Here is a 72,089-nt window from a genome sequence, read left to right on the forward strand (position 1 = left end):
ACAACGATGAAGATGATGCTCAACCACCTCCAATACCTCCTAGTCATGCCTACAATCCTCCTCAACATATGACAAATATGGATCTTCACGACGATGAAACATCCGACAGTGTCTTCTATAATCCGTATCCGAGACCAGTAGGCGAATTAAAGGTGGGAGACATGTTTCGTACCAAAGAAGAATGTGTCTTGGCAATCAAAAAATTCCACATGAACAACTTTGCTGACTTTACAGTGAAACGCACTGATTCTAGAAGGTATGTTATCGAATGTCGTAACATGCTTTGTAAGTTTTGTTTGGCTGCATCTTACAAGAAGAAAAATGACTCTTGGGAGATCGCTTCAATAGACCCACCGCACAGTTGCGTTGCAACAAACGTTGAACAAGATCACCGAAAACTGAGCACAACTTTGATATGTCAAGACATTCTGCCATTGGTAAATAAAGACCCATCAGTGAAGGTGAGTATAATTATATTCCATATCCGAACAACATATAATTATACTCCATCTTACAAGAAAGCATGGATTGCGAGGACAAAGGCTGTTGAACAGGTTTTCGGCAACTGGGAGGATTCATTCAAGGAATTACCACGGTTTTTATGGGAAATAAAAACTTATGTCCCAGGAACTGTGGCAATTATGGAGACAGTGCCAGCAATGATGCCAGACGGAACCTGTGCTACAGGTAATAGAATATTTCACCGTCTCTTTTGGGCATTTGACCCGTGCATCAAAGGTTTCGCTTTCTGCAAACCTCTCTTGCAAATTGATGGCACTTGGTTATACGGAAAATACAAGGGTACTTTGCTCATGGCGGTTGCTCAAGACGGTAACAACAATGTATTTCCCATTGCCTTTGCTCTTGTTGAAGGTGAAACGGCTGGTGGATGGGGTTTCTTTCTTCGACATCTCAGAACGCATGTCGCTCCACAAGCCAATCTATGTTTGATTTCTGATAGACATGCTGCCATTGAAAGTGCCTACAACAACCATGACAACGGATGGCATGATCCTCCTTCTACACATGTCTACTGTATCAGACACATTGCACAAAACTTTATGCATGCTATAAAAGATAAGAATCTTCGTAAGAAGGTGGTGAATGTTGGGTATGCTTTAACTCAACCGTCATTTCAATATTATCGTGATGAAATTCGACTGTCTAATGAAGACGCGGGGAGATGGATAAATAACATCCCAGTAGAGCAGTGGACAAGAGCATTTGACGGTGGTTGTCGATGGGGCCACATGACAACAAACATTGTGGAATGCATGAACGGGGTTTTCAAAGGAATTCGAAATCTGCCGATAACCGCCTTGGTAAGATCAACCTATTATAGGTTGGCTTCTATGTTCGCAACCAGAGGTGAAAGATGGAGTGCAGTGTTAATGTCCGGACAAGTATTCAGTGAGTGTTGCATGAAGGTCATGAAAGAGGAGATCATCAAAGCTACGACACACGCTGTAACAGTGTTTGACCGTCATAGACAAAATTTCAGCATCCAGGAAACAATGGGCAACAACGAGGGGAGACCAAATTTAGCCTACGCTGTTAGACTACACAGAAGTTGGTGCGATTGTGGAAAATTTCAAGCCTTCCGCATACCTTGCTCCCATGTCATTGCAGCATGCGCTTATACTCGTCAAGATGCTTACACCCATTTATCTGATGTGTACAAGGCCAACACCATCATGAATGTATATAGTCAAAGCTTTTCAGTACTACCAATGGAGGATTACTGGCCTCCATATGAAGGAGATATTGTTTGGCACAATGAAAAGATGCGTAGAAAGAAGAAAGGAAGGCCAAACAGCACACGTATCAGAACAGAGATGGATTCCACAGATAAAATGATAAGATTATGTAGTATCTGTCGTCAACCAGGACACAACAAAAACAACTGTCCCAATCAAGGAGCATCATCTAGATCTTAAGCTTTTTGTAACATTGTATCTAGATCTTAAGCTTTTTTTAACATTGTATTTCTGTAACAATCAATCATTATATATCATTAAGTTCTTGTTACAACGAGTTTCATAACCAACATCAGTACAAAACATCTGAAAACATTAATAATTCTAACTGATTACAACAATCAAATTAATGTCGTCTCGACCGAACAACATTTCCCTAGCATCCTTATCAGTCTTCATTCGCACCCAACCAAAGATACTGTCAAGTCTCTCAATACTTCTAATTTTTTCCCCTTCTGGTATTTTCCCGTCTAACCATCGAACCAGCTCCCTCTTCAGTTGATCTAACGTGGTGATGTTCCAAAACAGCATCAGCAATTGAGGTTTGTCTCTCGCATAAATCACCTTACCGTATCGGCGACGAACACCAAACATGATAGCCAAATGATTATATGAGTTGTGGAACAACTGGTCACACAACGCATCTATTTATAAGACAAAAAAGGCATTTTATGAGGGAGTCGCCAATTGAGTTGGTGCCTCCTCTTAAAACCTACACATAGGCGCTAATTGGATTGGCTAGGGCACCTGCCATAGCCAATCCAATTGGCGCCTCCATTCAAGTTTTAACAACAATCGTTATATGAACAACTTTCATGTTCATCAAAAATCCATTTGAAACTTGGAAGCTCGTCATTCATTTCAAAACATTATAGGTCATTTTGATAGAAACCCTAATTTTGGGTCAAGTTCGCAGGGACCTAACTCACTCATTTTTTATTATTTTGAGGTGGGACCAAGTGCATTGGAAAATTTGAGATGTATAATTCAAATGTTATGTTGGACAAAATTTCATATTCCTAAAAGAAACACATGCGATAATGCAAGACATTATAGGTCAGATAACAGTTGAAAAACTCAGAAGTCCAACTTCTACTGCCCATAACTTTCTCATAAAAACTCCAAATGATGCAAAATTTATATCCAAATTAATTGTCTTGAAAAGATATACAATGTTCATGTTGGAGGTTTTGCCATTTGAGGCTTTTTTAAGGGAGTTGCCAATTGAATTGGCGCCTCCTCTTAAAAATTACACATAGGCGCCAATTGGATTGGCTAGGGCAGGTGCCCTAGCCAATCCAATTGGCGCCTCCTTGCAATTTTTAAGAGGAGTCGCCAATTCAATTGGCGCCTCCTCCTAAAAGTGGGGTAGATTGGGAATTTTGCATGAAAACTGGGGTATTTTGGGAATTTTTTCGAAAAAGTGGGTTATCTCGGTAAAAAAACCTGTTTTCGATACAACTGTAATCTTATTTTTTTAATTAAGCTCCAAATATGTAAACATGTTGTTTGTGTTGATGAGAAATAGAAGCGCGATGGATACCTGTTAACACAAATATTGTTATACTGTTACACGCCTTCTTTAACAAATATAATGTCTGTATTCGTACAGTATCAATAAGACGAATATTCATGGATTTTGAGATATTCGTGGATATTTATGATTATTTATGGATACTTTTTATTTAAATTGTAATTTATTAATTTTTCTTATATGATGTAATTGTAAATAAAAAATTATATGTATAATTTTTGAAGAAGACACAGAAGAAAACCGTATGTAATTAAGGTTTTGAATGAAAAGAAGATTGCCAAGTTAAATTAAATAGATACTAATGAAAGAAATTTATTAAGTGTAATAATTTTAAAGAATAGTTAAAAGCGAATATTTGCGACAACAAATCAATCCCAATTTTCGGATGACTGACCCCTTTAATCCAGTCCATATAATGTCTTTTTCAGGAGCTAGAGGAAATGTATCTCAAGTGCACCAATTAGTCGGAATGAGAGGATTAATGTTAGATCCCCAAAGACAAATGATTGATTTACCCATTCAAAGCAATTTACGTGAAGGATTGTCTTTAACAGAATATATAATTTCTTGCTATGGAGCCTGTAAAGGGGTTGTAGATACTGCTGTACGAACATCAGATGCTGGATATCTTACACGTCGACTTGTTGAAGTGGTTCAACACATTGTTGTACGGCGAACAAATTGTGGTACCATCCGTGGGATTTCTATAAACACTCGAAATGGAATGATGTCACAAATAATTTTGATACAAGCATTAATTGGTCGTGTAGTAGCCGTTATTAACGAATACAATACTCGTAGATATGAATACTATCAAATCCGTATTTGTGTCTAAGAAAACACATAGTTAAATATTTGTTTATTTTATTCGTAGATACTCATTAAATTATTTAACATGTGTCTGTGATGGGTTTTACCGGTAGATAAGGAATTTTTTCCCGTCCTTAGTGAAGAACACGATTCTAGACTTTGGCCTAGGTTAGAAATGACCGCAGCCAAATTAATTTGCAGCATTAAATTCAAAACATCCATTCTATATTTAAACAAATAATCCTTTTTGGTATTTAAGATAAAATTATTTCTTAATACATTTTTTTTTAATTTTAAATCAATCATGATAGTTTTTATTTTATATATATATATATATATATATATATATATATATATATATATATATATATATATATATATATATATATATATATATATATATATATAATTAGAGTATTCTCTATGAGTATGTTGGAAATCCACCACAATCTATGAAAAATTTCTATCAATCTTGATAAACAAGATTGTTATCAACCACACAATGACAATGAAAAGAAAAGAACATTGAAAAAGAAAAGAAATAACGATGGAGAAGAAGAATATTTTCTGCCGAGTTTTTTCTCTGTCTATAATCTGTAGAAAATTTCTTTATTCACTTTGAAACTGCAAAAATTCTGTGAATACAATGTTCTAAGTTCTCTCTCTTCATGAATAAGGGTCACTCCCTCTATTTATAGGTTTAGGTTAGCTTTCTCTCTAAGCCAAAGCGTAAAACTATAAAAGTCTAAAATAGTTAATACTACTAAAATAGGCCTAAGTCAAAATCATGTGTGAAATAACATGATTCGACACTTCGACACACTAATACAACTCAATACATTAGGTGATTCGACACTTCCTTTCTTCTCTCGAGCAAAATTCTTCGACACAAGAAATTACAATTATACAAAGTAGTCAATCGAATCGGAAAAAGCCATATATTACAACAAAGTTCTCCCTCATGTCCAAACTAAAAACTATGATAAAGTTAAAAGAGACACTTTGTAGTGTTAAATTCCAAACACTAATTCCATATTTAAATACAACAAACTTTTTTTGTATTTAATTTAAAATCATTTCTTATATGTTATTAGTATAAATACTTTTTTATGTATTTAAAATCAATCAGGATAGTTTTTCTATAAATAAATCAAATATTATAGAGTGATCTTTCAATGGAAGAAACTCTTATCATCTTATTCAAGTGTTTTTGAATAATAATTTATTAATTTGATCATAACAATTATTTTTAAATTAATTATAACTACATAAAAACCTCATTATACGAATGATTCTTTTCTATTCAAACTTAGATTTGATTAATTCATTCCACTTCATCTATTGGACCATAGGACCTTGTTGATTTCAATTGAGTAAACAAAAACTCCATGAAAAACTCCATGGAAGGACCTTGAAAAGAAGAAAGAATGAGAAAACTCTTGATTATTCAACTTGTTTGTTACAGTTTGGTTCTCTACTATACATGAGTTAGTTAGAGAACTACATGATAGCTCCTATACACTAGCATGTACAATACCATTCATAATAAAATTTGAAAATTTTGTTATGACAGTTAAAACAAATAAGCTTAAAAGCTTGTGCATTAAGTCATTTCATGATCATCATCCAGAGTGCATGTCATACACAATCTTTTGCATATAAGCATTTAATATCATGTGATGATATCATTTAACACCCTCCCACAAGCTTGACCATGAAAAGGGTCTATCATTCCCAGCTTTGATACAAATATTTCGAACATTGGTGGAGCTAAAGGTTTTGTAAAAAAAAATCTTGATAGCAGTTTGAGCACATTCTTTTGAACCTTTTCTCTCACAAAATGGAAATCTATCTCAAAATATTTTGTTCTTTCATGGAAGACCAAATTTAAAGTAATATGGATATCACTTAATCATAATATAACACAGACTGCTTGTCACACTTTATTCCCAAATCATCCAAAAGATATAAGAGCGGTTGCAACTCACATGTTGCAGTTGATAAGACTCAATACTCTGCTTCAGATGACCTTTAAATGGTTGATTGCTTCTTTTCTATGCATGAGACTATTGAATTTCCTAGGATAAAAATAAAACCAGTGGTTGATCTCCTTAAATCAGAACAACCTGCTCAATCGGCATTTACATAGCCTCTGATTTGTGTATAAGAACTTCTAGGGAACATAATACCTTTACTAGGGCTTTGTTTCAAGTATTTAATCACTCTGCAGGCTGCTTTGAAATGAGTGGTAGTTGGTTAATTTAGGAACTGGCTCAATTGTTGAGTGGGTAAGACAATGTCAGTTCTGGTGGTATTGAGATACAAAAGCTTGCCGATGAGCCTTATATAAGCTGAAATATCATCAAATGGTTGATTGTCATCTTGGTGAATCTCAATGGAAGGATCAAGAGGAGTTCTTTCTGTTTTTAATGCAAGAAACCAAGATGATTCAAGAAGATCTATGCAATATTTTCTTTAAAAAAATGCATATACCTGACTTAGAATGAGCCACTTCTAATACAAGAAAAATATTTGAGAATACCAAGGTCCTTGATTTTGAAACTTTTGTCTAGGATGTTTTTTATTCTTTTGAATTCGACAAGAGAAATATCTTTTATGATGATATCATCAACATACACTAAGAAGGAACTAAAATCATCATCATCTTTGAGATTGAACAAGGATTAATCAAAGGTAAATTGAAGATAACCTTCTTGTATAAGAAGTTGAGTCAGTTTCTCATACAGTTTTCGGCTGGCCTGCTTCAAGCCATACAAACTCTTTTGTAACTTACACACTTGGTTTGGATTAGCTTAATCACTATCAGGAACATTCATGTAGACATCTTCTTGCAAATATCCATTCAAGAAGGCATTGCTAACTTCTAAGTGGTGAATGTGCCAATTCATTAGAGAAACAAGAGCAATTAGGGTTCTAGTTATTGTCAATTTTGCTACAGGGAAGAAAGTATTAAAAACATTCAACGTTTCTATTTGATTGTATCCTTTGGCCTCTAATCTAACTTTATAAATCCGTTTTGCTAGAAATAGGCTTCACATGTGATGGTTTATCAACTAATTTCCAAGTATTTTTAGCAGCTAGGCATCTAACTCCACTTTCATAGCTTTCGCTTCTCATAGAAAATGTTTTTTTGAGACAAGTACAATTGAGCAAAAGAATGGAATGATTCAATAGGCTAGAGGATATATGAAAATGATGATTCTTTGTGACTTGAAGAAGAATTGTACACAGAGTTGTGTAAATATGATGGAGTATGTTTTTGTCTAGTAGGTATACTGTGATTTTCTGAATTGTTGGGAACTATGTGTGGAGATTCAGTAGGTGGCGTATTATCATGTTCAGGTTCAATTTCAATATTTTGGTTAGAGTTAGTAGGCGAGGTTTCAAGTTCAGGTTCAAGCATATTTGGATAGTCAGTAAGAGGCATGTCATAAAATATGATGGACTGATGTATTGGTCGACGTTGGTAGGATCACGTGTAGTGAAATGGACAAATTTTGTGTGGTAAGTTCAGGTTGTGAAGGAAGGAGGTTGATAAGACAATATGTGTTCATGGTCTATTAAATTCCTTGAGACAAAAATATCTTTATTGTTTATGTCTAAGAGGTTTATACCTTTCATACAAGTCTTGTAGCCAAGGAAGACACCCTTTCTTGCTATACGGGCAAGATCATTTCTATGTGCTTGTAAAGTAGAAGCAAAGACAAGAGATCCAAAAAAATTTAGGTCATGCAAGTTGGAACTTTGTTGAGTCATGATGAAATAGGGAGATTTTTTTGTCAAGATCAAGACTAGGGAGTCAGTTCATTATGAATAAAGCATGTAGGAATGCATATGACCAAAATGGTATTGGTAGATTGGATTTTAAAAAAATGGCTCGAGCAATATTTAAAATTTGTTGATGTTTCCTTTCGACATGACCATTTTTTATGGGGATTCTACGGAGCTTATTTAATGAATAATTCCATGAAAACTATATAAAGAAGTGATTTTGAACTCTAGCCCATTGTCAGTTCGAATGGCCTTCACTTTATGGTTATGTTGAGTCAAAATAAGGTTAATGAAATTGATAACATGCTGTCAAGTTTCACCTTTATGTTTCATAAAGATTAGCCATGTGAATGTATTACAATCATCTATGGCAATTAGGAAATATGTGTGTCCATGAATGCATGGAATAAGAATTGGCCTCTAAATGTCAAAATGTATGAGGTCAAGGGAAGTAAAGCTCTACTAGAACTGTTTGAAAAGGGAAATTTTCTTTGTTTTGCAAAATGGGACACATCACAAACAGAATTTTGATCAACATTTATGAAAGGAAACTGAATTTGTAATGTATTCATACGATTTACAGATATGTGGCCAAGTCTAAAATGCCAAATGGCATTATCAGGTAAAGTAACATGATTTGTGCTAGAACTACACGCTATCTTATTTGACATGACTAATTAATACAAGTCTTGCACCTTGTCACCAGAACCAATCATCTTCTTGGTGCTCCTTTCTTGAATGAAACAAGAGAGACAATTAAACTCGATTGTGCAATTAAGTGATTGACACAATTTTGACACAAAAATTAGGTTTAAAGAAAATGAAGGTACATATAGCACATATGTTAACAAAAAATTAGAGGAAACCGAATGGCTACAACATGTTATTGCAAATTGTCCATTAGGAGTTTTATCAAGGATATGAGATATTTCATGGTAAGATTGAAACCATTTGAGTGAGTTACACATATGATCACTTGCTCCCGAATCAATGATCCAATAACCTAAAGTGAAAATTTGACAAGAAATGGAACAAGAGAAGTTTTAACTTGGAATACCAATAGATGGATAAGAATGGACCTTATTCGAAGATGTTGGGGAGTGTTGGTTGATATTAGACTGTTGAAGCAAATGCATGAGTTACTCATATCGTTTAGAAGTAATTGATGGTGCATTTGATCATTGTTAACTAATGCATGAAGAGACTTCCAAATCTTGATCGTTGCCACTTATAGAAGTGTGATTAGAAAATTTTGTTTGCATATGAGGAGGGAATCCATGCTTGGCATAACATGTATCGATTGTTTCCTTTTGGAAAAGAACATGAGCAATACGATTTTCCTTTGAACTTTTTTGCATCATTGACAAGGAAATGAGTTAATCATATACATTGAAGTTTTCTTGTCTCTCATGTGGTAAAACCATAGAAAAGATTTTGTTCATAGGTGGAAGAGGTTTCGTGACTAATATCTAAGATTTTACAACAACAAATTTAGGATTCAAGTCAGTCAAAAATCTGATCGCATGAATAGTTGTGTGATGTTTACTTGCATTACGCATATCTTCACAAGCACACTTTTTGCGACAAGTACAAGTAGGGATTGGACGATAAATCACAAGTTCTTCCCATAGAATCTTTAATTCATAATAGAAATCAGTTCCAATATAGGAATCTTGTTGCAAACCATAAACTTCTTGCATCAGTTTAGAGATGTGCACCAAATCACCTGAGAGAAACGTTCCATTAGATTGATCCAAACATTAAGTTCATTTTCCATGAAAAAAATGGATTGTGCAATTGATTCAGAAACATAATTTATGATTCATGAATGCACTAACATATTGCATTGGTTCAATGCATGGTATAAGGGATCAAAAGTATCCGTTATAGGAGTAATGGTACCATCAACAAACTCAAGTTTCGGTTTACCTCCAAGTGCTCTTCGCATCGAACGAGCCCAAGAATGATAATTTGCACCATTGAGTTTCGGATATACACAAAAAGGTGATGAACTATCACTAGGATGAACAAGAAGGGACTTGATTGATCCATTTGAGGATCTTAATTTTGAGGAATTTAATTTCAATGAGGATCCATGAATGTGAAAGTGATGCACTCTCAGATCGAGAGGCTATGATACTATGTTGAGTAAATAAAAATTCCATGGAAGGACCTTAAAAAGAAAAAAGAATGAGAAAAACTCTTGATTATTCAACTTGTTTGTTACACTTTGGTTCTTTACTCTATATGAGTTAGTTAGAGAACTACATCGTAGCTCCTCTGCACTAGATATATAATAACATTCATAACAGAATTTTAAAATTCTATTATGACAATTACAACAAACAAGCTTAATAACTTATGCATCGAGTCATTTTATGATCATTATCCGTAGTGCATGTCATACTTGATCTTTTGCATATAACCCTTCAATCTCATGTCATGATATCATATATCATTTTACAATTTCAATAACTAAGGCTGAACTTCATATAGTAAGTGATTTTGGCAAGCCATCTCCGATCACGTTTGAGCATTGACACTATTATTATTTTTATTTATTAAAAATATCCTTTTCGTTATATTCTCTATCTCAAGATAACATTTGTTCAATAAAATTAAAAAATTCGAAAATACATTTCAAAGTTTTAATAGTTCATATCGGGTAGAGCTATAAAAAACAAAATTAATACTATCAGATTTTTTTATAAATCTAGAATATTTTATAATTTTTTGCAATTTAGAAAAATTAGGTAGTTTAAATCCAATAGGTAACAACATAATGAAGTTAACACTATCATTTATTTTTGATAAATATGATATTTTATATTGAATATTTGAAAAATACGATATAAAAAAGGTATAATTAGTCACCAAGTCCTTTAATTTAATTTAATATTTCGCTTTCAATCCTTAACCAAAAAATGTTACACTTTGGTCCCTTAAAATTAGTTTCGTTGGCATTATTGGTCCCTTATGTTAATTTTTGGAAAAAACCTTAAATGTTGCCAACCTGGCATGACAACTTAGCAAAATTATGAGATTTTTTATTATTTCTTTATTATGATCATCTTTAACCTAAATGATAAGATTTTTTATTATTTCTCTATCGATATATCTTATATAATTAAATTTTATCATTATTCCTCAATTTATCATCATCTATAAGCCATAATTATTATTTTTATATGAAATTTGATTTGGTCACATTATCATTTTTTTTAATCCAGAATATTTCTTAACAATTTTTTTCATCCATGAAAATCATGTATTGTCTTCTACCAATCAAGAATCACAATAAATCAATAATAAATCAAGAATTTATCTTTGTTCTTCATAAACTCTGATTCATCTTTCTTTCACGCGTTTTGAAAGAAGCAAAAAAACAAAAACTAGCAAAATCTCTCTTCCAAACTTAGACCACCACCACCCTCAAATCCCACAAGTCACCTTCGCAGAAATGAGTCTTCCCTTTTTCCTCAATCCAACAACTTTTCACTTCGAAATCCATACACAACAACACCAAACACAATAATAACTCAGCAACAGATAACAAAAGCAACATTAGAAAACAAAAAGCGACACCATTATCGGACAAACACCATACAACCTCTAAGTTTCACTACCACCACACCAAATCACAACTCAAGAAATGACAACATCACAAATCTAAAAATAAACAAATTAGAAAAAGAAGAGTAGAAGAATTTTTTTCCAGTTTCGATAATCACTTTCAACGCCTTTTTCTGCCACGCGAAACCGTACGAGCGCCAGAATTAGAGATCCACCCCCACCGTGCGTTTTCCGGCTACCCTCAACACCTCTCAGTTGCATCTTAGTCTTCTTCGTCGTTCCAAGTACAATACTCACATCATTTCACATTCCAACCGTTGTTGTTCTGTTTTTCTAAAAAAAAAAATCAAAAATAAGTATAGATATGTTGTACTATTTTGGGGAGAGAAGAATAAAGAAGGAGAAAAAGAAGAAAGAAGGAGAAAGAGAAAAAATGTGACGACTACACATTTCATTAGAAAGCCATTAGGGGTTGTTCCAAATAAGAATATAAATTAAAATAAATGCATAAAATATAAAATATATTAAGAAAATTAAAATATATTAAAATGAAAATAAGTGAATTGATCAAATTTTAAAATGTCAAACAAAAATCATATTAGATTTTAAAAAGACAATGTGCCACGTAGACAAGTTAACGTTTTTTTTTATAAAATTTAATATTGTTTTAAAGGACTACATTGTAACATTTTCTAATTAAAGGATCAAAATATGAATTAAGCCTATAAAAAAATGATTTTACATTTTTTTAATATGCTATAAAATCATAGATTTTATAAAAACTCTGATAAGTATTTATGAAAATCTCGGTAAAAATAAATAGACTTCCAAAAAAACTCCCAAAACTCATTAAATTCCCAAAAAAAAACCAATGAAACTTATAAATTTCAAAAAAATTCAGAAAACATAATATTTATAAAAATGTAAATAAAATCACAAAGTTATTAGAGTAAAAACCCTACTACAGGGTGTGTCATATATACCTTGGAGATGTCAGGAGAAAATTTCATATACTAAATTAGAGAAAATGAACAATCCTTAAAGAGTTTTCATATTGCCCAAAAATCTACACAGTTGTTACACTTTATTACAAAATAGATACATTAACGCACAATAATTAATTTCTCAATATTCATAGGAAAACATCTACATCGTTCACCAAAACACATATAGCAAATATTTCATTTGTAGCTTCAGTGCTATGGGAAAAATCATAAAAATAATATTCCTTTCGATTTTCATAAGGTTTTCCTCCTTCTCCAACACATGAATCCCAAATATTTGTCAACCCTATACTTTAAAAATAAAAAATGTAAGTGTTACTAAATATTAAAAAATATGTGACAGTATTTTCACTAGTAAAATTAATTATTTATCAATTCACCAAATTTTTCAGGGGAGTTTTGTATTTTCTCGAACAATTTAAAACTGTCCAAATAATGAATAGTGATCCTGAGAGTTTGGCTTTCAATTTTAACTGTTGAAACTTTCTTGGGAGCTTCTTTTTGAAGAGCTTAACTACTTGATTAATAACTTCATTGCAATCTTGAGTGTGTGATTTTTTTTTATGAAACCCGGGATACAACCAATTGGACCAATGGTACTTATCACAATTTTCTTTCACCTAGATCATTAATTTACTGTAGAAAAAAAGTTAGTGAAAAGTCGATTATATATATATATATATATATATATATATATATATATATATATATATATATATATATATATATATATATATATATATATATATATATATATATATATATATATATATATATATAAAATATAAGTTTTTTGAATCTCATTTTCAATTTTCATAAAGTTTTCGTCTTTTATTTTATTACAACTTAACACTACAAAAGATAAAAAATTAGATCCGTTTCTGTCAAAGTTTGGTGCATTCACGCATTCAACATTTTTCAGTCATTAGATCAAGATCAAATAGTATAAATATATAATTATTTTTAATTTATATTAAATAAAACTTATTTAATTTAGAATTTTTTTTGTTTAATCTTAATTCAAAATTTAGGATTTACAAATGTGTGAATGCATCAAAATAATGATTGCAACAAAATTGATTCGAAATTGATATTTTTTTTTGTTAATGTTAAGTCATCAAACATATTAAAACCTTACTTTTATATTTAAACAAGTTGGTCGATAAGGTAATATGCAAACCATTTTATATTTTCTCATTTCTTGTTTAAATTTATTGAGAATGTAATCGTTGGAACAAGTTGATAAAAGAAATATAGATTTTGATAAGTAGTTTCTCAATTTTATTTTGCTTTGCAAGTTTCTTGGAAGATTATTTCTTCATTGTTGCAGTGAAATATTCAACTTGTTTCTCAAATGACAAGCATTCTCCCTTAAACACCCACACAAAAATAAATATACATATGGTGAGTAACCAACAATTTTTAAATGAATAAAAATGGACATAAATGTCGCAAATACTAGCTTAACTGACAAAAATAAATGATTCAAATCCTAAAAACACATAGAAGTTATTATCACTCCATCTATGGATAAGAAAATATATACATTAAGTTTTTTTTCCTTACATTTCTTGTTGAATTCAAGATTTCACATGAGCCTAACGCATATAGTTAATATCCGATGTTATTTGATATCTCTTGGTTGCTGAAACACTGATGTATGGAGGTGGCATCGGTAAACCTAATTTAATTGCTGCAAAAATTCATCTTAAAAAATATTTTTCTTGCAATTCAAGAAACCATAATGATTAAAAGTAAATTCAAGAAGTCTCATAAAAATAAGTGTATGAGATATCAATAAGATCTACAAAGGTTTTGCCATTGCTAACCCTTCCGGTAGAGCAATTATTAAAATCTATGCCATAAGAAAAATTATTAGCTTTAGCAACAATATTCAAATTGTTGTTATCTCCGGCATCTACACTTGAATCATCAAAAACATACAAAACTGGAACAAGACCCTTTGTAGCATAACAATTTGTTTTACAATACTTTGTGTTATGTTATAAATAATAATATTATATAAATGTTAGTTAAATATAAAATAAATAATATATTTGGTTGATTAAAATCTACCAAAAAGATAAATTAAGATAGTTAAATAATCGACATAAATAATATAAGATTTATTTTTATAAAATAGTTAGACACTTTCAACGTTTCTAAATTAAATAATTATAATTATCATAATTTAGCAATATCATGTTGTCGAGAATAAATATGATAGGGAAATCATTTTTTATTCAAATATTAGTTTTGTGTTTTTTTATGTATTACTGATTATTTAGATGTATTATTGATAAATATGTCTATTTTTTATATTATCAATCTCAAAGATTTTTTTCCGTTTTTTAATATATTTATCGATGAAAAATTTATTGTTCCGTATTTTTTGTTAAAATGAACAAATATTCATATCACATTTTTTTATGTATCACTTGAAATTATTTGTTTCATGTTCTTTTAGACTTATCAGTGACCTATTTGTTCAATATATTTTCAATGTCTCGACAAATAATATTTATCTAGAACTTTTCATATAATTATTACCACTAAATACATGTCTCTTATTTTTCTTAATATTAACCATTGTTAATTATTTTGTAAAATATATTAATTCATTTTTAAATTTATAAATACACTCATGCATGAATCGTGAATGATTTTTATAAAAAATTAGAATTCATATATTATAACTATTATATTTTTTCTTAAAAAAAATCAAATAATTATTAAATCTAACTAATTGATTTGTGATAAATTATTTATATGAGAACTATCAATGTACATTATTTTTTAAAATATATTGACCTTGTTCGTAAGGAATAGATCAAATAGCTGTGAAGTTGGTGAGATGCATGCAAGTCTAGGAAGTGGCATTAATCGTGGTTTGTCGCCTTGATAAGGATGATACATGTAAACACTTCGACGTCCAAATAAATTTCTATAAAATAGGATAAATATTCTATGTATAAGATATATGCATCTTGATATTTTACTGCTCCTATCTATAGAAGTTTATTAGGTTTTAGGAGGCCTAGAATATTCCGATGTAAGATTATTGTCTAAATAGATAAGTGTTCAGACTATAATTTATTTTGTTATCTGATGGTGCTTTCGTATGGCATATCTATGATTATTCCCGTGATTCTAGAATCTTCCTTGAGTTGAAGGTAGATCATCTTTTACCTTCCCTCAAGGTTTGTCATCATAATGGTGTGTTAATTTCAACAACCACTTGGTTTTAATGGCTAGTTATTGAGTCATACATTTATTGAACTATGTGTGGTACATAGCATGAGTTATTGGGATCATATAAATGTGTTTTTAACTTTATTAATTGCATCAATGTCGCATGTATGATTTTAAGAAAAACAATTATAATTTGTATATTACAGCAAATATCATTTTAAAAAAAATGTTAAATTTAATTAATTAATTTGTGATAATATCTTCTTAGTTTACTTATTTTAAAAAAAATAGATTAAAGAAAGTATGTTAAAATAATAGTTAGTGTCATATTATATATCTCATTTTTATGTTGATAATATTAAAAAAAATTGATTATTTAATGATGAATAGTTGTCATGTATGACTTGTATCATAATTAAGTAATTATTTTAATATAAGTATTATTTTTATTTTATATTTTTACACTTGTAGACAAAGTGAAAATAACCACTAAAATATCTTACACGACTACGAGGTTCGGGTTCGAATTTGGGATTGGTTAATATTGACTTTTTTTGTTGATTTAAGTCTAGATTTATATACATTATCATTTTTATATGAATAATATTTAAAAATTTACTAAATTTAACTAATTAGTTAGTGACAAATATTTGTCTAATGTAAAAATTGTATATTCTAATAATTTTTTAAGAGTCTCATTTTCTAAAAAATAACATGATAAAACAAACGTATGAAAAAAATTAGGTTATAAATTATAATTTGTTTTCATTTTTTCCGACAATATTACAAAGAATATTAATTTTAATTAATTTTTTAGTGATAAAACATTTTCTTAATTGTATACTATATGAAAAACATATTATAGTCAGTATTCTTTAAAAAACAATTTTTTATATTATGATTATTCTAATTTAAATACAAAAAATATTTCAAAAATATTAAATTTTATAAATTAATTAGTGACATAGCATTTATTTTGTGAATTGTGAGTTTCATTAACTTCTTAAATAACTTTAAAAAATAACACTAAAATTATAATTAATGTAATATAATTATTTTCATTTTTGTTGTTGAAAATATTATAAAAATATCAGTTTTAACTAATTATTAATAACCAATACCCAATGCACTTTTGTGTGCTCCAATAATATATTTAGAGGTAAATTTATAAAAAATAAATTTTCAAAATTATAAATAATTTATCATAATTACTTCCATTTTTATTTTATGTTAATAATATAAAAAGATATTTATGTCAACTAATCTTTTAATTATAATATTTATTAGTAATAAAATATAATTTATTTATTTTATTTCAAATATGAAAATTAAAATAAAGAAATATTAAAAAAAGTAAACAATTTGTATAAGAATTAATGTGTCAAAGATATAGGTAAGTTAATCTATTAATACTAAATCAATATTGTATAACAAATTGATATTATTGAATTAAAGGAAAAAGGTATAAGAATAAATTTGGTGGCAATTTATTTAGATAAGCTGAATTGATGGGGCTCTCTGTCCTTCAGACGAGATTGTATGTTGAGCCTTGACTGATGATAGTCCAAGTCCCTTAGACGAGGTGTTGAGCCCCTTGGGCGGGCTTTAATCACCCTCAAACAAGACATTACTTAAAGTATCATGAGCTAGACTTATTCGCACCCCTTGGGCTAGACTTTAGATGAGATTGTTTCTGGTGGATGACATAATCATATTGTCCTTAAGGGATGTAAGGATCTAACTATGGAAGTCTGACGTATTCATATTTTTTGGAAAGGCAGAAATGATCTTTCTATGGAAGTCCAACATAGTTGTATTTCTTAGAAAGATGATAAATATCCCTCTATGAAATTCTAGTAGAGTTTTATTATCTGGAAAGGCGAGAAGGAACTTCCTATGAAAGTCCAGTCTAATTGTATTGCTTGGAGATGCGAAAAGGATCTTCTTGTAGAAATTCAACATGTCTTGCCTAGAGAGACGACAAGAATCTTTTAATGTAAGTCCAACATAGTCGTATTTCCTAGAGAGGCAACCCAAATTTTCTACTAAAAGTCTTGCATACATGATATTCTAACCAAAATATTTTCCCTACTCAAGTAAATTTTTTTAAATTACAATTATTTGTCTATGTATGATTTTTAGATTAATTAAACTCAAATTAAATTTTAATAATTATAAAAAAATTATTTTTATTCTGAAGATGTAAAAATCCTAAATTTAACTAATTTATTTTTGGTGAACAAATATTTATTTTATATACGAATTGTATGTACTAATAACTTTTTAATGTCTAACTTATATAAAAACTAACGTAAACATAGAAAAGACGAAATTCACAAAAGAGATTTGTAAGAGATAAATCATAGGTCCAAAGGGAGACGAAAGACTTATCCAGAACTCAGAAGAGGGAGTTCAGGATTCCGAATGGGGGAATCAGGTTCGTAAGAAAAACAAAATGTTGGATTGTTGATATCCATTTTAGCCCCACCTGGACCGTCACATGCCCTAGTCGTGGGAGGAGAGTCGTTCTTCCTTGTATGCCCGAGCCCCCCTAGACTTAGAGACGTCCTTAGGATTACTATCAGCGTTCACTCGTGATAACTGTGTCGTGAACAAACTCCTTTAAATTTCCCTGACACGTGTGTTGTTGTTGGGGAGAGAGAGGACAATGATGTGATTTTGAGAGTGGTGAGAACGAGGATGGTTGTGATCACACTTTAACTAGCGATTGTAATGGGTTATGTGGAACTAAGGTGAGTGGATATTATGGTTATCATTACACGTTGATCAACATATTTAGGGAGTATAGTATGTGGATGGTAGGAGTTTTTTTTTGTATAATATTACAGGCGCCATGGAACTTTTTACTATGCATGGTTGGAAATTTCTTCTTGGGACAACTCTCCTGTGCGAGTGTCTGCTGAGGACTTTTATTTATTTTGTCGGTAATGGGTTGTATTCTAATTATCATTATTTTATGTTTGGTGACACTTCATTGTCTATATATGATATGTTATTATGTTCTATCTTATTTATATAATTTCTTTTATAAATAAATATTGTGCACTTAAAATGAACTTAAATACAAAATTTGTTACATCTTATATATATTAAAAAATAAAGAAGGGAAAACTTTAATTGACTTATTTATGAAAATAGTATCTTTGAAAATTACATAAATTGGGGTATTACAAAATACATAAATGGAGAAAAATCTAGAGGAGGGTGATGATCACTCTCTATCCTTCATGCAATAACACTTATATTATTAGAGTAATCCCCCCTCCTATTTACCTGAATTTCTAGCAACTAATCAATTTTGATGTGTTCTTCTTCTCCTTCAAGCATTTGTTCTCCTTCTTTCACACTTGTCTCTTTTCCAATTTGCACAACTTCTACGTACTCACAAGTTTGGTTTCTCTCACATATTCTATTTATTTTAACCTAAAATATAATTAACTCTTTTCATATTTTTACCCCTCAACTCACCTCTACTTTTCTTTCTTTCCTTTATTTTTTTAATAATTATACTTTCTTCTCTAATATCACTATTTCTCTTATTTTATTATTATTCTATTATTTTAATCAAATAAAATTAACAAAAATATCAACTAATTTCTACTAGTCTCTATCGTTCCCACAAAATCACACAGTTTTCCAAATAATCACATATCACATACTATTACTGAAATAAATACTTTATAAGTATTTTAAATCACTTAAACAATTAAATAAAAGCAAAAATAATTAATTAAGCAATTTAATTGAATTTGAAGTGTTACAATTAAAGTATCAAATAGCTTTAAATTTATATTTCAATCATTCATATCAATTTTTGCCTTGGATACACATATTCATATAATTATGGATAAATCAACGTGTCAAAGATTCTATTTATTTGCATGCTGGTATGTGTTTATTTTACTTCCGCAATCAAGTATGATTATAAGTATAATTCTTATTATTAACCATATCTTATGTCTAATTAATTATTTGATTAATTTTTATTTTTTACTAAAATATTCTTATTTTTTAATTAGTTAAATAATTAAATAAAATATAAGTTAATAAATAAAAATATAGTAATAAAGTTGTAATAATAAATATTGCATAAATAAACAGTTATTTCGAGAGAAAAATATGGACACTCTTTATGAGATGTTTATGAGATGAATGAAGTATTTTTATAATTTAGTTGTTAAATTAATATTAAATTTAGTTGTTAACGTAAAATATATTTAAACTTTTGTCTAATAAAAGAAACATCACTTAATCATATTATACAACTATACTTTGTTGGAAATCCACCAAAATCTATGGAGAATTTCAATCAATCATGATGAACAAGATTGTCATCACCCACACAATAACAATGAAAAGAGAAGAACAATGGAGCAAGAAAGAAAGTAAAGAACGATGAAGGGGAAGAAAAATTAAATTCTGCAAAGTTTCTCTTTACCCACAAACTGTGGAAAACTTCTTATTCACTTTGCAACTGTAAAATACTGTGAATTACAATGTTATGAATACTTTATTCACTTTATTACAAGAATAAGGGTTACTCCCTCTATCTACTGATTTATGTTAACTTGGACCTCAAGGAAAATCCCAAAATTATAAAAGCCCCAAATAGCTAACATTACTAAAATACGCCTAATTCAAAATCTCGTGTGAAGTAACATGCTTCGACACACTAACAAAACTCAGCACACTAGGTGGTTCGACACTTTCTTGCTTTTGTCAAGAAACCTACTTCGACACAAGGAATTACAATTCAATATACTACCTAATTTATTGTGTCTAAGCTATCTACATTCATCATAGCTCTTAGTCTTCTGAATACTTCGACTTGCACTTCCTTTGTCATGATGTCTGCAATCTGATTCTCAGTTATGCAGTGCTCCACATTCATCTTCTCATATTCTACCTGCTCTCGAAGATAATGGAACCTCATCTCGATGTGCTTTCTTCGACCATGTGCTATCAGATTCTTCACCGGATTGATACCTGGCATGCTGTCGATCTTCATGGTAATTGCTCCATGACTCTTCATTGTTATCTCTTTGACCAGATTCACCATCCATGTTGCTTGACATGCACAAATGGAAACAACTATGTATTATGATTCGCACGATGATAATTCCACTAATGGCTCTTTTCTCGAACTCCAAGCAACTGGTGCACCACCTAGCATAAAGACATAGGCAGTTGTGGATTTTCAATCCTCAGCATCACTACACCAACTTGAGTCGGTGTATCACACTAATTTGCATTCTTTTACTTCATCAGCTGCAGGAAACAAAATGCCATAGTCGAGAGTTCCTTTCAGATACCTTAGTATCCTCTTCACCGCTGCTAGATGTGATACCTTTGGCTTCTGCATGAACCTACTCACCATACCTACATTGTATACTAAATCAGGTCTTGTATGACAAAGATATCGAAATTACCCAATAAGTCTTCTATATTGGGTTGGGTCGACAACATCTGAATCTGAATCTTTCGACAGTTGTAATTTGGGCTCAGCTGGAGTCGAAGTTAGGTTGCAATCTTGCATCTCAAATCTCTTGAGTATTTTGCCTGCATAACTTCTTTGATGCATCATCAAACTTCTACCACTCTTGTGTAATTTAATGACAAGGAAATATTAAATGTCACCTAGATCTGAGATTTAGAATTCCTTGTTGAGATCACCTTTGAAGTCGTCGATCTCCTTCTTGCAACTACCTATTATCAACAGGTCATCGACATAGAGACATAGTATAAGAAATTCACTTTTGCTTCTTATTACATTAACTTCATGTTCATATTTGCACTTCAAAAATTCCTTCTCCCTTAGAAAGCCATATATCTTCTTGTTCCAATCTCTTGGAGCTTGTTTAAGTCCGTGCAGAGCTTTATGCAGGCTATACACGTTTCTTTCTTCACCTTGTTTCATAAACCCAACTGGTTGTGTAACATAAACTCCATCTGGCACATCTTCCAGTTGTTCATGTTTGTTATACCAACAACCAACCTGATTGTTTCGATCCTAGAAACAGGTGTAAAAACTTCGTCGAAGTCGATTCCTTCTTTCTGAAGAAATCCTTTCGCCACGAGTCTCACCTTGTGTCGAGTCACTTATCCTTTGGGATTCAATTTCACCTTCTATACCCACTTCACATCGATTGTCTTCTTGTCTTGGGGCAATTCGACAAGTGACCAAGTGTTGTTGACTTCGATTGACTTCAATTATTCATCCATTGCTTTCATCCACTTCAAATCTTTTAATGCCTCAGCTACATTGACTGGTTTGACATCTGCGTAGAAAGCATAATATACCAACTCACCTTCTTCATTTACCACATCATCTGATGTAATCACACATTCTTGTAACCTTGTAGGCATGTGTCTTGTTCTTTGAGGTCTGCTTGGGCCTGCTTCACCTATGACTTCTTCCTGTCGAACTTCTCTTTCGACTTCACTAGCTGGTTCATCACAAAATATTCTCACTAAATCTTTCTTGACATTCTCAGTCCAATCCCACTCCTTAAGCTCATCTATGATCACGTCCCTGCTGAGCACCACTTGCTTATTCACTGGGTCGAACAACTTGTATCCTCTAGTCGAATGATATCCTATCAGGACCATCTAACTCGACTTGTCATCAAGTTTTCTTCTTAACTGATCTGACACATGTCTATGTGCTATAGATCCAAACACCCTCAGATGACTCAAGCTAGGCTTGACACCAGACCAACATTCTTCTAGCGTGATTCCTTCTAGCTTCTTCGTCGGACATCTATTCAGGAAATATGTCGCAGTCGATACAACTTCTCCCCATAGGGTAGATGCTTGCCTTTCAATATACTTCTAACCATATTCATTATGGTTACATTCTCCCTTTCTGCGACTCCATTCTGTTGTGGCGTGTAAGGTGGCACCACCTCATGCACAATCCCTTCTTTCACACATAATGCATTGAAGTCTTTCAACACATATTCTCCACCACCATCAGTCCTCAAAATCTTGATCTTTCAACCGCTTTGTCTTTCGACCATAGATTTAAACTTGGTAAATACCTCGATCACTTCACTTTTCTTCTTGATCAGGTAAGACCACAGTTTTTGACTGAAATCATCTATGAATGTAACAATATATTTGTTTCCTCCAATCAAATCCACCTGGAGAAGACCACATACATCACAGTATATGACTTCAAGGATTGCCTTCAACATGCTTCCTGCATCCTTACTAAAGCTTTTCTTATGTTGCTTCGCCTGCACAGATTCTTAACACACTTCATTTGGAATGTCGATTTCTGGTAATCCTAAAACCATATTTCTTCTCTACAAATCTCTGATGTCTTTGAAATTGAGAGTACCAAGTGTATAATGCCATATCCATTCATCTCTGCTGGCTGCTATTACAAGACACTTATGCTCCATCACATTAAGCTCAATCTTGAAGGTTTTATTCTGAGACATTAGAGCCTTCAAGATCAACTTTCCATTTGAGTCGAGAACTCTCATCATCTTTTCATTGATCGACACTCTGTAGTTCTTTTTGACTAACTACCCTATGCTGAGAAAAATGCTCTTCATGCCTGGTATGTACAACACATTTGAAATTACTGACCTCTTTCCATCTCTCCTCATAATCATAACATCACCAAGACCTTCAGCTACTGGAGTGTTGTCATTTGCAAATTTCACCATGTTCTTCATTGAGGGCTTTATGTTGACAAACTAATATTTCCTTCCAGACATGTGTGATGAGCATCCTGAGTCCATGTACCACTGGTCCTTGAATCTCTCTTCATCTCTTGTTGTAACGATCAATGACATCTCTTCTTCTTCATGTTTCTCCAACTTTGCATAAGTTTCTTGATTCTTCTGCATTTCTGGATAATCACTAGAATAGTGACCATACTTCTGACAATTGTAACACTGAATGTGACTTTTGTCTGAATTTTGACCACCACCTCTTCCTCTACATGCAACACCACCTTTTTGGTTGCCTTGGTTCCAGGGTTTTCTCTGATTCAATGAGTTTCTTTCTTGCTAATTTCGACCAGTCGAATTGTTGTAACCTCCTCTGCCTTTGTTTCCATTCCTGCCTCCTTTGCCTTTCCTTTCTTTTGCTGATTGCGCCTGCAAAGCCATATCACTCTTCGACTTTCCTTCATCCCTTTTATCCATTCTTTGTTCATGAGATTCAAGCATCCCTTGAATCTCTTCCTTTGTTAATTTTGACAAATATTTCGACTCTTCTATGGCTACTTCCATGTGATCGAACTTTGAAGCCAACGACATTAAGATATTTCCAACAACAGATCTTGATGTCAACACTTCTCCACATACCTTGATTTGATTCACCAGTTTCCTAACCTTGGTGAAGAAATCAATTATGCTTTCATTGTCTTTCATCTGAAGCAATACATACGTCCTTTTGTGAGTAAGTAACCTCACCTCTTTCACCTTCTCTGTGCCTCAAAACGATTTCTCCAGAATTTCTCATGCTTCTTTCGCTGACTCTGCATCACTAACCTTTTCAAATTTATCTGCATCAACACATTGATTGATTATAAAGAGAGATTTATAATCTTTCTTCCTTAATTCTTTATGTGCAGCCTTTTCTTGATCTGTCGTGTCTTCTGCAAGCGTTGCTACTCCTTCCTTCACAAGATCCCAAATATCTTGATAACAAAACACAACCTTTATATGCTTGCACCAATTCTTATAATTGTTGTTCTTGAGAGTCATAAGATATGCTGGAAAATGCCCGTTTGGATGATTCGTTGCCATATTAATTTTCTTCCCACAAATCGTTTAAATCGGAACTCTTAATACCAGATGTTGGAAATCCACCCAAACCTATGGAGAATTTCAATCAATCTTGATGAATAAGATTGTTATCTCCCACACAATAACAATGAAAAGATGAAGGAGAAGAAAAATTAAATTCTGCAGAGTTTCTCTCTGCCCACAAACTGTGGAAAACTTCTTATTCACTTTGCAATTGTAAAATATTGTGAATTACGATGTTATGAATACTCTATTCACTTCATTACAAGAGTAAGGGTTACTCCCTTTATTTAAAGATTTAGGTTAACTTGGACCTCAAGACAAAGCCCAAAACTATAAAAGCCCAAAATAGCTAACACTACTAAAATAGGTCTAAGACGAAATCCTGTGTGAAGCAACATGTTTCGACACTTCGACACACTAACACAACTCAATACACTAGGTGATTCGATACTTCCTTGCTTCTATCGAGCAACCTCCTTCGACACAAGGAATTATAATTAAACAAATTTAAAATATCTTCCTAGTTTTAAAGAACACACTATATTGATTAAAATATCAGTATAACATTATTTTATAATTATTATATATCTTCTATTTTCTCAATTATTCAATATATATGTTTTTAATAAAACCGTAATCTTATTTTTTAATTAAGCTCCAAATATGTAAACATGTTGTTCGTGTTTATGAGAAATAGGGACGCGAAGTATTCTTATTAGCACAAATACTATTACACGCCTTGTTTAATAAATATGATGTTCGTATTCGCCACATATTTGTGTGAGTATCAATAAGACGTGTATTCGTGGATTTTGAGATAGTCGTGGGTATTTACTCATACTCATGGATATATATTATTTAAAATTAGAATTTATTAATTTTTCTTATATGATGTAATTGTAAATAATTTTTTTTCTTACATGCATCCAACAAAACATTGCAAATTCCGCGGGAAAGAAAGCACTGCTGAAAATATCAATCAAACATGTTGAGGATAAAGGAGATCTGCTGAAGATCCACATCTCAAGCTGAGGGGTATATATATATATATATATATATATATATATATATATATATATATATATATATATATATATATATATATAAATTATGATAAGTTTAAAAGAGACACTTTGTAGCCTTAAATTCAAAACACTAATTCCATATTTAAATACAACAAACTTTGATTGTATTTAATTTGAAATTATTTATTATATGCTATTAGTATAAATATTTTTTTATATATTTAAAATCAACCATGACATTTTTTTCTATAAATAAATCAAATATTATAGAACAATCTATAAATAGAAGAAAGTCTTATCATCTCATTCAAGTGTTTTTGAATAATAAATCATTTATTTGATCATAACAATTATTTCTAAGTTAATTATAACTACATAAAAATCTCATTATATGAATTATTCTTTAATAATCAAACTTAGATTTGATTCATTCATTACACTTCATATATTGGACCATTGGACCTGAAGATTTCTGTTGAATAAACAAAAACTCCATGAAAAACTCCATGGAAGAACCTTGAAAAGAAGAAAGAATGAGAAAACTCTTGATTATTCAACTTGCTTGTTACACTTTGGTTCTCTACTCTACATGAGTTAGTTAGAGAACTACATCATAGCTCCTATACACTAGCATGTACAATACCATTCATAATAGAATTTTAAAATTCTATTATGACAGTTACAACAAACAAGCTTAATAACTTGTGCATCAAGTCATTTCATGATCATCATCCTGAGTGCTTGTCATACACAATCTTTTGCATATAAGCCTTCAAACTCATGTCATGATATCATTTAACACCCTCCCACAAGCTTGACCATGATATATGTCTATTATTACAAGCTTGAATACAAATATTTCAAACAATGGTGGAGCTAAAAGTTTTGTAAAAGAATCAACTATTTATTCTTCAATAGAGATTGGTAGCAGTTTGAGCACATTCTTTTGAACCTTTTCTCTCACAAAATGGAAATCTATTTCAAAATGTTTTATTTTTTCGTGGAAAACCGAATTTGAAGAAATATTGATATCACTTAATCGTAATATAACACAAACTGTTTGTCACATTTAATTCCTAAATCATCCAAAAGATATAAGAGTGGTTGCAACTCACATGTTGCAGTTGATAGGGCTCAATACTCTGCTTTAGATGATGAGCTTCAAATGGTTGGTTTCTTCTTTTCTCTCAATGGCACTATTGAATTTCCTAGGAAGAAAATAAAACCAGTGGTTGAATTTCAGGGATTGACTCAATTGCTAAGTGGCTAAGACAATGCCAGGTCTAATGGTATTGAGATACAAAAGCTTGTCGATGAGCCTTCTATTAGCTGAAATATCATCAAATGGTTGATTGTCATCTTGGTGAAGCTCCGTGGAAGGATCAAGAGGAGTTTTGTTTTATTTTGACGGAAGAAGCCAAAATGATTCAGGAAAATCTAAGCAATATTTTCTTTGAGAAATGCATATACGTGACTTAGAATGAGCCACTTCTAATCCTAGAAAAATATTTGAGAATACGAAGGTACTTGATTTTGAAACTTTTGTCTAGTATGTTTTTTATTCTTTTGAGTTCTACAAGAGAAGTGCCTTCTATGATGATATCATCAACATACACTAAGAAGGTAGTGAAATTATCATAATCTTTGAGAGTGAACAAGGATTAATCATAGGTAGATTGATGATGACCTTCTTGTATAAGAAGTTGAGTCAGTTTCTCATATCGTTTTCGGTTGGCCTTCTTCAACCATACAAACTCTTTTGTAACTTACACACTTGGTTTGGATTGGCTTAAACACCATCAGGAACATTCATGTAAACATCTTCTCGCAAATCTCCATGCAATAAGGCATTGCAAACTTCTCATTGGTGAATGTTCCAATTAATTAGAGAAACAAGAGCTATTAGGGCTCTAATTGTTGTCAATTTTGCTACAGGGGAGAAAATATCAAAAACAAACAACCTTTCTATTTGATTGTATCCTTTGACTGCCAATCTAGCTTTGTGCCTCTCAATAGAGAAATCAAATTTGTGCTTCACTTTATAAACTTGTTTTTCTAGCAATAGGCTTTACATGTGATGGTTTATCAACGAACTTCAGTGTATTTTTAGCAGCTAAGGCATCTAACTCAACTTTCATGGCTTTTAACCAATTATCATGTTTACATGCTTCTAAGTATGACTTGGGTTTAGAACAATTAGTGATAGACATAGAAAATCTTTTTAGAGATTAGGACAATTGAGAAAAAGAATAGAATGATTCAATAGGATAGAGGATACATGAAAATGATGATTCTTTCTGACTTGAAGAATAATTGTACACATAGTCGTTTAAATATGATAGAGTATGTTTTTATCTAGTAGGTATAATGTGATTTTTTGAATTGTTGGGAACTACGTGTGGAGATTCAGTAGGTGGTGTATTATCATGTTCAAGTTCAATTTCAATAGTTTTGTTAGAGTTAGTAGATGAGGTTTCAAGTCCAGGTTCAAGCATATTTGGATAGTCTGTAAGAAGTTTGTGATAAAATATGATGGACTGATGTGTTTGGTCGACGTTGGTAGGATCACGTGTAGTGAAATGGCCAAATTTTGTGTGGTAAGTTCAGGTTGTGAGGGAAGAAGAAAGTTGATAATATAATTTGTGTTCATGGTGTTCTAGATTCCTTGAGACAAAAATATCTTTGTTGTTTATATTAAAGAGGTATGTACCTTTCATACAAGTCTTGTAGCCAAGGAAGACACACTTTCTTGCTCTAGGGGCAAGATTATTTCTTTGTGCTTGCAAAGTAGAAGCAAAGACAAGAGATCAAAACACTTTTAGGTCATGCAAATTGGAACTTTGTTGAGTCATGATGAAATAGGGAGATTCGTTGTCAAGAACAAGACTAGGGAGTCAGTTTATAATGAACAAAGTATGCAGGACTGCATATGACCAAAATGGTGCTGGTAGATTTGATTGGAAAAGAATGGCTCAAGCAACATTTAAAGATTGTTGATGTTTCCTTTCAACACGACCATTTTGTTGTGGGGATTATACCGAGTTTATTTAATGAATAATTCCATGAGAACTATATAAAGATGTGATTTTGAATACTGGCCCATTGCCAGTTCGAATGACTTTAACTTTGTGGTTATGTTGAGTCAAAGGAGGTTAATAAAATTGATAACATGTTGTCTAGTTTCACCTTTATGTTTCACAAGGGTTATCCATGTGAATCTGCTTACAATCATCTATGGCAATTAGGAAATATGTGTGTTCATGAATGAATGGAATAACAATTGGCCTCTAAATGTCAAACTGTATGAGGTCAAATGGAAGTAAAACTCTACTAGAACTGTTTGAAAATTATAATTTTCTTTGTTTTTCAAAATGGAACACATCATAAACAGACTTTTGATCAACATTTATGAAAGGAAATTGAATGTGTAATGTATTCATACGATTTACAGATTTATGGCCAAGGGTAAAATGCCAAATGACATTATCAGGTAAAGTAACATGGTTTGTGCTAGAACTACACACTATCTTATTTGAGATGACTAATTAATACAAGTCTTGCACCTTGTCACCAGAACCAATCATCTTCTTGGTGCTCCTTTCTTGAATGAAACAAGAGAGACCATTAAACTCGACTGTGCAATCAAGTGATTGACATAATTTTGACACAGAAATCAGGTCTAAAGCAAATGAAGGTACATATACACATATGTTAACAAAAAATTAGAGGAAACTGATTGGCTCCAGCATGTTATTGCAAATTTTCCATTAGGAATTTTAACAAGGATATGAGAGATTGCATGGTAAGATTGAAACCATTTGAGTGAGTTACACATATGATCACTTGCTCCCGAATCAATAATCCAATAACCTAAAGTGAAGTTTTGACAAGAAATTGAATAAGAGAAGTTTGAACTTGGCTTACCAATATATGGATAAGAATGAACCTTATTTCAAGACGTTGGTGATTGTTGGTTGATATTAGATTGTTGAAGCAAATGCATGAGTTGCTCATATTGTTTATAAGTAATTGATGGTGCTTTTGATCTTTGTTAATAGATGTGTGATTAGAAAATTTCGATTGCATATGAGGAGGGAGTCCATGCTTGGCATAACATGTATTGATTGTTGCCTTTTGGAAAATAACTTGAGCAATAAGATTTTCCTTTGAACTTTTCTGCATCATTGACAAAGGAAATGGGTTCTTCATATTCATTGAAGTTTTCTTATCTCTCATGTTGTAAAACCATAAAAAAATATTTTGTTCATAGGTGGAAGAGGTCCCTTGAGTAATATATAAGATTTTACAACAGTAAAATTGAGATTCAACTCAGTCAAGAATCTGATCGCATGAATAGTTATGTGATGTTTGCTTGCGTTGCGCATAACTTCACAAGCACACTTGTTGCGACAAGTACAAGTAGGGATTGTACGATAAATCACAAGTTCTTTACTCTATATGAGTTAGTTATAGAAATACATTATAGCTCATATGCACTAGATGTATAATAGCATTCATAACAGAATTTTAAAATTCTATTATGACGGTTACAACAAACAATTTTAATAACTTGTGCATCAAGTAATTTTATGATCATTATCCATAGTGCATGTCATGATATTATATATCACTTAACAATTTTAATAACGTATAAACATAATGAAGTTAACACTATCAATTTTTTTGATAAATCTCATACTTCATATCGAATATTTTAAAAACACGGTATAGAAAATGCATAATTAATCACCAAGTCATTTAACTTAATTTAATGTTTCACTTTAGGCCCTTAACCAAAAAATGTTACACTTTGGTCCCTTAAAATTAGTTTTGTTAGCATTATTTGTCCCTTCTGTTCATTTTTTTGAAAAAAACCTTAAATGTTGCCAACCTGGCATGAAAACTTAGCAAAATCATGAGATTTTTTATTATTTCTTTATTATGATCATCTTTAACATAAATGATGAGATTTTTCTTTATTTCTCTATCAAAATATCTTCTATAATTAAATTTTACCATTATTCCTCCATTTATCATCATCTATAAGCCATAATTATTTTTTATATGAAATTTGATTTGGTCACATTATCATATTTTCTTCAATCCATAATATTTCTTAACAATTTTCTTCATCCATCAAAATCATCTATTGTCTTCCACCAATCAAGAACAACAAACCAATCGGCGCCTCCATTCAAGTTTTAAGAGGAGTCTCCAATTTAATTGGCAACTCCTCCTAAAAGTGGGGTAGTTTGAGAATTTTTTTGAAACCAGGGGTATTTTGGGAATTTCCTTGAAAAAGTGGGTTATTTTTACAAAAAAAACCACATATGGTAAGTAACCAACAATTTATAAATGAATAAAAACGGGCATAAGTGTCACAAATACTAGCTCAACTGGAAAAAATAGATATGTTAAGTCAAAAGTTAACACTAGGATTCAAATCCTAGAAACACATAGCTGTTATTATTACTCCATATACAGATAAGAACATATATACATTAAATTTTTTCTTTCTTACATTTCTTGTTGAATTCAAGATTCCACATGAGCCTGACGCATAGTTAATACCCGGCGTTATTTAATATCTCTCGGTTGTTGAAACACCGATGTATGGAGGTGGCATTGGTAAACCTAATTTAATTGCTGCAAAAATTCATCTTAGAAAATGTTTTTCTTGCAATTCACGAAACCATAATGATTAAAAGTAAATTTCAAGAAGTATCATAATAATAAATAGTATGGATACCAATAAGTTCTGCAAAGGTTTTGCCATTGTTAAACCTTCCAGTAGAGCAATTATTGAAATCTATGCCAAAGGGGAAATTATTAGCTTTAGCAACAGTATTCAAATTGTTGTTATTTCCAGATTATTAGCTTTAGCAACAATATTCAAATTGTTGTTATTTCCAGCATCTACAGTTGAATCACCAAAAACATACAAAGCTGGAACAAGACCCTTTGTAGAATAACAATTTACCAACGAAAATTGGAGACTCATAAGGGATATAACCCAACAAACTTTAGATATAGACATGATCTTTTGTTGAATAGAAATATATGATAACTGTGAATGATTTTTGGTCTTATTATATATGACTATTAAGAATGTTTGTGTTATGATTTGTTGTCAGATATCTTAGACAAGTTTGTTTAACAATGTTTGTGTTATGTTTTGTTGTCAAACTTGTAAATACCCGTGCTATCACACAGGATTGTTATAAATAATATTATTATATAAATGTTAGTAAAATATAAAATAAATAATATATTTGATTGATTAAAATATAACAAAAAAATAAATTAAGATAGTTAAATAACTGATATAAATAATACAAATAAAATAGTTAGACACTTTCAACGTAACGATAATTTTTTTTAATTACAGTTATTTGTCTATGTATGATTTTTAGATTAATTAAACTAAAATTAAATTTAATAATTATAAAAAAAATTATTTTTATTTTGAAGATGTAAAAACCCTAAATTTAACTAATTTATTAGTGGTGAACAAATATTTATTTTATATACGAATTGTATGCACTAATAACTTTTTAATGTATAATTTATATAAAACATAAAGTAAACATAAAAAAGACGAAATTCACAAAAGATATTTGTAAGAGATAAATCATAGGTCCAAAGGGGGACGAAAGACTTATCCGGAACTCAGAAGGGGGAGTTTGGGATTTCGAATGGGGGAATAGGTTCATAAGAAGAACCAAATGTTGAATTGTTACCACATGCATATGAGTCGTTATCGTTGTCGTGAGTCACATAGTATGAATGAATTATATGCGTGAAATATGACTGTGTATGATGATGATGTTATTGTATGTGATATTGATGATAATTTGGGCACGAGAATGTGATATGTTATTGTGCATGATTGTATAGATGTTGTACTCTATTTGACATTCTATGTTGTTATTATTAAAATGAACTCTCACCCCTTCAGTTTGAATATTGTCTTCACATGGGAATCATGCAGATACTCAAGAATAGAGACGTTGTTGTGAGTGGAAGTTAGTTCTTGGAGTTATTTCTTTTAGTTTATTCATGTTAGCTTTGGTTATGCTATGATATATAACACTGGGGAGAGAATTATTTATTTTGTTTTTAAATTTTCTGAGAGACAATGCATGCTCTCGTATTTGTTTTATGTTTTAGTGTGATAGCACTTGCAGAAGACTCACGAGTCGGTATTTTTAATTTTGTTATGAAAACTATTATGATATTTTAAATTGGTATGTTTTTTGTATTATGATTCAATTGCAAAGTTATTCAGATGAGTTAGATGTCGTGTAAACATCCTAAGTGAAAATGTATGCAGTAAAATATTTTGTTGTAACCCGTATTACGGAGCAGGCTATGATTGTTGTGAGTGACACCCAATGTAATTTTATTTTGTTAATTAAATTATTTGATGATTATGCGAGGGTTTTTAGGGTGTCATATCTTGGGAGTTTGACTCGGCCTTAGGACAAGTCTCGTTCATCAGAAATGTACTTGAGATTATCGTTATTGCTGGCATGGATCCGAAAACCACTTATTCCTAAAGGACTACCACCTTCCAGGTCCCAGCATACTTGATCATCTCCATCTTCATTTCTTGGGTGATTGGTCGATTTGGATTGTTGGTATCCATCTCAGCCCCACCTGGACCGTCACATGCCCTAGTCGTGGGAGGAGAGTCGTTCTTCCATGGTATGCCCGAGTCTCCCCTAGACTTAGAGACGTCCTTAGGATTACCCTCAGCATTCACTCGTAATATCTGTACCGTGAACAAGCTCCATTATATTTCCCTGACACGTGTGTTGTTGTTGGAGTTAGACGTTGGTGAGGGAGAGGGCGATGATACTTACGACCCTTCGAAGCATGATTTTGAGAGTGGTGATAACAAGGATCACACTTTAACTAGCGATTGTAATGGGTTATATGGAGCTGAGGTGGGTGGATATTATGGTTATCATTACGTGTTGATCAACTTACCTATGGAGTAGAGTATGTGGGTGGTAGGAGTGTTTTGGTATTATATTGGAGGTGCCATGGAAATTTTTACTATGAGTGGTTGGAAATTTCTGCTTGGGACATCTCTCATGTGCGAGTGTCTGCTGAGGACTTTTATTATGGGTTGTATTCTAACTATCATCATTTTGTGTTTGGTGATGCTTTGTTGTCTATATATAATATGTTATTACGTTCTATCTTATTTATATAATTTCTTTTATAAATAAATGGTGTGCACTTAAAATGAATTTAAATACAAGATTTGTTATAACTTATATATATTAAAAAACAAAGAAGCAATATTTTTGTATGGGAAAACATTAATTGACTTATTTATGGAAATAGTACCTTTTAAAATTACACGCGGTTAAAATTTAGGGTATTACAAAATGGAGAAAAACCTAGAGGAGGAGGATGATCACTTTCTATCCTTCATGCAATAACATCTATATTATTAGAGTAATCCCTCTCCCATTTACCTGAATTTACAGCACCAAATCAATTTTGATGTGTTCTTCTTCTCCTTCTTTGACACTTGTCTCTTTTTCAATTTGCATAGCTTCTTCCTACTCACAAGTTTGGTAACTATTCTCACATTTTTACCCCTCAACTCACCTATACTTTTCTTTCTTTCCTTTATTTTTTTTAATAATTATACATTCTGCTCTAATATCATTATTTCTCTTATTTTATTACTATTCTATTATTTTAATTAAATAAAATCCACAAAAATATTAACTAATTCCTACTAGTCTCTATCTTTTTCATAAAATCACACATTTTTCCAAATGATCACATATCACATATTTATATATCACTCATTCATATATTGACCTTGTTCGTAAGGAATAGTTCAATTAGTCTAGGAAGTGGCATTCATCATGGTTTGTCGCCGTGATAAGGGTGATACATGTAAACACTTCGACGTGCAAATGTTTCTATCAAATGTGATAAATATTCTATGTATAAGATATATGTATCTTGATTTGATATTTTCCTGCTCCTTTTTATAGAGGTTTATTAGGTTTTAGGGGGCCTAGAATATTCTAATGTAAGATCATTGTCTAAATAAACAAGTGTTAGACTATAATTTATTTTGTTATCTGAAGGATCTCCTTCAATCATTTTCTAGAGTCAAATACTTTCGTATGACATGTCTGTGATTATTTCCGTGATTCTAGAATCTTCCTTGAGTTTATAGATGAAGGTAAATCATCTCTTACCTACCCTCGAGGTTTGACATTATAATGGTGTATTAATTTCAACAACCACCTCGTTTTGGTTTTAATGGCTCGTTATTGGGTCAATCATTTATTTTATTGCACTACGTTTTTAGGGAAGGAGTATAGTCTTGGTCCACGTTGGACATATATAAATGTGTTTTTAACTTTATAAATTACATCAACGTCTCGTGTATGATTTTAAGAAAAATAATTATAATATGTATATTACAACAAATATCATTTTAAAAATAAAATGAAATAAATGTTAAATTTAATTAATTAATTTATGATAATAGCTTCTTAATTTAATTACTTTTTAAAAAATAGATTAAAGAAAATATGTTAAAATAATAGTTAGTGTCATATTATATTTCTCATTTTTATGTTGATAATATTAAAAAGAATTAATTATTTAATGATTAATATTTTTCATATATGAATTGTATCATAAGTAAGTAATTATTTTAATATAAGTATTATTTTTATTTTAAACTTTTTCATTTGTAAACAAAGTGACAATAACCACTAAAATATCTTACACGACTACGAGGTTCGGGTTTGAATTTGGGATAGGTTAATATTGACATTTGTCATTGATCTAAGTCTAGATTGATATAAATCATTTTTATATGAATAATATTTAAAATTTTACTATATTTAACTAATTAATTAGTTACAAATATTTGTCTAATGTAAAAAATTTATATTCTAATAATTTGTTAAGCATCTCATTTTCTAAAAAACAACATGATAAAACAAACGTATGAAAAAATATTAGTTTATAACTTATAATTCGTTTTCATTTTGTTCCAACAATATTAATTTTAATTAAATTTATAGTTATAAAATATTTTCTTAATTGTATACTATATGAAAAACATATTATAGTCAGTATTCTTTAAAAACTAATTTCTTATATTATGATTAGTCTTATTTTAATTTAAAAAATATTTCAAAAATATTAAATTTAATAAATTAGTTAGTGACATAGCATTTTTTTTTGTGAATTGTGAGTTTCATTAACCTTTTAAATAGCTTTAAAATATAACTTTAAAATTATAATTAATGGAATATAATTATTATCATTTTTGTTGTTGAAAATATTATATAAATATCAGTTTTAACTAATTATTAATAACCTATACCCATTGCACTTTTGTGTCCTCCAATAATATTTTTAGAGGTAAATTTCTAAAAAATAAATTTTCAAAATTATAATTAATTTATCATAATTACTTTTATTTTTTATTTATGTTAGTAATATAAAAAGATATTTATGTCAACCAATGTTTTAATTATAAATATTTATTAATACTAAAATATAATTGATTTATTTTTCAAATATGAAAATTAAAATAAAGACACTATTAAAAAAAGTAAATAGTTTGTATATGAATTAATATGTGTCAAAGATATAGGTAAGTTAATCTAATAATGTTAAACCAATATTGTATAACAAATTGATATTATTGAATTACACGGAAAAAGTATAGTAATAAATTTGGTGACAATTTATTTGATTAAGCCTGATTGATGGGGCTCTCCGTCCTTCAGACGAGATTGTATGTTGAGCCTTGACTGATGATAGTCCAAGTCCCTCAGGCGAGGTTTTGAGCCCCTTAGGCGGACTTTAATCAAACCCTCAGACAAGACATTACTTAAAGTATCATGAGCTAGACTTATTTGCACCCCATGGGCTAGACTTTAGATGAGGTTGTTTTCCGTGGATGGCATAATCATCTTGTCCTTAAGGGCTGTAAGGATCTTCCTATGTAAGTCTGACGTATTCATAATTTTTTGGAAAGGCATAAATAATTTTTCTATGGAAGTCCAACACAGTTGTATTGCCTAGAAAGAGGATAAATATCCCTCTATGGAATTCTAGTAGAGTTGTATTGTCTGGAAAGGCGAGAAGGATCTTCCTATGAAAGTCTAGCATAATTGTATTGCTTGGAGATGCGACAAGGATCTTCTTGTAGAAATTCAACATAATTGTCTTGCTAGGAGAGATGAAAACTATCTTTCAGTGTAAGTCCAACATAGTCGTATTTCCTAGAGAGGTGACATAATTTTTCTACTAAAAGTTTCGCATACATGATATTGTAACCAAAATGTTTTCCCTACTCAACTAATTTTTTTTAATTACAGTTATTTGTCTATGTATGAGTTTTAGATTAATTAAACTAAAATTAAATTTAATAATTATAAAAAAAATTATTTTTATTTTGAAGATGTAAAAACCCTAAATTTAACTAATTTATTAGTGGTGAACAAATATTTATTTTATATACGAATTGTATGCACTAATAACTTTTTAATGTATAATTTATATAAAACATAAAGTAAACATAAAAAAGACGAAATTCACAAAAGATATTTGTAAGAGATAAATCATAGGTCCAAAGGGGGACGAAAGACTTATCCGGAACTCAGAAGGGGGAGTTTAAGATTTCGAATGGGGGAATAGGTTCATAAGAAGAACCAAATGTTGAATTGTTACCACATGCATATGAGTCGTTATCGTTGTTGTGAGTCACATAGTATGAATGAATTATATGCGTGAAATATGACTGTGTATGATGATGATGTTATTGTATGTGATATTGATGATAATTTGGGCACGAGAATGTGATATGTTATTGTGCATGATTGTATAGATGTTGTACTCTATTTGACATTCTATGTTGTTATTATTAAAATGAACTCTCACCCCTTCAATTTGAATATTGTCTTCACATGGGCATCATGCAGATACTCAAGAATAGAGACGTTGTTGTGAGTGGAAGTTAGTTCTTGGAGTTATTTCTTTTAGTTTATTCATGTTAGCTTTGGTTATGCTCTGATATATAACACTGGGGAGAGAATTATTTATTTTGTTTTTAAATTTTCTGAGAGACAATGCATGCTCTCGTATTTGTTTTATGTTTTAGTGTGATAGCACTTGCAGAAGACTCACGAGTCGGTATTTTTATTTTTGTTATGAAAACTATTATGATATTTTAAATTGGTATGTTTTTTGTATTATGATTCAATTACAAAGTTATTCAGATGAGTTAGATGTCGTGTAAACATCCTAAGTGAAAATGTATGCAGTAAAATATTTTGTTGTAATACCCGTATTACGGACCAGGCTATGATTGTTGTGAGTGACACCCAATGTAATTTTATTTTGTTAATTAAATTATTTGATAATTATGCGAGGGTTTTTAGGGTGTCATATCTTGGGAGTTTGACTCGGCCTTAGGACAAGTCTCGTTCATCAAAAATGTACTTGAGATTATCGTTATTGCTGGAATGGATCCGAAAACCACTTATTCCTAAAGGACTACCACCTTCCAGGTCCCAGCATACTTGATCATCTCCATCTTCATTTCTTGGGTGATTGGTCGATTTGGATTGTTGGTATCCATCTTAGCCCCACCTGGACCGTCACATGCCCTAGTCGTGGGAGGAGAGTCGTTCTTCCATGGTATGTCCGAGCCTCCCCTAGACTTAGAGACGTCCTTAGGATTACCCTCAGCGTTCACTCGTAATATCTGTACCGTGAACAAGCTCCATTACATTTCCCTGACACGTGTGTTGTTGTTGGAGTTAGACGTTGGTGAGGGAGAGGGCGATGTGATACTTACGACCCTTCGAAGCATGATTTTGAGAGTGGTGATAACAAGGATCACACTTTAACTAGCGATTGTAATGGGTTATATGGAGCTAAGGTGGGTGGATATTATGGTTATCATTACGTGTTGATCAACTTACCTATGGAGTAGAGTATGTGGGTGGTAGGAGTGTTTTGGTATTATATTGGAGGTGCCATGGAAATTTTTACTATGCATGGTTGGAAATTTCTGCTTGGGACATCTCTCATGTGCGAGTGTCTGCTGAGGACTTTTATTATGGGTTGTATTCTAACTATCATCATTTTGTGTTTGGTGATGCTTTGTTGTCTATATATAATATGTTATTACGTTCTATCTTGTTTATATAATTTCTTTTATAAATAAATGGTGTGCACTTAAAATGAATTTAAATACAAGATTTGTTATATCTTATATATATTAAAAAACAAAGAAGCAATATTTTTGTATGGGAAAACTTTAATTGACTTATTTATGGAAATAGTACCTTTTAAAATTACACGCGGTTAAAATTTAGGGTATTACAAAACGGAGAAAAACCTAGAGGAGGAGGATGATCACTTTCTATCCTTCATGCAATAACATCTATATTATTAGAGTAATCCCTCTCCCATTTACCTGAATTTACAACACCAAATCAATTTTGATGTGTTCTTCTTCTCCTTCTTTGACACTTGTCTCTTTTTCAATTTGCATAGCTTCTTCCTACTCACAAGTTTGGTAACTATTCTCACATTTTTACCCCTCAACTCACCTATACTTTTCTTTCTTTCCTTTATTTTTTTTAATAATTATACATTCTGCTCTAATATCATTATTTCTCTTATTTTATTACTATTCTATTATTTTAATTAAATAAAATCCACAAAAATATTAACTAATTCCTACTAGTCTCTATCTTTTCCATAAAATCACACATTTTTCCAAATGATCACATATCACATATTTATATATCACTCATTCATATCGATTTTTGCCTTGGATACACATATTCATATTATTATGGATAAATCAACATGTCAAAGATTCTATTTATTCGCATGTTCATATGTGTTTATTTTACTTTCGCAATCAAGTATGATTATAAGTATAATTCTTATTATTAACCATATCTTGTATCTAATTAATTATTCGATTAATTTTAACATTATTGACTAAAATATTCTTATTTTATAATTAGTTAAATAATTAAATAGAATATAAGTTAATAAATAAAAATATAGTAATAACATAGTAATAATAAATATTGCATAAATAAACAGTTAATTCGAGAAAAAACATAAAAATCTGACACTCTTTATGAGATGAATTAAGTACTTTTTAATTTAATTGTTAAATTATTTTTAAAAGTTTAGTTGTTAATGTAAAATATATTTAAATTTTCGTGTAATAAAAAAAACATCAATTAATCATATCATATAACTAAATTTAAAATATTTTCCTAGTTTTAAAGAACACACTATATTCATTAAAATATCGGTATAACATTATTTTACAATTTATATATCTTCTATTTTCTCAATTATTCAATATATGTTTTTAATAAAACTGTAATCTTATTTTTTAATTAAGCTTCAAATAGGTAAACATGTTGTTCGCGTTGAGGAGAAATAGGGACGCGATGGATTCTTATTAGCACATATAGTATTACACGCCTTGTTTAATAAATATGACATGCATATTCGCCTCATATTCGTGTGAGAAACATATTCGCCTCATATTCGTGTGAGTATAAGTAAGACGTGTATTCGTGGATTTTGAGATAGTCTCGGGTATTTACTAATACTTATGGATACATTTTTTTAAGAATTATAATTTATTAATTTCTCTTATATGATGTAATTGTAAATAAAAAATTATATATGTAATTATTTAAGAAGACGCAAAAGAAAAAGAATGCACTAAAAGGTTTCAATTGAAAAATAGATTACCAAATTAAATTAAATAGATATTAATGAAAAAAAATTATTAAGTGTAATAATTTTAAAGAGTATTTAAGTAATTTTTTTAATTATTAACGAATATGAATATTCGCGGGTATGAATACTACCGAATCTGTATTTGTGTTCGGAAGAAAATATAAAGTTTAATATCCGTTTATTTTACAAGTAGATACTCGTTACACTATTTAATATGTGTCTGTGATGGGTTTTTACCAATAGATACAGATTTTTTTTCCGTGTCCCTAGTTAAGAATAAGATTAATTAGGGTTCAGATTATTGCCAATTTTGCTACATGGCAGAAAGTATCAAAAACATACAACTCTTCTATTTGATTGTATCCTTTGGCTGCCAATCTAGCTTTGTGTATTTCAATAGAGAAATCAAATTTGTGATTCACTTTATAAACATGTTTTTTCTAGCAATAGGCTTCACATGTGATAGTTTATTAACTAATTTCCAATTATTTGTAGCTAGCTTTCAACCAATGATCATGTTTACATGCTTATAATTATGACTTTGGTTTAGAACAATTAGTAATAGACATAGAAAATCTTTTTTGAGATGAGGACAATTGGGCAAAAGAATGGAATGAATCAATAAGATAGAGGACACATAAAAATGATGAGTCTTTGTGACTTGAAGAATAAGTGTACACATAGTCGTGTAAATATGATGGAGTATGTTTTTATCAAGTAGGTATAATGTGATTTTCTGAATTGTTGGGAACTATGTGTGGAGATTCAGTAGGTGGTGTATTATCATGTTCAAGTTCAGTTTCAATAGTTTTGTTAGAGTTAGTAGGTGAGGTTTCAAGTCTAGGTTCAAGCACATTTGGATAATCTGTAAGAAGTTTATTATAAAATATGATGGACTGATGTGTTTGGTCGACGTTCGTAGGATCACGTGTAGTGAAATGGCCAAATTTTGGGTGGTAAGTTCAGGTTGTGAGGGAAGAAGAAAGTTGATAAGACAATTTGTGTTCATGGTGTATTAGATTACTTGAGACAAAAATATCTTTGTCGTTTATATCAAAGAGGTATGTACCTTTCATACAAGTCTTGTAGCCAAGGAAGACACGCTTTCTTGCTCTATAGGCAAGATTATTTCTATGTGCTTGCAAAGTATAAGCAAAGACAAGAGATGAAAACAATTTTAGGTCATGCAAGTTGGAACTTTGATGAGTCATGATGAAATAGAGAGATTTGTTGTCAAGAACAAGACTAGGGATTCAGATCATAATGAATAAAGCATGTAGGACTACATATGACTAAAATGTTGTTGGTAGATTAAATTGGAAAAGAACGGCTCGAGCAATATTTAAAATTTGTTGTTGTTTCCTTTCAACACAACCATTTTGTTATGGGGATTCTACAGTGTTTATTTAATGAATAATTCCATGAGAAAAATATAAAGAAGTGATTTTGAACTCTGGCCCATTGTCAGTTCGAATGGCTTTAACTTTGTGATTTTGTTGAGTCAAATGAGGTTAATGAAATTGACAACATGTTGTCTAGTTTCACCTTTATGTTTCATAAGGGTTAGCCATGTGAATCTTCTTGCAATCATCTATGGAAATTTGGAAATATGTGTGTCCATGAATGATGGAATAACAATTGGCCTCTAAATGTCAAAATATATGAGGTCAAAGGGAAGTAAAGCTCTACTAGAACTGTTTGAAAACGACAATTTTCTTTGTTTTTCAAAATGACACACATCACAAACAGACTTTTGATCAACATTTATGAAAGGAAACTGAATGTGTAATGTATTCATACGATTTACAGATATGTGGCCAAGTCTAAAATGCCAAATGACATTATCAGGTAAAGTAACATGATTTATGCTAGAACTACGCATTATCTTATTTGACATGAATAATTAATACAAGTCTTGCACCTTGTCACCAGAAACAATCATCTTCTTGGTGCTCCTTTCTTAAATGAAACAAGAGAGACCATTAAACTCGACTGTGCAATCAAGTGATTGACACAGTTTTGATACAGAAATCAGGATTAAATAAAATGAAGGTACATTTTCACATATGTTGAAGCAAATGCATGAGTTGCTCATATTGTTTAGAAGTAATTGATGATGCTTTTGATCTTTGTTAATTGATGTGTGAAAATACTTCCAAATCTTGATCATTGCCACCTGTGGAAGTGTGATTAGAATGTTTTGTTTGAATATGAGGAGGGAATCCATGCTTGGCATACCATGTGTCGATCGTTGCCTTTTGGAAAATAACATGAGCAATAAGATTTTCCTTTTAACTTTTATGCATCTTTGACAAGGGAAATGGGTTCTTCATATTCATTGAAGTTTTATTGTCTCTCATGAGTAATATCTAAGATTTTACAACAACAAAATTGAGATTCAACTCAGTTGTGTGATGTTTGCTTGCATTGCGCATAGCTTCACAAGCACACTTGTTACGACAAGTACAAGTAGGGATTGGACGATAAATCACAAGTTATTTACTCTATATGAGTTAGTTAGAGAACTACATCATAACTCCTATGCACTAGATGTATAATAGCATTCATGACAGAATTTTAAAACTCTATTCTGACAGTTACAACAAACAATGTTAATAACTTGCGCATCAAGTCATTTTATGATCAATATCCATAATGCATGCCATACATGATCTTTTACATGTAAGCCTTCAATCTCATGTCATGATATCATATATCATTTAACAATTTTAATAAGGTACAAACATAATGAAGTTAACATTATCAATTTTTTTGATAAATCTGATACTTTATTACGAATATTTGAAAAATATGGTATAAAAAAGGAATAATTAGTCAACAAGTCATTTAACTTAATTTAATATTTCGCTTTAGGCCCTTAACCAAAAAACTATACACTTTGGTCCCTTAAAATTAGTTTTGTTGGCATTATTGGTCCCTTTCGTTAATTTTTTTGAAAAAACGTTAAATGTTGCCAACTTGACATGACAACTTACCAAAATCATGAGTTTTTTTTATTATGATCATCTTTAACATAAATGATGATATTTTTCATTATTTCTCTATAAAAATATTTTCTATAATTAAATTTTACCATTATTCCACCATTTATCATCATTTATAAGCCATAATTATAATTTTTGTGAAATTTGATTTGCTCACATTATCATATTTTCTTCAATCCAGAATATTTCTTAACAATTTTCTTCATTCATCAAAATCATCTATTGTCTCCCACCAATCAAGAACAACAATAAATCCATAATAAATCAAGAATTTATCATTGTTCTTCATAAACGCCCAGAATAAAAACTCTGATCCATCTTTCTTTCACGCGTTTTGAAAGAAGAAAAAAACAAAAACTGGCAAAATATCTCTTCCACATAATGTAGATACATTAATGCACATGAACTAATTTCTCAATATTCATAGAAAAACATATATGTCTTCCACCAAAACACTTATCAACAAATATTTCATTTACAACTTCAGTGCTATGGCCAAAAACTGGCAAAATAATTCTCATACAATGTAGATACATTAATGCGCATGAACTAATTTCTCAATATTCATAGGAAAACATATATGTCTTCCACCAAAACACTTATTAGCAAATATTTCATTTACAGCTTCAGTGCTATGGGCAAAATCGTAAAAATAATATTCCTTTCGATTTTCACAAGGGTTTCCTCCTTCTCCAACACATGAATCCCAAATATTTGTCAACCCTAAACATTAAAAATAAAAAATGTAAGTGTTACTAAATATTAAAAAACATGTTATAGTGTTTTTACAAGTAAAATTAATTATTTATCAACTCACCAAAATTTTCAGGGGAGTTTTGTATTTTCCTGAACAATTTAAAACTATCCAAAATAGTGAATAGTGATCCTGAGAGTTTGGCTTTCAATTTCAACTCTTGAAGTTTTCTTGGGAGCTTGTTTGTGAAGAGGTTAACTACTTGATTAATAACTTCATTGCATTCTTGAGTATGTGGTTTTTTTGTGATGAAACCTGGGATACAACCAATTGGACCAAGGCCAATTATAACAAATTTTCTTCCACCTAGATCATAAATTTTCTGTAGTAAAAAAAGTTAGTGAAAAGTTAGTGAAAAATTGAAATGAATTTTTTGAATCTCAATTTCAATTTTTCTGAAGTTTTGGTCTTATTCTATTTTATTACAACTTAACACTACGAAATATCAAAAATGAGATTCATTTCGGTCAAAGTTTGGATCAAATAGTATAAGTAGTATAAATATATAACTATTTTTAATTTTATTAAATAAAAATGATTTAACTTAGAATTTAATCTGTTTAATCTTAATTCAAAATTTAGGGTTTACGAATATGTGAATGCGTCAAAATAATGATTGCAACAAAATTGGTTCAAAATTGAATTTCTTTTTTATTAATGTTAAGTCAACTTAAAAACTTACCTTTATATTTGAACCAAGTTGGTCGATAAGGTAATCTGCAAATTCTTCAGGATTAATCATTTTATTTTTTCCCATTTCTTGTTTAAAATAATTGAGAATGTAATCGTTGGAACCAGTTGATAAAATAAATATAGATTTTGATAAGTAGTGTCTCAATTTTGTTTTGCTTTGCAAGTTTTTTGGAAGATCATTCATCACTGTTGAGGTGAAATATTCAACTTGTTTCTCCAATGACAAGCATTCTCCCTTATATAAAAAAAAAATAGAAATATACATATGGTAAGTAACCAGCATTTTATAAATGATTGAAAACGGGCATAAGTGTCACAAATACTAGCTCAACTGAAGAAAAAAAATAGATATGTTAAGTCGAAAGTTAACACTAGGATTCAAATCCTAGAAACTTATAGCAGTTATTATTACTCCATATACAGAGAAGAAAATATATACATTAAATTTTTTCTTTCTTACATTTCTTGTTGAATTCAAGATTCCACATGAGCCTGACGCATAGTTCATACCCGACGTTATTTGATATCTCTCGGTTGTTGAAACACCGATGTATGGAGGTGGCATTGGTAAACCTAATTTAATTGCTGCAAAAATTCATCTTAGAAATTGTTTTTCTTGCAATTTAAGAAACCATAATGATTAAAAGTAAATTTCAAGAAGTATCATAATAATAAATAGTACGGATACCAATAAGATCTGCAAAGGTTTTGCCATTGCTAAACCTTCCAGTAGAGCAATTATTGAAATCTATGCCATATGGGAAATTATTAGCTTTAGCAACAGTATTCAAATTGTTGTTATTTCCAGCATCTACAGTTGAATCACCAAAAACATACAAAGCTGGAACAAGACCCTTTGTAGAATAACAATTTGCCAACGAAAATTGGAGACTAATAAGGGATATAACCCAAAAAACTTTAGATATAGACATGATCTTTTGTTGAATAGAAATATATGATAATTGTGAATGATTTTTGGTCTTATTATATATGACTATTAAGAATGTTTGTTTTATGATTTGTTGTCAGATATCTTAGACAACTTTGTTTAACAATGTTTGTGTTATGTTTTGTTGTCAAACTTGTAAGTACCCGTGTTATCGCACAAGATTGTTATAAATAATATTATTGTATAAATGTTAGTAAAATATAAACTAAACAATATATTTGATTGATTAAAATATAAAAAAAAAATTAAGATAGTTAAATAATTGATATAAATAATACAAATAAAATAGTTAGACACTTTCAACATAACTGAATTAAATAATTATAATTATCATAATTTAGTTATTGAATACAGGGATCATGTTGTCAAGAACAAATTGGATGGGGAAATAATTTTTTATTCAAATATTAGTTTCGTGTTTTTTGTATGTATTAGTGATTTTTTAAAAGTATTATTGATAATATGTCTATTTTTATATCATCAATCTTAAAGACTTTTCCAGTTTTTTAATAAATTTATCGATGAAAAATTTGTTGTTCCGTAGTTTTTGTTAAAATGAACAAATATCAGTATCACATTTTTTTATGTAACACTTGAAATTATTTGTTTCATGTTCTTTTATACTTATCAGTGACCTATTTGTTCCATAAATTTTCAATGTCTCGATAAAAAATATTTATCTAGAACTTTTCATATAATTATCATCAGTAAATACATGTATCTTATTTTTCAATATATTTTCAATTCATTTTTAAATTTATAAAATACATTTGTGCATGAATCGTGAATGCTTTTTATAAAAAAATTATAATTCATATATTATAACTATTATATCTTTTTCTTAAAAAATATCAAATAATTAATAAATCTAACTAATTGATTTGTGACAAATTATTTATATGAGAACTATCAATGTACATTATTTTTTTTAAAATATATTGACCTTGTTAGTAAGGATTAGTTCAAGTAGTTGTGAAGTTGGTGAAGATGCATGCAAGTCTAGGAAGTAGCATTAATCATGGTTTGTCGCCTTGATAAAGGTGATACATGTAAATACTTCGACGTCCAAATGTTTCTATCAAATGTGATAAATATTCTATGTATAACATATATGTATCTTGATTTGATATTTTACTGCTCCTTTTTATAGAAGTTTATTAGGTTTTAGGGGGCTAGAATATTCTAATGTAAAATCATTGTATAAATAAATAAGTGTTAGACTAATTTATTTTGTTATCTGAACAGTTCTCCTTCAATCATTTTCTAGAATCAAGTTCTTTCGTATGGCATGTCTATGATTATTCCCGTGATTCTAGAATCTTCCTTGAGTTTATAGATGAAGGTAAATCATCTTTTACCTTCCCTCAAGGTTTGACATCAGATTGGTGCATTAATTTCAACAACCACCTGGTTTTGATTTTAATGGCTCGGTATTGGTCATTCATTTATTTTATTGCACTACGTTTTTAGGGAAGGAGTATAGTCTTGGTCCAAGTTGGACATATATAAATGTGTTTTTAACTTTATAAATTAGATCAATGTCTCATGTATGATTTTAAGAAAAACAATTATAATGTGTATATTACAATAAATATCATTTTAAAAATGAAATGAAATAAATGTTAAATTTAATTAATTAATTTGTGATAATAGCTTCTTAATTTAATTATTTTTTAAAAAATAGATTAATCAAAATATGTTAAAATAATAGTTAGTGTCATATTATATTTCTTATTTTTATGTTGATAATATTAAAGAAAATTAATTATTTAATGTTGAATATTTGTCATATATGACTTGTATCATAAGTAAGTAATTATTTTAATATAAGTATTATTTTTATTTTAAATTTTTTCACTTGTAAACAAAGTGACAATAACCACTAAAATATCTTGCACGACTACAAGGTTCGGGTTTGAATTTGGGATAGGTTAATATTGACATTTGTCGTAGATCTAAGTCTAGATTGATATATATTATCATTTTTATATGAATAATATTTGAAATTTTACTAAATTTAACTAATTAATTAGTGACAAATATTTGTCTAATGTAAAAATTTTATATTCTAATAATTTGTTAAGCATGGCAAAAACAACATGATCAAACAAGCGTATGAAAAAATATTAGTTTATAACTTACAATTTGTTTTCATTTTATTCCAACAATATTACAAAAAATATTAATTTTAATTAAATTTATAGTTATAAAATATTTTCTTAATTATATACTATATGAAAAACATATTATAGTCAGTATTCTTTAAAAAATAAAATTTTATATACGATTATTCTTAGTTTAATTTAAAAAATATTTCAAAAATATTAAATTTATTAAATTTTCTCAAAATATTCAAGTTGTTAGTAAGTCGTGCGTGAACTTACTGTCAAAATATCTGGTGTTCTAAGTGTCGTTTGTCAACATTCACTTCGAGTACTCCCCAGTGTTTGTCTGACTCTCCAGCAGGATTGTTATCCCCAGCGAGTTGGTTGTACATTGTTTGTCTATTTCCCTGTGGGCCATCAAAGTTCCCCACATATTGGTTTGTCTGTTATAACATCTCCTGTTAAAGGTTCACCATATCCCTAACAGATAAATTCAGAAATAAAAGTCTTTCACCCATGCATATCATATCATAGCATTTGCATTTTTCAGGATCAAAATCCGGGTCTCCATGGTATTTAACCATCCCCCACTGCGATCCGATGAAAAAGTACTGTTTCATTTTCCTCTGGTGGAGGATGTTTAAATAGGGGCAACTGTCATACCCTGATTTTGGCCCTGAATTTTTTTCCCATCAATCACTCGTTTGCATTCTTTCTTCATGACCATTCCATCTGGTCATGATATTATCCAAAAAAAACATTAGTTGTTGGACTTGCTACGACGACCCGTCCATGTTTGTCTTTTGGGCTTTGTTTCTTGATTTTTGGTATAAGATGATTAATCTCCTTAGCCATGCGAGATTTGAAAACTCTTTCATTTGTTAGAATCAAGTGAACCTCATGTTTCATCCTTCGTTCCAATTTCATCGAGGTGATTATTCATCTGTCATTTGTCTTATTACCAGTTTCATCCCCCTTTCGAGTAAATCATGTGTCAAGTGAAAAATATTTTATTTTGGGTCATCATGCATATTCATTTTTCCATTCATTCATAATTCAAAGAAATTCCATACATACTCCTTCATTCATGTTCATATTTACTTTTTCATATTTTTACGTTTTTCACATTTTTCAAAATTTGCATTCATATTTTCTTCATTTCATATTGAGATTTTCTATTCATTCATGTTCAAAAATTTCCACATCCTCATTCATATTTTGTTTATTTCATTCATTTATTCAATCATGGTCCACCATTTACATAACATATGATTAATTCATCATACATAAGGTCTCTAAAATACAAAGAAAGATTTTTGACTTGCTACGAGAAACACCAATTTTTCATTTATATCAATGTCATATTCATTACAAATCAATAGTTGTCCAAAACATACATGATTTACAAAAATGGCACTTAAGTTTTAATTACAAGGAGGAATTGCTGCCAATGGTGCAATCTAGCAACCTTACTTTGTCTTTCTCTTCGGAAAGTTCAATTGAGGAAGAATTAAAGAGAGAAAGCACTGTTGATGTCATTACAATACTCATGCTGTTAAACGGCAACCCTCTGATATGCCAAAAGAAGAACAAATAAGCAATGCAATGGGGGAAGTTGGACCATCCATAACACTCGCCAGCTTATCAGAGGTTCTAGCATTTGCTGCAGGATCATTTGTTTCTATGCCAGCATGCCGTGTTTTCTCGATGATTGCAGCTTTAGCAGTTCTGCTGGACTTTCTTCTACAAATCACTGCTTTTGTTGCTTTGGTTACATTAGACTTTGAGAGAGCCAAGGATAGCAGGGTCAACCCCAGGCAATGGATCCAAAGCTGTTGTTGGTGAAGATTTGGTTGCCATGACTAATTGTCGCCTTCAAGCTAGAAATTTCATCACCCAAGATGGTGTGAATGGAACCAGGAGGATGAAACGCTCCGCAAATGCTACACCCTTGAATGTTGCATCATCTACTAGAAGTGTGAATGATAGTTTCAAGTAGTTATCTGCTATGGAGGCTTCTGATTTGGAGTCAACTGCAACATCCAATATCAAAAAGCCAACGATTGAGGCTAATCATGCCCTTTTGGAAGAAATTAGGGATGTTAACCAGCGACTTATTGACACAGTAGTAAGCATAAGTGATGAAGAAGTTGATCCATCTGCAGCAGCACCTGCTCAATCACTTGCCATCGGAACTCCTGGAATATCAGCCTCTCCTTTACTGGCAGAGTTCACCAGTCCAGATGGTGCTCATGGTAATGCATTAGCGCCCCCTTCAGGAAAATCAACTATTATTGAGCAGCCTATCGACCGTCTAATTAAAGCGGCGAGTTCATTGACCCCTGCAGCATTAAAGGCAGTTGTCAGTGATATAGGTTCAGTTATCAGCATGAACGATAGGAAGCAAGGCTCAAACCACCGAATTGAATGAAAAGCAACACCAGCAGTAGGATTCTGATATGAACAGGCAGGAGCTGGTCCATCTCAAGCAACTGGTCACAGATGTAGAATTTGAAAAAATCAAGAATTTCAGATCTTCTACAGATATCTGAGAAACGTCTTGAAGATGCTTTAGTGGACTCCTCTTCTCTTAGTGGTTTGGAAACCCACTTATCTGAAGTGCACAAATTTTCAGTTGCTACAGATGTTGTTATGACCTTTACCAGAGCTCAGTTTGAGGGTCATGTAGAGGAACTTACTGAGAAGCTTCATTCTGCTTGCAGAAAAGTTGATGTGCTTTGTGAAAATAATCTTGATGTATAATCTGAATTGAATGCATGTCTTTGTAGAGAACTGAATTGCATGGAAGAAAATATGACATTATCCACGAGTCTTGACTACCTAAAGTCTGAGTTAGCAGTGTATACTGCTCAGTGTAAAGCACTAATTGATCAAAATAGTCTAACAATATCAGAGCTTAAAACACAAGAGTAGGACAGAAAATGTCAGCAATTCTTCTTGCTTGCATGAAAGTGAGTGTCGACTTGAGGTCGTAAGGCTAGAGCAATTGTTGGAAAGTGTTTGAAGAGACGGGGCAGGACTGTTTCTATCAAATGTAGAAGCTGAAGTCAAATGTATAGTTCTCCAAGGAAAATTGATTGAACTGGAAACTGCAATTACTTCATTGAAACAATCAAAATAAAATTCGCATCAGTCCAATAATCAACTGTTTCAAATGTAAAAGAGAGCAAGGTAGTTAAAGGAGCCATACAATTCAAACAGCGATGCCTCAGTACTATTGTGACTATTGCGATACCTATTTGACTCACGATTCTCCATCTGTGAGAAAGCAGCATAATTCAGGTTACAAACACAAGGCAAATGTGAGGTCCTACTACCTGCAATTTGAAGAGCAAAAACACTTGAGTTTTCTCCGTAACAACAGTTATTTTTTCTGATCATCACCGCATCTTTCTCTGCACTAGAAATGAATTATAACAATAAAAAAAATGCTTCCCATGCTGTTCTTTGAGAAGCCCTTGCTCTAGTAATACATCTTGATGTTGAAAAGGAGGTGACATGTTATCAGTCTTGAAGCGTATTAAAAGGGACCATGGCCATTTTACTGATCCATTAAATGATAGAGATGCTCATTTTACTGATCAGAGATCTATGGGTGGCATGGTAAATCTGTCTTTCAGGGATACATGGACTGATGAATATGGGATAAATAGGCATTTTAATCCTAATCAGCAAGAAGGTTCATTAGAAGACTAGTTCTTGTCTCGAATGGGACAAAAGTTTAATAATTTTGATGTGGCAGACCATCTAATGTTGCAGAAGCTGCAGAAGGAACATCTTCAGCAGCAGCAGCAGTAGCAGGCTGAACGACTTCATCAGCAGCAGCAGGCTGAACGACTTCATCATCATCAGCAGGCTGAGCGGCTTCATCATCAGCAGTAGCAGGCGGAACAATTTCAGCAGCCACAAGCGGAACAGCTTCAGCAGCAGACTAATACACCTAATCATTTCCCTTCACATCTTAATGGGTCAGATTTAGATAGATTTCCTGGTTTCTCTCCATCTCAAAGTATTAACTCTGGCATCCAGCAAATGATGCAGACTCCCGGGTCAGATTTGGAACGTCTTTTCGAACTGCAGGTTGAACAACGCCAGCTCGAGCCTCAACAACAGCAAGATATTCACCAACAACTTCCATGGTCCAGTCAATGATTGTGAAAGTCATGGGAGCTTTGGTTGAAAATGCTATCCCTATGCTGGAAGATGCATCTATAGTTCGCGCTCGACAAGGAGCAGGTATGTTGATTAGCTTTCTTGTTCGTGGGCTTGTGAGGCATTTTCGAAGCATCATGCAGAAGAGTTGATCTCATCCCGAGCTCTACATTAGTGTTGGACATTATTCTTGATCAAACTTTGGAATCATGGTCTTCTTGATGCCTGCACAATGAACAACTGCAATTCAATATTAGAGCGCTTCAAAAACAAGGGATCAGATATTGTCACAAATTGAAGACAAACTGCCTCTACAATAGACATGACAATAAAATCGGATTTGGAAGATCATTCAAATTCTTTTGATTAAAACTCTGGTGCTGGCTACATTGAATGTGTTTTCCATCCAAGCAATTCTATTCAAGCTGATGAACTGGATTGCGAGGGACCATCCTCTTCTCATGGATGCTTGTTACTATAGTTACACAACTCATGGATGCTTGTCTCAGACCACTAGGACAAACTTCCCTTGTATCTCAGATTCTTGGAGGATTGGTATTTGGTCCATCCATGTTGGGGCAATGCTTCAAATTGCTAAGGCAGAGTCCTTGGAGGAAGGAACTAGGCATTTGGCTATTGAGTTTGTGATTACTCTTGCTGAAGCTAGGGAGCATGCTCCTAGTATGATGAGGAAGATGCCACAATTTATTAGCAGGTTGTTTGCTATTCTTATGAAGATGCTTCTGGATATTGAAGATGATCCAACTTGGCACACTGCGGAGACTGAAGACGAGGACGCCGATGAAACTAGCAATTATAGTGGTGGACAGGAATGTCTGGATAGGTTATCTATATCTTTGGGAGGAAATATGATTGTTCCTGTTGCCTCTGAATAATTGCCTGCATACTTGGATGCACCCGAGTGGCAAAAACGCCATGCTGCATTGATTGCACTTGCTCAGATAGCTGAAGAATGCTCCAAGGTTATGGTAAAAATTTGGAGCAAGTGGCGGCTATGGTATTAAACTCGTTTCATGATCAACATCCCCGTGTGAGGTGGGCAGCCATTAATGCAATTGGACAGCTGTCTACTGATTTGGGTCCTGATTTGCAAGTTCAATATCATCAGGGAGTGTTGCCAGCCCTAGCTGCCGCCATGGATGATTTTCAGAACCCTCGTGTACAGGCTCATGCTGCCTCAGCAGTACTCAACTTCAGTGAGAATTGTACACCTGATATTTTAACGCCATACTTGAATGGAATAGTTAGCAAATTGCTTGTACTTCTTCAGAATGGTAAACAAATGGTTCAAGAGGGGGCCTTAACTGCTTTGGCATCAGTTGTTGATTCATCTCAGGAACACTTTTAGAAATACTATGATGCTATAATACCATACCTGAAGGCTATATTGGTCAATGCAACTGATAAGTCTAACCGTATGCTTCGCGCTAAGTCTATGGAATGTATAAGTTTGGTTGGAATGGCTGTCGGAAAGGAGAAGTTCAGGGCTGATGCTAAGCAGGTTATGGAAGTTCTTATACCTTGCAAGTGACTCTCTCTTTGACAGTTTAAATCAGAGGACAAGCATTCATGATCTTGAAATGAGGCCCTCGCATTCAAACCTGTTTTAGGCGCCATGCTTGCAAGAATTTATCACAATGTTTGCCTCCACCACTAAACAATGTTGAACATGAAAAAACAGAACCGTGTATCTCGTGCTTAGGATGGATCTACTGATCTGGAAACTGTTAACACACAGCAAATTCATTCAAGCACTTCTGAAAATGCCATGAATTTGTCTTCAGATGTTCATGTTTTGCCCGAAGCTTCGGTATCAGATACTGAGATCAAGCCAAATGATTTGCCTTCTCATAATGGTTTTGAACATGTCCATGTTGCACTATCCGCTCCATTGCTTGCTGAAGTAGTAGACAGGATGCCCATTTTGTATCAATATTACACACACTCCATTTCTTCAAGTGTGTCAAGTAATTTTGCTGCAGTAAAAAAATCACAATAACTCACTAAGGCAGTAAAAGTTCACAAGCAACAAAAATGAAACATTTTCACAGAAGAAGTACAAGGTACATGTTACCTTTTTCAGAATAAGCACCAAAACAGGGTAGACAAACTGGCGGCACCAAAAGCACTTCCAAGTCCGACATCCCTTTGATCTTAGCGGCCAATGCAAAACCCTAGCAGTGGGACTATAAAAGGAGGGATTACTATTCACAAGAACCCTAAGTTTAGAGAGGAGCCGCTACTGTTCACCAAAAGAAAAAGAGGTCGACGACAAGGAGAAAAGAAAACCATAGTTTTTCTTGGTGGTGAAGAACGGACAAGAAGATCCAAGACCGATTCAGACGAAACCTTACCTACATCCATCGGGTCAATCTCGCCGCAACCGGTTAATTTTCCTTTCGAGTTTCTATTTTCATTTCTCCATTTCATCTTCCTTGAAGCTTCCATTTGTTCGGTTGTCTTGCTTTAAATTTTTGGTGTTCAAAATGGAAAGAAAAAGGATCTCTGTGCGTTAAGATGAATTTGTTTAAGTTCTGCTACTGTTTTCAACTTTGTGTTTTATTTAAATGGCTTGGTGCGTTTTTTATGTTATGTATTAGCGCTTGAGACCATATGACAAGGATGTTTATCCGACAGAGTTGGTAAAAGGGATGGTTTGGCAAGCTCCTAGTCCTGGGTTCAATTCCCATGTGTACCATATTTGATTTTATGTTTACCCTTTTATTTTATTTTAATTGTTAAACATCGATTTTAATTTATGGATTCAACAATTCCCATGTTGTTTATCCATGATTATTTTTATCGATACATTGAGGGTATTTCGCCGCGTTTTGATTAATCACATATGACATTTCGATTGTTGTTAATATGTGCAAACCGACTTTGAGCACATTATCTAGATTTCTTGTTTGCTTTTTCAATTTCCATCTGCCTTGCACGTCATTGCGTTATGCGACTTTGATTCGCATCCTCGCATCCCGATTTTTATCCGTGCACGTCCTGATGTTGTTTCTTTCAATTAAATTTTTTAGTGTTTTGTATATATAACTTGTTGTGTTATTTATTTTCTTCACATGGCTTACTCTTGGGCCTTCTTACAATGAGACAGTTCCCTTGCACTTACACTCATACATTGCATTATTTGTTGTTTGAGCCCGATTTAATTATTTCATTACTTTGAATCCCCATTTGACAAAATGTACCCCACTCCCCCGATGTGTAATAATTTTACTGCTTTTCATTTCTTTATTTGTTTGACTGTTTAGTTGGCTACTAACACAAGAATAAAATCAACAATTTCCAAAAGATCAAAAATAAGACTCGATCCAATGTCGAGTATTTTCTCAATAAACAAATCAATTCATTTCTTCCTCCCATTCTATTCAATTTCTTTCAAACCTTCAGCAAATGCTTGATCCAACGTCAAGCCATTTTCATAATAAAAACTCAAAAAAAATATTAATTCATATTTAAGACCTTTTCCATAAAGATGGAAATGGAACATGGTGGATACCGCGCACTCTTGAGACTAAGATTCGAGGTGGATGTCTCGCCTATCTTAGCTCTCGCCATCATCCAAATTCATCTATTCTGTTTCTCTCAAACGTTCATTCAAAAATTTCTCTTAAACGTCCATCAGTGGTTGATCCAATATCAAGCCATTTTTATAATAAAACCCAAAAATACTTAATTCCTATTTAAACACTTTTTTCAATAAAGGTGGAATTGGAACATGGTGGATACCGTGCACTCCTGAGATTAAGATTCGAGGTGGATGCCTCGCCTATCTTAGCTCTCGCAATCATTTAAAATTGTCAATGCGGTTTCTTCAAACCCTTTCTCAATCAAATTCAAAACACTTAATCCTTATCAAACACTTTTACAAATAAGATGGAAAGGGAACGTGGTGGGTACCACGCACTCCTGACACTAGGATTCGAGATGGATATCTCGCTCATCCAAGTTCTCGCCATTATTCAAAACACATCAAACCAATCAATTTCTTTTCTCACCGCCGTGCGATTGACTCTTAAACCTTTTCACAAACGAAAGGTACTTTGTTTTAAAACAATGCAAGGCAATGTTTCTCCACCTGTTTTGGGTAGTCCAACAATGTTTTCGTCGATTTGACACAAAGTAGCTTTCGCTAAAATCGACCAACAAACAAACATTTTTCTACCTAGAACTACGTAAGCCTTGAGTTCTCTATTGAGATACGTAGGAGCAGGATTGCAAAATCTTGTCAAGCCCACTAATAAAAAACTTAGGTTTAGTCCTTCGTTAAAAATCCAAAAAAATATTCTCCTCTCACCCTTTCTTTCTTTCCCACCTAATAACTCGAGAAGCCTAACATTTCTAAGCTAACAATAACGCACACAATTAACCTAATGGTTCCCGTTGAGTACAACGGACGTAAGGGGTGCTAATACCTTCCCCTTGCGTAATCGACTCCCGAACCCTGATATTGGTTGTGACAACCATAATCATTGTCGTTCTTTCTTGGGTGTTATCGATATTTCGCCTTTCCTTTTTAGGAATAAATAAAGTTCGGTGGCGACTCTGTTCAGTCCATCATGTGAGCGTGCGATTGCGCTTCGCTTAAGCCGTGTTCTCATTTTTCGAGGTGCGATAACTGTACCGTGAACAAGCTCCTTTACATTTCCCTGACATGTGTGTTGTTGTTGGAGTTAGACGTTGGTGAGGGAGAGGACGATGATACTTACGACCCTTCAAAGCATGATTTTGAGAGTGGTGATGACGAGGATCATACTTTAACTAGAGATTGTAATGGATTATATGGAGCTAAGGTGGGTGGATATTCTGGTTATCATTACGTGTTGATCAACTTACCTATGTAGTAGAGTATGTGGGTGGTAGGAGTGTTTTGGTATTATATTGCAGGTGCCATGGAAATGTTTTACTATGCATGGTTGGGAATTTCTTCTTGGGACATCTCTCATGTGCGAGTGTCTGCTGAAGACTTTTATTATGGGTTGTATTCTAACTATCATCATTTTATGTTTGGTGATGCTTCGTTGTCTATATATAATATGTTATTATGTTCTATCTTGTTTATATAATTTCTTTTATAAATAAATGTTGTGCACTTAAAATGAATTTAAATACAAGATTTGTTATATCTTATATATATTAAAAAACAAAGAAGCAATATTTTTGTAAGGGAAAACTTTAATTGACTTATTTATGGAAATAGTACCTTTTAAAATTATACGCGGTTAAAAATTAGGGTATTACAAAACACATAAATGGAGAAAAACCTAGAGGAGGATGCTTTGAAATGAGTGATAATTGGTGAATTCAGGAACTAACTCAATTGCTGAGTGGCTAAGATAATGTCAGGTCTGGTGGTATTGAGATGCAAAAGCTTGTCGATGAGCCTTCTATAAGTTGAAATATCATCAAATGGTTGATTGTCATCTTGCTGAAGCTTCGTGGAAGGATCAAGAGGATTTATGTTTAGTTTTGATGCAAGAAACCAAGATGATCCAAGAAGATCTAGGCAATAGTTTCTTTGAGAAATGCATATACCTGACTTAGAATGAGCCACTTCTAATCCTAGAAATATATTTGAGAATACCAAGGTACTTGATTTTGAAACTTTTGTCCAAGATGTTTTTTATTCTTTTGAATTCTACAAGATAAATACCTTCTATGATGATATCATCAACATACACTAAGAGGGAAGTGAAAATATCACCATGTTTGAGAGTGAACAAGGACTAATCAGAGGTAGATTGATGATAACATTCTTGTATAAGAAGTTGAGCCAGTTTCACATACCGTTTTCGGTTGGCCTGCTTCAAGCCACACAAACTCTTTTGTAACTTGCATAATTGGTTTGGATTGTCTTAAACACCATCAGGAACATTTATGTAAACATCTTCTTTCAAATCTCCATGCAAGAAGGCATTGCAAACTTCTCACTGGTGAATGTTCCAATTCATTAGAAAAACAAGATTTATTAGGGTTCAGATTGTTGTTAATTTTGCTACAGGGGAGAAAGTATCAAAAACATACAACCCTTCTATTTGATTGTACCTTTGGCCGCCAATCTAGCTTTGTGTATTTCAATAGAGAAATCAAATTTGTGCTTCACTTTATAAACATGTTTTTGTAGCAATAGGCTTCACATGTGATAGTTTATTAACTAGTTTCCAATTATTTTTATCTAGCTTTTAACCAATGATCATGTTTACATGCTTATAATTATGACTTGGGTTTAGAACAATTAGTGATAGACATAGAAAATGTTTTTTGAGATGAGGACAATTGAGCAAAAGAATGGAATGAATCAATAAGATAGAGGATACATAAAAATGATGAGTCTTTGTGACTTGAAGAATAATTGTACACATAGTCATGTAAATATGATGGAGTATGTTTTTATCAAGTAGGTATAATGTGATTTTCTGAATTGTTGGGAACTATGTGTGGAGATTCATTAGGTGGTGTATTATCATGTTCAAGTCCAGTTTCAATAGATTTGTTAGAGTTAGTAGGTGAGGTTTCAAGTCTAGGTTCAAGCATATTTGGATAATCTGTAAGACGTTTATTATAAAATATGATGGACTGATGTGTTTGATCGATGTTGGTAGGATCACGTGTAGTGAAATGGCCAAATTTTGGGTGGTAAGTTCAGGTTGTAAGGGAAGAAGAAAGTTGATAAGACAATTTTTGTTCATGGTGTATTAGATTCCTTGAGACAAAAATATCTTTGTTGTTTATATCAAAGAGGTATGTACCTTTCATACAAGTCTTGTAGCCAAGGAAGACACGCTTTCTTGCTCTATGGGCAAGATTATTTCTATGTGCTTGCAAAGTATAAGCAAAGACAATAGATGAAAACAATTTTAGGTCATGCAAGTTGGAACTTTGATGAGTCATGATGAAATAGAGAGATTCGTTGTCAAGAACAAGACTAGGGATTCAGATAATAATGAATAAAGCATGTAGGATTGCATATGACCAAAATGTTGTTGGTAGATTAGATTGGAAAAGAATGGCTCGAGCAATATTTAAAATTCGTTGATGTTTCCTTTCAACACAACCATTTTGTTGTGGGGATTCTACAGAGTTTATTTAATGAATAATTCCATGAGAAAAATATAAATAAGTGATTTTGAACTCTGGCCCATTGTCAGTTCGAATGGCTTTGACTTTGTGATTATGTTGAGTCAAATGAGGTTAATGAAATTGATAACATGTTTTCTAGTTTCACCTTTATGTTTCATAAGGGTTAGCCATGTGAATCTGCTTACAATCATCTATGGCAATTAGGAAATATGTGTGTCCATGAATGATGGAATAACAATTGGCCTCTAAATGTCAAAATATATGAGGTCAAAGGGAAGTAAAGCTCTACTAGAACTGTTTGAAAACGACAATTTTCTTTGTTTTTCAAAATGACAAACATCACAAACAGACTTTTGATCAACATTTATGAAAGGAAACTGAATATGTAATGTATTCATACGATTTACAGATATGTGGCCAAGTCTAAAATGCCAAATGACATTATCAGGTAAAGTAACATGATTTATGCTAGAACTACGCATTATCTTATTTGACATGAATAATTAATACAAGTCTTGCACCTTGTCACCAGAAACAATCATCTTCTTGGTGCTCCATTCTTAAATGAAACAAGAGAGACCATTAAAATCGACTGTGCAATCAAGTGATTGACACAGTTTTGATACAGAAATCAGGTTTAAATAAAATGAAGGTACATTTTCGCATATGTTGAAGCAAATGCATGAGTTTCTCATATTATTTTGAAGTAATTGATGATGCTTTTGATCTTTGTTAATTGATGTGTGAAAAGACTTCCAAATCTTGATCATTGCCACCTGTGGAAGTGTGATTAGAAAGTTTTGTTTGAATATGAGGGAGGAATCCATGCTTGGCATACCATGTATCGATCGTTGCCTTTTGGAAAATAACATGAGCAATAAGATTTTCCTTTGCATTTTTATGCATATTTGACAAGGGAAATGGGTTCTTCATATTCATTGAAGTTTTCTTGTCTCTCATGAGTAATATCTAAGATTTTACAACAACAAAATTGAGATTCAACTCAGTCGTGTAGCGGGGTATTCGTTACCATTAGAGATATTGACTAAATCCAAGGTAAATCATACAAGTCGAGTCGCCACCGCACTTCTATTTATCCAAAGGAATGGTTAGAAAGCGAACAAAAACGTAATAGTTTTAACAAAAACTAGTAAAAGAGTACAGAGATCTGGGTAAGGGGGTTGGTTATGCAATGGGAAGGTGTTATGCACCCAAAACATCCTAGGTACTCCTAGGGAGCCCTTTTCACACTTGTGAAGGTTGTTGTCTTATGAAAATTTTGTTTGTGCAAACATGATTGAAGAGATGGGAAGAGAATGTACAAATTATTTACATTTTGTGTTTGGATGGATAAACCCATTGCCTACGTACCATCTTATAAAAAGATTAGGATCAAAACCTCGTAGTTCGGGGTAAAAATCTCAAAATGAGTTGGTGAATTGATTGGTCCAAAAGCCTTAAGGTCTTTTGTTATCAAAGGGAGAAAACTCAACCAAACCACAAATCCACCATGTGAGGATAGCTTCAACATGCTAGTGAGGGGTTAACCCTATAATAAGCATGGAAGACTCATTGTCCATCACTAAGGATATAGGTGAGTATTACATCTACCACAAGGATAAATCAAACCTAATAGCTAAAGGTTATGGAAAATTTGATTAAGAAGTGGTCATTGGAACCACAAAGAAACATTTGAATGGGTTATATTTACCAATTAGAAGTATATACAAAAGTGGTCAAAGTTGACTTAAAGATTCAATTCAAAATAAGTGTTATGAAAAGAAAGTTTGAAAATCAAAAGCATAAGGCTTAGGTTTCTAATGTTGAAAACAATAGTTAAATGTTTGCACAAAAAGGGTTTTGGCTTGGGTTAGAGTGGAGAGATGAAGAAGAAGGGCTAAGTCCTAAGGAAAACAAAAAGATGAGGGATAAGAAGTAAAACCACACTAAGAGTTCCTCTCTTGAGATCATATTGATGATTCAAGTAGCTCCCATCCTTTGGAATAAGCAAGCACAAAGTATAAGCAATCAAACAAGTCTCATAAGAGGTCCTCAATGTATCTTGTATCTTCCACTTGGATGAACATGGTAATGATCCTCCAATTAAGCTCAAATGGAATTCCTAGCACAAAAGCACACACATCAAAAGTTCCATGAAGTAAAACAAGAATGGACAAGAGTGAGTTTAGAGATTTGGTTCTTCTAATCCATCTTCATCATTAAGATCCTTTTACTCCAACTTTGCATAAGGGAGGTCCTAAAATCTAAGTCCAATTCTCCATTTCTTTGCATAGGGAAAGTCCTAGAAACTAAGTCCATTTCTTTGCATTTGGTTCACCACAATCAAAACAAAACACAAGCAAAATAGTATATACACAAATATGTGCTCAAGTGAGCAAAAGGCAAATGGCATTAACATAAACATGTGCTCAAGTGAGCAAAGAGAAAAGCAAATGAATAATATGTGCAAGAATAGTAAATTGCATAAAGTAAAATTTAATTGTCAATAGTTAATGTTAGTAGTTAGTGTGCCATAAGGCAAATTTAGCGCTATATTAAGCAATCGTAATTGGACTTATGTAGAAGTCACAACTATCTGAGGCCGGTCAATAATAATGTAGGCAACAAACACAAGTTAGGAGTCTTGATTAGTGAACCAAGTCCCAACAACTTGCCATGCCAAAAAGAAGAAGAGAAATGATCTTGTATTGGTTTAAGCCTTTTGCATGATTTAGAAGACAACATATCCTTAATGCAATGCCATTCACTTGATCAATTGATCAAGATGAATTAGATTTGAATCAAGGAAGGTTAAATCTTCCTAATCAATGCTAACTTATCAACCTTCAACTCATTGATCAAAAAGAAAAGAAGAAGAAGAAGAAGGAGAAGATGGATAAGAGAAATGGAAATGACAAAATGGTAAAAGAAATGTAAATGCATTAAATGAAACATCATGTACCAATCCTCATATGTTGACCAATAACATTGAAAGTCAAGGTCAAACAATCAAAAACAGAAGTGAGATGAAGATTGGAAGTCAAGAAATGAATAAACTATTTTTGGCATTTTTAATATTAAAAATAAACTTGAATTAAAATATTAAAGAAAGGTCAAACTTCAAAATCACTTCAAATCAACCTTGAAAGGTCCAAGTGATTTATCCAAAGTTCAACAAGGTCAAACAAAGTTTGACATATTTTTTTAGCATTTTTAAAGATCAGAAACTATTTTTAATCAATTAAAAATGAATAAAAATGACCTAATTGAACTAAAATCTCAAATAAATCTCAAATCAATTCAAAAATTGATGAGAATATTTTTCATAAATCCATCATCATTCAAATAGGTTAGGAAAATATTTTTGTATTTTTTGAATATCAAAAACTATTTAAAATGAATTAAAAATAACCAGAAAAGAGAAAATCCACAAAGAATATCAAATGACAAAATAAAAAATATAAAAAATCAGAAATAAAAACTAGAAATTATTTGGGAAATAATGCAATTGGTCCCATAATTTTTGGATTAAAAATGAAAGAGATATTAATTTTTGAAGATAAAAGGAATTTAAGAAAATAAAAACAGAAATTATAAAAATGCAAAAAAGGAGGAGCGTTGGATCTGAGCTCATTAATTGAGCTGGCAGATCACACGCTCCTAAGACGCGCGCTTATGGTGGTCTCTGGTCAATGCACGCGTAGGGAAAAGAAATAAAAGTCATAACAATGGACGCCTGGGATCGAATCTGGAAACATCATCACACGGTCCAGATTTAAACTGGAGATGATAAAGCCACCGGAGCCACCGTCTTCTCCGATGAGCTTCCAGATTCCGGCCAAAATGCAGAAATTAAAACCTCAACCAAAACGTGCGATCTATACATCAATAGAAAGCTGGGATGATGCACATCATCCCGGTACCATCCTTTTTCATTCTAGATCTCTAGGATTTGAGAAATCAGAAGTTGAAAAATCTGGTGTTCATCATGAACTCAATGAATTGCAAAAATTAAAAGCATGAACATGATGCCTCAATTGAGAGGACTTCAGCCAACACAAAATCACAGCCAATAGGTCAATGGATTAGAAGAATCGAAGAAAATACCAGTTGGAGTTCAAGTTTGAGTTCTGGTGATTTGAGCTTGAAACCTTGCTTGCTTTATCAAAATAGAAGTTCAATGAAGTGTATAATGATGGTCTAGAAGCATTAGATCTATGAATACAAGCAGATGAAGCTGAATTCTAGATCTGACATTTTTTGAAGAAAATGCAATTGCTTCTTTAGTGATGGTTAGGGAACGATTTCAGCAGCATTTCAGGTTGAAAATTGGGTGTGAAATGGAGGGAATGAAGCTTCTATTTATAGAGGAATTGGCAAGGAAAGTGCGAGATGATCCGTGTGCATGAATTTGGATACCACTTGCATGGGCTTGCATGATCATGCACAAGGCCCAAAAGCAATGCCAAATGCAAGCTGAATTCAAATGCCAAGGGTTTGGACGTGTAATTTGCTCTGAATTGGCTTGTGCAACAATATTTCAACATGAATTCCATAATTGAACCTAATCATTCACCTCTTCGAAAACACCAATTAGAAAATCCAAGCATAGGTATATGGGTAATGGTTGGAAAGGTCTTGATGTAAGGAACAATTGTTATGTTGGTCAAAAATCCATTTGGAATGTGGAAATTTATGAAATTTGAGTTTAAAGTGTGATATGCAAAACATGTCAAGGCAAGGTTTCTAAAATTGGCCAACTTTCAAGCCCTTCTGTTTTGATGATGCAAGCATCAAATGGAAACACCTTCAACATTAAAGTTGTAGATCTTTTCAAGTCACTCAAAATGGACTTAAAGTTTGCATCATTTGGAGTTTTTATGAAAGAGTTATTGGCACTTGAAGTTGGACTTTTTTTACTTTTAATGCGTTTGTCCCAAAAGGACCTATAATGTCTTGCATTATCACATGTATTTCCTTTGAGATTTTGAAGTTTTGTTCAACATAAAATTTGAATTAGACATCTTAAGCTTTCCAATGAATTTTATCCCACCTCAAAATCGTAAAAAATGAATGAGTTATGTCCTTGGGAAGTTGACCCAAAATTAGGGTTTCAGTCAAAATGACCTATAATGTATTGGAATGGCAGATGGTTTTCCAAGCTTCAAATCAAATTTTGATGAACATGAAAGTTGTTCATATTGTCCTTAAGAACATGTTTTCTTTTGTAACCATCTCCATTTGGCCAACACATAAAAAATTAGGTCTCAGTGCATTTCAAAATAGTCAGATGAATTGACTGATCAACTTCTCAAGTCCATGACTCATGTCTGGATGAATTGATGATTGAGGACACTCAAATAAGTTCAAATATGCATGAAATGAAGAATTAAAGAGCTTCCCTTGGTTGTATTTGATCGTGGGTTGAGGTTGCTTCATGAGCAAGGCATTGTGGTGCACCGATGAATTAGGGTGTCCTTGAGAAACAAACCTCCAACCCTTTGACTTGCTTTGATCAAAATGATGAATTAAGATGCTAGGGAGGCATATTTGATGGATGAGAGCTTTGGGAACCATTACCATGCTTGCTATCTCCTCTTGACCATGTCTTTATATCAATGATCTCCTAGAAGCTTTGGACTTTGTGATTGCTCAAGCTATAAACACAAGATATTAGTGACATATTTTTGTGATTTTGGTTAGTAAACAAAATGAGAAAAGCAATGATATACAATTCAAGCATGCTTGGTGATCTCAAACCACTCACAAGAGATCCCACCCAAAGGCAGAGGGGACCAAGATGCTAATGATCCTTGAGGCTATGCAAATGAAATGTTATGATGCCATGAGGGATCTTAGGGACAAAATTGGGATCTTACAGATGCCCCTATTTAAGGTCATTCTAGCCGGAGAAGTGAAGGTTAAAATCTTCGTCTCGACGGGGTAGAATGGGCTTAAATAATAACAAAGAGACGAATTTTGGTCCCTAAGAGACCTCATGATGCAGATGTATGTATGCAAATAGTACAAACTCTGTGGGGATATGTGTCCACAAAGAAGAAAAGACATCCGGAGAAAACGACAATCCATAGGAGTAATACACTCACTAGGGATAGAGACTCTGGGGACTCTCATGGGGATAAGAAGAAGAATAAAAATGCGTGAGCAGGTCACGACTTGAAACTTGGGGAACAGAATTCTAAAAGGAGTAAATCCAATGGAAAGACAACGAGCTGACTCGAAGGTGTGTGTGTTGGGGAATATGCCAACACAGCAAAATTATCCACAATGGATACATCGGATAAACAAAATCCGGACTCAGGTGAGGATAATCCACTGAGGGACCTCACTGGGGATATCCTGAAGAGGAATCTTCTGGGGAAACAACAGGATGAGGTATTACCGGTTACTGGGTAATAAGCTCAAGGAGACGTGTGATCTGATCACCGGTATAAGGGTGAAAGAACAACATGCTCGGGAAGAATGAATATCTAAGACCGGTATAAGGGTGAAAGATATCAATCATCCAAACCATCTGAGGAGGACCTGCAAAAGGTGTATCTCATCTCAGGAAAAATCTGACTCCACAGGGGACCAAAGTCATAATAGGGAACAGAAGGAAGGAACACCAGGGATACCGGTTACTGGGCATATAATAGGTGACCAACCAAAGCGTGAATTGGGGAATATTCCCAAAATACTCATCATCCAAAAAGAGGGCAAAAAAGCAAACTCGATTAAGGGATGGACATTCGATTCCAAAACAGGGATACGAATCCTACTCAACTGGGGAAGAACAAGAGGCTTCGACCAAAGAGTGCATGAGATATATTATCTATTACCGTCAGAACGTAGATAGTACACACGCATGAAAGATTATCCACAACCGGTTACTGGGTTAATAAAGGATAAATCGACCGACAGAGAAAGGCATCAGGATACCGGAACTAGGTATATAATGATGACCAATCAAGGGGAGCAACAAACATTACCGGCAACCGGTAAATGATGACTTGCTGGGGATAAAATTTTCTAATCAGAGCAATTATCCAAAAGAAGGAGGGAATATCTAAACCGAAAATTGGATAATGATAACCGTCAAAGAGGGGATTACATCTACCGGATACTAGGTAGAAAACCACGGAAGAGTAACCGTCATCAACTAGGATGAACAACAATGGTTAACTCCGCAAAGGGGAGAAAGTAGGATTTACAACTACTGGTATAAGGGTAGAGAACCACAAACTCCGCCTAGGATAAGGTGAATAATTATTATTTAATGAGAAATTATTCATTTATACCATGGGGAGGCACAAGAAACAGTCACAAGAGGCCAATTTAGGATCAAACTAAAGAGGCAAACTGAATCAAGACTCGTCCTAATGAGGATATAACTCAATAGGGGAACCCATCCCAATATATGTGTTGGGAGGAAGCAAAAACAACCGTCGTCCATGAGTATATAACTCAGTGGGGAGTGTAGAAGGAAAGATAAACACTTTCTGCTTAAGGGGTTGACTCTATATCGAGGGATCAGACACCGACATCCGCTTGGGGGAATACATTACTAACTAGCAGAGGATAACAAACGAAAGATATATGGAAAATAATGCAATATGAGTATCCGCATGTTTGGAAATATGTGCACATATGCGTGGTTTATGTATGATGAATGCTGACAAACAAACATTTCTAACACAAACAGTTTCAAAGGAACAGGCACACAGTCGTCCGGTACTACATCTCAAGAGAGAAAGCCCAAAATTCCAATGGAGAGTATCCAATCTTCCGGGGATCAGAGATATCAGGAAACAACCAAATCTTTGCAAGGGATGAATCATCAGTCATAGCTGGGGAAAAGAGTTCATTATACAGGCAGGATCTGCCACATAAGCAACTCTATTGGGGGAATCTATCCGAGGGAGATAAGGGGAGTCTGGGGATCAAACGCCAGGTACCATACCCACCAAGGAGATCTCATCTGCTGTGGAGGAAAGATCGTTCTTCCACTGAAGGGAAGAGGGGTGAACATTTCAACAAGCATATCACTCAGGGATGAACCATAAAAGGGCTCCGGAGGAAGAAGATCCAGTCATGCCAGGAATATGAACAAATGTCTTACCCTGTTGGGGATCATACCATCCTTGGGAGAGCACTGAGGATCTCCTAAGTATCCTTTTCATCATTGTGGAAGTTCACCTTGTTTAAAAACAGGTTATGAAAAATTCATTTTCTCAAAACAATGATATTTTCTCAATTAAAAGCATGCAAAACATTTGTTGAAATAGAAACAAATAAGAGTGCAAATAATTGGATAAAGGCTCGAATTTATTTGATGGAATGGTAGTCTGCAAATGGCAAGACTCCATAGATCTTTACAAGTTTGAGATTGGTGATATATATTGGAAAAGGGCTACATTGAACATAATGAACAAGAATCTCTGACGGACGACAGATGTAGAACAAAGTTTTGTCAAGATGCAGTTACTTGCCAAATCCCTAATTTTTGCCTAGATTGCCCTAGAATGAGGTACTCAATCTAGCGGGATACATATTCATTTTTTATGTCTCTAACTTTTGCCTGGATCGCCCTTTCGGGTTTTCAATCCACCGAGACGCTCTTTTTTGCCTAAGCCGCCCTTTCGGGTGTTGCAACCTGAAAAGAGGAATGCGAAAAAAAACAACCGGCGAGAAAAGAGATGACAGAAGAGTCGCCACCGTGCGTTATTTATCCCAAAGGAGGGAAAGGAAACGCTCGAAGTAAACCTGAAAAGAGGAAAGGAAAAGACAAGGTCTCGCAACCAAATCTTGGGTTCGGGAGCCGGTTATGCGAAGGGAAGGTATTAGTACCCCTACGCATCCGTAGTACTCTACGGGATCCACTTTTGTTGTTCTTGTCTAAAGGGTGTAGGTTTATCTAATGCACTATTTACTAAAAGGGGGGTCAAAAGGAAATGACTCACACGGATGTCGCATCCATTGCATACGTATCTCATCTGAACATGAGAATCAGAGTCTTCGTAGCTCGGCTACCTAGGGGTTAAAGAGGAGTGTGCTCGCTAAGACATCGCGTCTTATGCCTACGTATCTCATCTGGAATGAGAATCAGAGCAAGCCGTAGTTCGGCTAACTACGGGTTAAGGGTTGTGTTTTTGGGTGAACGACGTTACTACGCAATCTACCGGATGCTCGACCTTCGGAGACTTACTCGCCTGTAGTAGAAGGAGTAAACGTGTTCTTAGGAGAAGAAAAATCAATGAGTTGGGGTGTTTTAGGGATGCTCATGCAAAAAGACAGTCCTAGACGAAGGAACCGCGCTACCTTAATTGACATGCAAACGGGAGACTATACGAAGCCTAGCAACCCTATGGGGAGACGATCACACTACACAAAACATGTATCTTAAAGTAAACACGCCAACAAGGGGGCTCAAACATACATGGGTAGAGCTTTAGTCAAGAGGGGTCATATCAACCTCGACAAACAAGCCATGGAATAGGTAATCAAATGGGCTCTTAACCACTGACATTGAACGTCAGGGTGAGCAGATCAAAAGGGTAATGAGGATAAGACCCCATAGCTCTTAACCCTGGCCAGGTTGAGCTTATGACAAAAAGTGGGGATTCAGAAAGGTGGAACCCTCTCTACTGACTGACCGGACAGAGGATCTTGGGCTTTTGTTCTGAAGCATCGACACGTAGTGCGAGCATAAAGAACGACACACTGAATAACGGGGGATTGGTTACTAATCCCTTTTATCTGTCAATTGCCTCTTCAGGGAGGTCTTTAGCACTGATGCCTCTTCTTGGAGGTCTTTGGGCACAAAAGTAAACAAACAAAAGAAAACATTGCCTCCTATTGAGGTCTTCCAGCTAAGAAAGCGGTAAAATGCGGGAAAGATAAAGGGATCAAGAGATCTACCGCACAGATAAAGATCCGAAGGAATAACAGCTAAAGAAGCAAGAAACCCAGAGATCTCTCAAGCTGGCACCATCAAAGAAAGTGAGTCAGTACAGGTAATCGGAATAAACCTCCAGGTGGTATCCCACAAATAAAGTGGAATGCCAAGCAAGCTATCCTTTCAGGAGTCATGTGAGCCCTCACAAAAAACTCAACAAACAGGTTAGAGTGACAAGATGGGGCGCAATCAAGAGTTACCCCAAATCAAAATGTAACCACATGAATCATGACATTAAAATTCACAAAAAGAGCTCACTAAAAGAAACCAAGTGTAGAAGGCCTAAACCTCTTGTCAAACACATGCATCAAAAGGGTATCAAATTCACCCATAATACCTCATACATTCAGAGCATTCAAATTAAAAGCTTAAAGTAATGGGAATAAGGCAAACCTGACTGGAGAGATCGAATGAAATTGAATTGCATCGTTGGGTTTGCAGAATAATCTCAGGGTTTATATGAGAGGGAATTGGTTCTTTACAGATGAGTTCCCTTCAGTCTCTGGAGGTTGCTCTGAACTCTGTTAGCTCTTCTCTCACTATCTTTTTCCCAGGGTTTTTTCTCTACTGAAGCTCTAGTATTTATAACCTGATTTTTGTGACTTTGTGGGCTCAAAAGAGAGAGGTCCAAGTCCAAGATTTTTCTGTTATATTTTATTTGTTTATTTATTTATTTATTTTTATTTTATTTTTATTTTATTTTTTTTGCTTCGTTTTTTCTTTTCGTTTTTTTTTCTTTTTTTTTTCTTTTTTCGAAACGCGTGGGCTTCGCCTAGCGAGCATGACAGTTCATGAAAAAACTTTTGCTCCTTCAAGATTAACGTTTTGACTGATGAATAGACCCCATTTGAACATGTTGGAAGTATCTCAAGCCATTCCCCTATGTTGACTGATCTCCCAGATAGGACCCACAAAGTGTCTTGGATGATATTCAAGTTTCTTGGATCTAATTTCGATTGACATGATGAAATGCAATATGAAATGTTAAATGACCTAAAAATGAATGCATGCATGAGGGGGACAAATTTTAAGGTATTACAGCTGCCCCTATTCAACCAACTGGAGACCCGAAAAGAAGATAGCAGCGGCTTTCGCACTTTCGAGGTATCAAGGGATTGAATACAATAAAAGCCCGAAAATTTGCACTGAAGTGAAGTGAAGTAACAATGCCTATCAGAATCGGCAAAGAGGTGGTCTTGAAAGAAGAATTCGTCTGGTACGGTGAGAGTCAGTCTGAATGCCGAAAAAGAACGTTAACCTGGATACCAAAATAAATGGTAACACAGAAATAACCATGGCCTGAATGCCGCTCATCAGTCTGAATACTAGAAATGACTTCGATTTGAATATCGGAAGATATGAGATTATTAATATCGGTCTGAACACCGAGAGGCTGGCCTGAATGCCACAAGTTGTGTCGACCTGAATGTCGGAAACTTCTTCGATCTGAACATCGGAAAACTGGCCTGAATGCCACTTCGATCTGAATATCGGAAAATTGGCCTGAATGCCACTTCGATCTGAATATCGGAAAATTGGCCTGAATGCCATAAGTTGCATCGACCTGAACGTCGGAAACTTCTTCGATCTAAACATCGGAAACTGGCCTGAATGCCACTTCGATCTGAATACCGAAAACTGTCCTGAATGCCACTTCGGTCTGAATACCGGAAACGGGCCTGAATGCCACAAGTTGCATCGACCTGAATGTCGGAAACTTCTTCGATCTGAACATCGGAAAATTGGCCTGAACGCCACTTCGGTCTGAATACCGGGAACTGGCCTGAATGCCACTTCGATCTGAATACCAGAAACTTCATGCCTGTCAGCATCGGCAGAAATAGGGAAAGATAATAGAGGCGGTGCATGGGCCAATGACACTTGCTGGGGATAATAAAGGTAAGTCATGAACAATCTTCAATATGAGTACTGGAAACAACTTCTGGCTTATCACTTGGGATACCGAGAATGTTTTATGCTTACATGCGTATGTTTGAATTTTTCAATGGTGTAATGCTCCATGAAAATGGAAATGCTAAGCGATTTGGAAGGATGCAATGCAATATGATTCTACATGCAGGGATGCGAAATGCTGGGTAGAATGCCAAGCCGAGGCAAGGAATTCTGCTGGGGAGATGATCAAAATCTTCTGGACCCTGGCAAGGCTGTTGGAGATGCACAGCGCAAAGAACTCTGTGGGGAAATGACCCACTACACGGTGTTCTAGCAATGACAAAATATCGAGACTCTGACTGGGGAGAGAACGACACTGAAAACCTGCTGTTGGGGAAAGCGATAGTGGTTCTGGCAACCATAATCTACGAGAGAGACGACTTAGTTGGGGAAGCAAACACCGATACGGTACCGAGATTCTGCTTCAAGGAAAGAGACCATGGATCTTGCGTCGAGATCATCGATCTGGCATCGAACCCTGAGGAACAACCGCTTCTGCTGGGAAGATACACTCTGGCACTGTCAACTCCGCTGGGGATATATATTCTGGCACCGTCAACTCTACCGGGGAGTGTATATTCTGAAACAACCGCTTGGGGGAGGTACAGCAGTGAGAGCCTGCTGGGGATCGAAGAATCCAATGCTCTGATCAGCTCTGTAGGGATAAGATACCAACTTCGACTGTTGGGGGAAAACATTCGCGATCATCGGCTAGGAACCTTAAGGAAATGCCCCGAGGGTACCTGTTCTGAATAGACGATCCAAAGCACTTAAAGTTTACAACAGTTTTAAATGTTTATTAAGCATGTACCTGTAAAGCTCTTATATTTCATGATGCAATGTTTATCAAAAATTCAGACGTCATTTTTGCAAACAAAACAGTAAAATAAAAATGAAAACAGAGATATACTGAATAACATGATTTTATTGATTGAATGGCCTCTGAATAGGCATTTAAATCAGGAAGCAATCCCTGGAAAGAGGTAATCGTACAAAAGATAAAAACAGAAATTAATCTAATGGCAATGTGAAATGGATTTCTATTGGGTTCCAATTCCGCTATGACTTGCTCGTCTTCAAGATCCTCCAGATGATCAGCTTTCTGAAAAGAGTGATTAGA

At 32.9% G+C, this 72,089-nt stretch overlaps 1 protein-coding gene, 1 long non-coding RNA gene and 1 pseudogene across 2 annotated transcripts; all 3 read right to left on the reverse strand.

Moving 5' to 3' along the window:
- Positions 1-11,769: 11,769 nt before the first annotated feature.
- On the reverse strand, positions 11,770-31,513 carry LOC127081591 (GDSL esterase/lipase At2g03980-like; annotated as a pseudogene).
- Positions 31,514-43,803: 12,290 nt separating this feature from the next.
- On the reverse strand, positions 43,804-45,647 carry LOC127085724 (GDSL esterase/lipase At1g71691-like). Its single transcript, XM_051026236.1, has 5 exons — positions 45,404-45,647; positions 45,176-45,300; positions 44,705-44,950; positions 44,086-44,344; positions 43,804-43,991 (listed from the first exon to the last, which is right to left on the reverse strand). The coding sequence occupies exons 1-5, from the start codon at positions 45,645-45,647 to the stop codon at positions 43,804-43,806; spliced, it is 1,062 nt and encodes a 353-aa protein (XP_050882193.1).
- A 4,146-nt stretch (positions 45,648-49,793) lies between these two features.
- Positions 49,794-54,457, reverse strand: LOC127085725 (uncharacterized). Its single transcript, XR_007789256.1, has 6 exons — positions 54,318-54,457; positions 54,038-54,149; positions 50,981-52,167; positions 50,469-50,888; positions 50,211-50,383; positions 49,794-50,111 (listed from the first exon to the last, which is right to left on the reverse strand). It is a non-coding gene; the product is annotated as an uncharacterized LOC127085725 (long non-coding RNA).
- Between the last annotated feature and the right edge of the window lie 17,632 nt (positions 54,458-72,089).

This window comes from Lathyrus oleraceus, chromosome 5 (genome assembly GCF_024323335.1).
Source record: "Lathyrus oleraceus cultivar Zhongwan6 chromosome 5, CAAS_Psat_ZW6_1.0, whole genome shotgun sequence".
In the NCBI taxonomy this organism is placed as follows: Eukaryota; Viridiplantae; Streptophyta; class Magnoliopsida; order Fabales; family Fabaceae; genus Lathyrus; species Lathyrus oleraceus.

Excerpts from the sequence above, each read along its gene's own strand:
- LOC127085724 (XM_051026236.1), bottom strand. The coding sequence starts at position 45,647 with ATGTCTATATCTAAAGTTTTTTGGGTTATATCCCTTATTAGTCTCCAA. Across the intron at positions 44,951-45,175 it reads TCTTGAATTCAACAAGAAAT|GGAGAATGCTTGTCATTGGA; the intron begins GTAAGAAAGAAA and ends TTTTTATATAAG. Across the intron at positions 44,345-44,704 it reads AACTTGGTTCAAATATAAAG|AAAATTTATGATCTAGGTGG; the intron begins GTAAGTTTTTAA and ends TTTTTACTACAG.